This window comes from Solanum dulcamara, chromosome 7 (assembly GCF_947179165.1).
Source record: "Solanum dulcamara chromosome 7, daSolDulc1.2, whole genome shotgun sequence".
In the NCBI taxonomy this organism is placed as follows: domain Eukaryota; kingdom Viridiplantae; phylum Streptophyta; class Magnoliopsida; order Solanales; family Solanaceae; genus Solanum; species Solanum dulcamara.
In genome coordinates this window covers 65,202,593-65,274,681 of record NC_077243.1, presented here as the reverse complement: position 1 = coordinate 65,274,681, position 72,089 = coordinate 65,202,593, and the positions used below count along the sequence as shown (strand labels likewise).

The 72,089-nt window shown below is 34.8% G+C and overlaps 1 protein-coding gene across 1 annotated transcript; it reads left to right on the top strand.

The window, feature by feature from the left end:
* The first annotated feature begins 42,907 nt into the window (after nt 1–42,907).
* On the top strand, nt 42,908–45,783 carry LOC129896809 (lichenase). The gene is made up of 3 exons (XM_055972784.1): nt 42,908–43,016; nt 44,196–44,466; nt 44,813–45,783. Exons 1-3 carry the CDS (start codon nt 42,941–42,943, stop codon nt 45,570–45,572), a joined length of 1,107 nt encoding a protein of 368 aa, XP_055828759.1. The 5' UTR covers nt 42,908–42,940; the 3' UTR covers nt 45,573–45,783.
* The last annotated feature ends 26,306 nt before the right edge of the window (nt 45,784–72,089 follow it).

The window sequence follows — 72,089 nt, the reverse complement described above, 5'->3', positions numbered from 1 at the left end:
ACCTTAAGTATGCTTTGTTCATTTTTAAACACCTATAGTAAGGTTCTATTGTGTCATTTTGACACTTTTTACTAACTTGGTACATTATGTGTATTACACTTACTTTGAGCGGGCGAAAAGCTAAAATTTGACTTTTATTTTTATTTTTTTCATTTAACTAAAAGAAGAAAAAACTTGAGCATATACTCATCTTCTTCGTGTTTCCAAATAAAATCCGATGAGCTTCATCACCACCAATCACCAAAAAATTCTTCTCACCATTTTTATCATAATATCCAACAACTCCCCATTATCAACAACTAAAACAAAAGAAACACACAAAAAACTTTAATCGTCACTTAGAAACATCAAATATCACAACCCAAATAATCCAAATGAATAGAATAAAATAATGATGTTTTAATCTAATAAAAAATTAAATTGTATTAGAAAAAAGAAGAAGCCTGTCATGCCCCGAGAGGGTACCCTAGACGTGACCGGCACTCGAGGACCATTGCTGGTCCCCAAGCGAACCACTTGGTCCATTCACACATCCATTCAATATCAATCAGCCAGCGAAAAGTTTAAAATAAAGAAATAATTTGGCGGGCAATCCAAATCAACGATCTAACTCAAGAAAGAAAGGTCATGAGCCAACAAATCAAACTCCGATCTTCGTCATTAAAATAGTTTGATAAGAATAATTTCAAGGAAAGAAAATACTCAATCGACCCATCACTATCTAGTCTATCAAGCCTTTATCACTACTATCTAATTGGTGTCAATGACATGTTCATGGCTACCTCAAATCAAAATGAGAAGGGCTAACTCGACGCAAGAATAACATAAGCGGTGTCCTCCGAATGTAGGGGAGGACTCACCAATACGCTGAGTGTGTATAGATCCTCAGTGGTGCTCCTATTGACGATCTCTTAAACCTGTCTCTGCATCATGAAATGATGCAGGTCCAAATGGACGTCAGTACATGGAATGTACGAGTATGTAATATGGCAGAATGAAACATACCTCAAGGAACAATGTCGTTGGTTCAAATATCTCAATTCAGAAATATAAGAGAGACTCAATCAAAGTGTCACAAGTCTAAAGTAAGGATACAGTTTTAGACGAAGACCAATCATATACCATACAACCCATTCCAATCATGTATGATACAGTTCAAATAAATCATTTACAATTCAATCCCATCCAATCACATACCGCTCTAATCAACCCAATCCAATCATACACTATCTGATCACATATCATTTAATCCAATCCAACACATATCACCTATTCCAATCCAACCATACACAATCCAATTATATATCATCCAATCTGATCAATCATATACAATCAACTCAACACACAATTCAACAATCAAGTCAAAGGACTCAACTCAATAAATATGCAAATTAGAACTTAGTAATGTGATATAATCCAACTAAATTATCAACAAGCTCAATCAAACCAATCAAATCATGCACAATCCACTCAATTTAGGAGTTTCTCTAACCGATAACAATCCCACCACCTATATATAGGTGATGCACAACGAGCCACGTCGTTGCCACGTCTGTTCATACTTGCCAGGGTATGAACGAATCAACTCATCATGGATCCTTCAATCAATCAAGTCCTATCATTTCAGGACAATGAAATAGGGAAACATCCGACACGGTACAATCCCTTCCTACATTGGCGGCGTAGTTTATGGAATTCGAGTATGGACTATACTCTTACCCAATTCGGTGCTCAATATTCCTCCCAAGACTCAATACGCACATATCTATCAAGTGAGTAAAATATTTAAAATACTCATTTAGTCTCTTAGGACTTAATTTCAAATCAACTCATTTAGTCTCATTGGACTCTTTTGAAAACTCGATCAGTCTGGTCTCATTGGACCTTTTTTCAAATCGACTCATCTCAATCGTCAAATTCTTCTCTTCAAATTTGATACCATCTCAACTCAATGGATGTAGAAAATATTATATGCATTTAAAATATAATTCCAACTCCTCAACTCAAACTCAAAATAGATATTTTAATGAAAAAAAATTACTCAACTCATTTATACTCAAAATATTCATGTTCAAAAATGATAATTTGGAGGCTCTTCAAACTCAACTCATACTTAAACTCCTTTTTAAATCAAAGATGAAAATAATCATTCTTTAAACTCAAAATAGTGTATAAATAGTTCATGCAAAAAGGTTCTCAAATCATTTATTTAAAACTCCTTCTCAAAAGATCATTTATTTTCAAAATGTTCATAAGACTCCAATCAACTCAAATTATGCAAACCACATATCACATAATCACATTAGACTCCAATCCACTTCATCCCCCAACATCCTCATCAACATAACCTCTTCATTCACATCATCGTCAAATATCATCATTCACATCATCATCAAACATCATCATCAAATATCATCATTCACATCATCATCAAACATCATCATCACATCACAATCAAATATCTACTCCAAAATCCTTATTTAATTTTATATTCCATTTATAGAAACAAAAGTGACATTCTAGATCTACCAACGTTTCATTTCTTTTTATGTCATTCACATTGTAACTATCCCAATTCTCATATAACTCACAATCAATTTCATCAAACTCAAGAAAAGAATACCTTGTTTCACTATAAAAATAATATTGTTTTTATTATACATAAAAATCATCAATCTCATCTTCAAGATAAATTATGACCAAAAAGAAATCTCATCTTGGGTTCATGTGAATGAATACATGAATTCATACTCTCAACAAAGTCAACTCAAGAATATAATTAACACATTTTAGTAATATTCTATAGTTTAGGAAATTTCAAGAAAAACTTTCATAGAAGGTTCAAATCTTTCACAACTTTTATCCAACACATCTATGGGCATATGGAAGAACTCAATCCATATTTTAGGTTAGACTTACATACCTTAGAGTAGCTTTTGAGGAAACCTTGTTGTTGGGTCTTCAATGGAAAGCTTGAATCCTTGAGCCTTTGAGGGCACATTCTTGTTGGAGATGTTTGGAAGAGAAGAGGGGTGAAGGTTAGGGTTTCTTTAGAGGTGAGGAGGCTGAAAAAAATGATCCCAAAACGTTCCAAGTTGGGTATATATAATTAGGAAAAGTCCAAGTTGCCCCTCTTCAAAAATCTGGAAAACTGGGCAAAATTCTTGCTGGCGCTATAGTGGCGCGACGCGCCACTGCAGCGCTAAGCCAAAATAGGCTTAAAACCCTGCACATCTAATAGTGGCACATCGCGCCAAGGACCAAACTACTGAGGCTGTTTTCTGGCGCTATAGTGGCGCGTCGCGCCACTGCAGCGCCAAGCCTAAATTTCTTGTAGTTGTCGCCCAGACTTGAAATTCCTGCAGTACTAGTCTGTAGTAAAATGGTCATAACATTTGACTCTGAACTCCAAAAATTGCAATCTTGGTGGAGTTGGAAAGATGACTCAAATACCTTTAATTTGGTAGGTCGTGGGATCCCAGTTCATTATATTCAAAGAGATATGGTCGTTTGAAGTTGACCCTTATACTAACTCCTCCGAAAACTTAATCGATTGGAAATCTTTGGACTCAACTTGGTGTTAGACATAACTTATGACCCCTAAACACATCTAACACACTTTAAATACTTAAAAATTAATCCTAACTCATATATAACATTACAAGTCATATGGTTCGAGTCTACACACTCGTGAAAAAATGTTCGAGTCTTTTCGAAAAAAAATTTCGGGGTGTTACAAAGCCGTTAACATTATCAAAGAATGAATTGTCATCTTTTTTCTCATTTTCATTTTAAATTTGTAACTTATCTTTCGAATCTATTTTTTTTATAATTGTTTCAGATCCATCATTTTCCTCATCTCTTTTATTCACAATTTCAAATCATATTTAACTATCTTCAACAAATATTTTCTTCATGTATATACTAACATCAATTCAAAAAAGGAAATGGGGGAAGGACTGCGTATGTGGAGAAGAAAAAAGGTGGGGATGAGGAAGATGGAGAAACTGAGGAGACAGACAGGGGAAGGGTGTGTTGCATTAGAATGACGAGGAAGCCATTAATGATGGATAGATGAGGAGGAGATATGGAGATGGTGAGAATAAAAAGGAAGATGTTGCTTTATTAAAATGTATCTTCTTCATTTTTAAAAAAGTAATTAACTAAATAATTTTAAAACTATTAAATTAAAATTTACAATATTTTTTTAACAATTATTTTTCATATTTATGCCACATGTCTTCATTTAATTCGTCACTTTGACATGTCATCGGCAAGTGAATTACACTCTCTTTAATAATTTTGCTGATTGTCAAAAAAGTGTCAAATGACACAACAGAACTCTACTATAGGTGTTTAAAATGAACAAAGCGTACTTAAAGTGCCTAAGTGAAAATTGGTGCCAACTTTAGGGGGTCACTGATGAGTTTAGCCTTTGATCTTTGTATGAATATTTCATGTATTTGTGAAATTTTCTAGATGCCTTTTCAAAGGAACATAATACCCTTTATATAGGCATGAGTTAGAATTTGGGGTAGAGTAGCCTTCTGGAACCCTAACTGAAATATGATTCATCTTTTAGAGTCGTACAAAATTTTGATGTCTGCAAATGCCCCTACTTCATGACTTGTCGGAATGTAGGCTTGATGAAGCTCAAAGACGAGGCTTGAAGTACTCATTCTTCCATCTTTACGATTTTGTATCTTCAGATTTGCATATTTGATTTGTGAGAGAAGAGATGAAGGGCGGATCTGGTCCCACTGGACGTGCCAATTTGTTGACAATAAATTTTAATATGATAAAAAAAATAAATTGCAATCGCAAAAAATATGAAGAAACAAGAATATTTTATTGATAAATAGTCGGGGTAAAATTATGTTCCTCCGTTGATTCTTCTCTCTGGATTTTCTCCGTGATTCGAGAGTTGTTAGTGGTGTATTTCTCAAACTAGGATGATTTGGATTTGATCTCTATCATGATTCGAGGGTCGTTAGTGGCATATTTCTCAAATTAGCTAGGATGATTTGTACTTGATCTCCATGAAAGAATTTGTGGATCTTCTTGAAATATTTGATTATCAAGAAGAGTTTGACATATTTTGATCTTTGTATGAATATTCATGAATTTATGAAATTTTCGAGATGTCTTTTCAAGAGAATATAATACACTTTATATAAGCATGAGTTAGGATTTATGACAGAATAGCCTTCCAAAACCCTAACTAAAATAAGACTATAAGACTTGTGTCGTAAGTCCTAAATAATTTTGATGTCTACAGTCTGATATATGAATAATTTAATGTGCATTATCATGATTAGTGCATGTCAATAAAACGATCACATTTCTTTATATTTTGCATGCTTATTTTTTCATAAAGTGCGATAATATTTTACTGTCAATATCTCGCATATGATTGCGTTATATTTCATAATACATTTATATTTATATAATTTAACTAATAAACTTTTTTGTTAAATTTACAGATTACAAAACTAATAATTTATAATCTGATAAAGAAGATGAAAGGTACATATACATGTAATTATGAGTAATATTTCAACAATTATTATTTCTATAACAAATATTTACTATTTTTATGTAGGTTTACATCATGATATTGATAATGATCCTTTAGTCATCCTAAGGAAGGTATGCATTGATCGAATTTTTATATAACTTTTACAGAATATAATTCGCAACTTCTTAGTTAATATGCATGCAACTGTAAAAAGATTGGAGGCTATAATTTCTTAGAAAGAAGGAAGAGATTTTAAGATATGAAATATTACATAATCATGGAGTCAATATATAAATTATGTGTTGTGAAAAATTATAAAAGAAAAACAAATTGAAAAATTTGCATATTGAAGTTGTTAGAATATTATTTTCAAATTCATTTGATAGCAATATTTAATTATGATGTGCTTTGCAATGATAATAATATCGGTAGAATAGGCTCAGTGATATTAGATAGATGCTGAAAGTTAATATGATAAATTGGTTCGTTATTCTCGCAATCGAATTTCTGCTTTTATAAATTGGAACAGTTGATTATATAATTTATTTAAATTATTTTAAGATACTTTAATAAACTCATTATTAATTGGGAATGCACGTAAGACCTTATTTTAGGTTATTAGGTATCTTTTTTGCTAATTTAATTTTCCTGATTGTTGAATCTATAAAATGTTTTATTTTACGATAAGTGGTATTTTATTAAGGAAAAAGGATATACTACCTCCATCTCGTATTAGATGGGCACTTCAAACTTTATACGGTGATTAAGAAATTATTAATATATTATAATACTTTATCATTTTACCCTTTGCTTATATCAATGCAATATACATAGAGTATAGAAATAGATAGTATTGGGAATTGTTTACATTCAAAATGTCATATTAATTTTAGGGGTAAAATAGGAAAAAATTGATTAATTCTATCTTAATTTAATAAGTGATCAAGTAATATGGACAAATATTTTAATTTTTAATAAGATGTTCATCTAATATGGGAAGTAGGGAGTATCACATTATTTATTTGATGTTGAAAGTATAACTTTTCAATTCCACCTAATTATCTATTATATTAGCCAAGTTCTTTTTTTCTAAATGTTAGTTTAAGCCTTCAACTAATATATTGTCAATTATTTCTCATATATATGGTTGTTTCTATTTGATTCAGGAGAGAGTTCACACCTAAAATAAGATGTGAAGAGGAAAATTGAATAAAATTGTCATCATGTAGGACCAAATCATAATAAATATTTTGAGCCTAATCCGCATACAGTAAATTTTGATAAATTATTCATAAATTCGAAATTTATCAAATTGTAGATGATAACATATATTCAATGATTTTCCCTTCTTTAAACTAGCTTACCCATAGTGGGTGGCTTGATCATTAACCGCATGCAATTTTTATGTTAATCATTAATTAAAGCTTAGATTCTCTTAACACATTCCGCGCATTGCGCGGACACATATACTAATATACTCCCTTTAGTAATTTTTGAGGGATTTTTTTATTGTTCAAAATAATTGAATTGTTCAATATTTAAGATAAATATTTGAAACTTTTTTCATATTTGCTCTTTTATTTATTGAGATTTTATATTTTCTATGAGATAAATCACACTACTTGCAAAGTTATATTCATGATTTTACAAAGGACAATAGTGAAAAGTGTGGTTCAAATTATATCCTTGAATGTTTTTCTTAATATGTGCGCATTGCCTCACAAATTCACTTAATATAAAATGGAGGAAGTATATATATAAGAGGAATATAGATGAGGCGAAGTGACTCTTTTTTATGACCTTGATTCATATTTATCTTTTTTCTCCCTTTTTTGATCAGTTTTTCTTCATTTATTTATTTATTTATTTTACTTTTACTATCTTAAAAATTCTTGACATTCATATAATCTTTAATGTATTTCTTAATTACATCCTCTTAATTATTGATCTCATTTTTTAGTTTAGTAAGCTCAAAAGGCATTGTCATTAATTTAGTGGTGCATCTATCATTTTCTCTAAAATTTTGAATTTCTTTTTCATTATATTGTGATAGAATATGCAGAAAATTAAATACATTGAACATTTTTATATTCCTAAAATTCCTCCTTTAGCCTTCTGTTTCTTCCGTTTTTTCTTTTGTAGGTTTTATTTTTTCCAGGCTCATTAACAATCCTCATTAACAATATTTAATTTTCTTCCGTTTTCCTCTTTCCAAGTTCCATTCTTCTTATACTTTCTCTGTTTTAAAAAGAATGATCTAGTTTGCGGAGTTTAAGAAAATTAAGAAACTTTTCAATCTTGTGATTCTAAATTAAAGTTACTTTAAATATATCAAAATGTCTTTTAATCTTGTGGCTTTAAATATGTCATGTATAAATGTAAAATTAAAATGTTGCCAAAAAGAAAAAGGATCATTATTTTTAAAACATACTAAAAAGGAAAGTATGTCATTCTTTTTTAAAAGAACGGAGTATTTATTTAACAGTTCCTCAAGAGTTTCATTCCATTCCACCAGGCTTAGTTCAATCTCTATATCTTCATTTATGTTTTTTAAAATTTCTTTTTGGCTTCATATCTATACTTTACCTGTTTTTTATTTTATTAATTGTTTAAAAATAATTTCTATGTTGAAAATGATAATGTATTAATTCTTTTTTTAAAAATATATTAATGCAACAACTTCTTTCTTGAATATGTTATTGATTGAGTCTTTAGTGAAAGAGCAATTTCTCCAATAATACAATTGCTAATTTGCTTTAGAAATTTTAAAGTATTGGTTGATTTTATCTCCTCCTTTAAACATATACGATTTATTTATATTGAGTAAATTGAGTCACACAAATTAATTTTTCTCTCTATATACTCCCTTTTTCTCTTCTGGTTGAATTTTGGCAATGATGTTTTTTTTTCTTTTTTTAGTGTATTTTATATGAAAGAAAATGATTTAAAAAATATTTAACCGGTAAAATATGATTATTTTTTAAAAAAATATTTGAGTATTTTAATGATGTTTAATGTGATTTTTGGAGGAAATTTAATTTTATCTTTGCTTAGAGCAATAATTTAAGATTTGCTTTAAAGTTGCCGAGTTAGTAAGAGGAGAGAAGAGAAATTAAAAAAAAAATCAAAAAGAAAAAAATAAAACACTAAGAAAAAAAATCATATTTTGCTATAAACAAGGTGAATAATAGAATATACTTATCCTTCAAATTCTATGACGGCATCATAAAAAAAACTTTTAAGAAATATTAAATCCTAAGCATTAAAGATTTTATTGCATATTTACTCTGAGTTATATACTTATATTAGTGTACTTGGCCGCGGTTATAAGAAAAGAGAATATATTTTTAAATAATTATGGCACTACTTGATAAATATTTTAATAAACAATGTAATAAAAGAGAGAAATACAAATTAAATTATGATTCTGATATTACCTACTTAGAAAAATTGCTAAAAAAAATTTTACATGCTGCATTTTCAATTTTAAATTATTGATGAAAAAAACAAAATATAAAGGTTAAAATAAAAAAATTCAATTAATTGACAATCTAATTATCATAGTCTCATACTTAATTCAATGATTTTTATACCAATATTATTGGTTCAGCTAACAATATTGAATCTACCGGATCATAAATTACTTTTTGTATAAATGACTCCATAATAAAAATAAATAAATAAAGATATATTTTTTTCGATATTCAGTGCTTGTACCCCCTTTCCCGAAACCTGCATATAGCGGGAGCTTTAGTGCACCGGGTTGCCCTTTATTCGGTGCTTGTACCGACATAGTTATGCACGAATTTCAAAAGCTAGTGAGATCTTTTTTAAAAAAAAAATCGATATTCAATACTCGTATCGCACTCATTTAATGCATATTCTTGTCGCATATAGAACATTCCGAGAAGAGATAATTAAATTGAGATAGTGAAATATTGCCGTTGAGATGTAAAATACATAACTTAAAATGAGATGTAAAAGATAAGTCATGATATTATTGAATGACTTGTGTGATACTTAGCTACTCCAATCATATAGAGATAATCACGGAGTGACAAAGAAATGGAGAAAAAAATATCAAAAGTTGGATAATTTTTTTTCCATATATATATATGACGATAAAAAGTTTGACAACATTAATACAATTATTTCTATTATTATAATATTATCGTGGTAATTATTATAAATAAATTATAGTAATAACTCTTCAAAAGATAACTCTTTTTTTGATGTGAAAAAAATAAAAGAAATGCTTTTTTGCTTTTAATAAAATATATACACATTAATTATACATTCACATTTTTTATGATATTAAGAAAAAAGAAAATATTTGACTCTTTGTTATCCTTATTCACACCCCATTTATGTTAGAAAGAAAATGAATTTATATATATGGCCTATCTTTTAACACTTTAAACATAAATTTGTTATTAAGAGAATTAAATAATGAATTTTGAAGTTTTTCTAAATAAATAAGAGAGTTAAAAGAAGTTGTTTTTAATGTAAATTCTCTAGAGCACATTTTTTTACTGTTGAATCAAATGACCACATTTTTTACTGCAAGATCAAATGACCATATTCTCATAATTTGTATTTTGTTATATTTTTTGAAATACCCCTTATTTGATCCCTAACTTTACTATACATGTAAAGTTGATCATATTTTTATTAGAAAATTTTATAATGTCTCTATTTATAGGACAATATGAAATATTGAATGATATCATGAACATGACTTTTAATATAATTTAGGAGTTATGATCATAAAAAGTCATGAAAGTAAGAAAAATAAAGACAATTAAGTTTCTATATTCAAAAATATGAATAAATGAAGAAGTAGTAATTGACATATTCATTTTTATACAATAATAAGAAATAAATAAACAGGAAAAATTGTCAAAAGAAAGAAGAAAAAAGATAAATAGAATTCTTGGCCACAATGTGTCACATTAGTTTTTCATTTATCTATATAGTTCCTATGTTGGTAAAAAAAAAAAGTAGATTGAGAGAGATAAACAACTTTACTTAATCATTTTTATCCTTGTCGGATACTTTTATATTTCGATTTCAGACCCAATAAATTGTAGTAGTGATCTTTGAAAATCTCTAAAAGAACTTCTAACAATCATAAACATGACATTAATCATGAAGGTAATGAAGGAGGTTATGGAGGTGTAAGGTTACAAGAAAGATGGTCATAAAGGTGGAGGTTATCTTCATAATGGAGGAAAGTAATGGAGATATAATGAGAGTAAATTCTTGGAGTAGTGGATATCCATACTATAATATTTTATAATAAAAATATATTTAAATACAATAATTATTTATTAAAAGGGAATCACCCAAATAATTGATCCTAATAATAATATTAATAATAATATTATTAATAATAATGTGTTTTGAGTTGTTTGCTCTTAACTAATCACTAAGATGAAATTAGTTATGATTATTATTTATATATATAAAATAAAATTATAGAGTAATATATAAATGTCTTGACTAATCACTAAGATGAAATTAGTTATGTATGATTATTATTTATATATATAAAATAAAATTATACAACAACAACAACAACAACCACCCAGTGAAATCCCACATCGTGGGGTCTGGGGAGGGTAAAGTGTACGCAGACCTGACTCCTACCAATGTAGGACGACTGTTTCCGAAAGACCCTCGGCTCAATAGAAGCATAGGAAAAAAAGGTCAGACAAGAATATTAAAAGTAGAAAAGTAGATAACGAAAGAGTTTCAAATAATAATATAATCAAAGCACCAAAAAACAGTAGATATCGTCAAATAATAGCATAAATACCATAAATAACATAAGATAACATAACATACATAACATAAATAACCTAAATCAGAGTACAAGAAATCATAGTGCGTTAATACGCCTACGGATAAGGGGGAATAAAATTATACAGTCATATATAAATGTCTTGACTAATCACTAAGATGAAATTAGTTATGATTATATATATATATATATATATATAGTAATAAATAAATGTCTTAACTAATCAAATAAAAACTTTAAAGAATGTCTAATTATAAGTTAAAAAGAAAATAAAGGACCATGTTATCAACACAACATAATTAAATTGTCCAAAGGATCATGTTATCAACATAATATAATTCAGTTGTCCAAAAACTACAAAGAGAAACAAGAGCAAAAATAATCAAAATCATTAGAAACCTCAAAGAGAAGTAGAAATAGAAAATATATCTCTAGAAGCTACAAAAAGAAGCAAAGAGAAAAAAGCAAATTATTTTCTTTTAAAATAGTAATACTAAATATTTAATTGCAATAGAGAAAAACGGATAATTATATTAGACATATCAAAACCTTTTACCTCATAAAATAGGACTATGCAAGAATGTCTAACAATTTTCATTATATATTTTTCCTGCAAAATCAAATCAAATAAGACAAAAAAATGACTTACCAAAAAGACAAAAGATGAAACATAAGGAGAAATGAAAATAAATTAACCATCATATAAGTCTCAAAATAGGTTTCTATAAGTGTGATTTTAAGAAGTCATCAATTTGTATATTAAATTATTTGAGGATTATGAATATGAAAGGTTAGGAGTTATAGACATTACTAATATTATTTGAGAGTAGAATTTATGTATTAAGGAGATGATTTTATAAAATAAAATAATTGAAAAAATGAAAGTAGAAGGCCAAAAAAAGAGAAAAAAGATAAATATAAATGAAAGTCATAAAAATGTGTCACATCACCTTGTCTATCATCCTTCTTTATATATATATATATATAGATAGATAGATAGATAGATAAATAGATAGATAGATATGGATAGATTACTTAGGTGAAGAAACTTTCCACTATCTTATTTGTTGTATTATTTATTGCACATTTGTTTTGAAATTTTAAGAATAAATTATTTTTAGAAGGCTCGTGATACATGCAAAGATTTGTGAGATAACTAAAGATTTGAAGGAGCAAACTCAAGGTCTATATCCTATATCTCATATTTTCATTCATGTTTTTTTTTCAATATTAAAACAATTTTAAAAAACGAAAGTGAATCTAACAAATAATAAGTTAGTTTTTTTTCTCAGTTTAGTTTCTTTAATTTTAATTCTTGTTTATATTTTAATATAAGAAACTTTAAAAAGAGTTTTTTTACTATCTAATGAACAAAGAAGAAGTGAATACATTCTATATAGCAGAAAAGGCTTGAAGCACACATCTCATGAACGACATGCCTACTTAAACTATGTGCTTTCAATGGGGCTCACTTCAAAAAAATTAATATTTTCTTCATTTTAATTTATTTGTATCATTTTCTTTTTAAATCTATTATATGTTTAAAACTTACTTTAATAATATTATTGTCACGCCCCGGGAGGGTACCCTAGGCGCGACCGGCACTCGAAAGCCATTTCTGGCCTTCAAGCGAACCACCTGATTCAGTCACACTATCGTTCATTCATATTCACTCAGAGGAAGACATCAATCATAGACACACTATTCATAATATAAGGGCCGAGGGCCAAGCACTAACAACTCATCAAAACGATTATAATAAGACTTCTCAAAATAGCAGTCCAACCTTCCCACACTCTAGTCTATGAAGCCTCTATCAAAGTCTAAAAGGTGTCAATGACAAGCCCATGACTACCAACAATTCAAAATAAAGGAAACAACAACAAAACTATACAAGAAAGCTCAACATCCTCCAGAAACTAGGAGGACTCACCAACTGGCTGGAAGTGTGTGGATCTTCAACGGTGCGCCGGTTGATGATCTCTAGTACCTGTCTCTGCATCATGAAACGATGCAGGCCAAATGGCGTCATTACATGGAATGTACGAGTATGTAAAATGGCTGAATGAAATGAATATCAAGGAAGAATCAAATCAACTCGGACTCCCAACTCAAGAGAAATAACAACTCAATCAAGTGTCCTAAGTCTAAGAAAGAATATAGTTTAGACGGGACCAAATCATATACAAGTCAACTCAATACGACTCAGAGTACTATCAAGACCTATTTGGGAGTTTCTCTTATCCGATAACCATCACTTATGAGCCAGTGAAAGTACAACAAACCGACGTTGTTGCCGCGTCCGTTCATACTTTTCTAGGGTATGAACGAATCAACCAATCATGGATCTAATCCAACCAAGTCCTATAATGTCAGGACAATAAATTTGGGGAAGCATCTGACTTTAACGGTTCAATCCCCTCCTACGTGTGGCGACGTAGTTATTGGGTTCGAGTATGGACTATACTCTTACCCAATTCGGTACTCGATACTCCTCCCAAGACTCAATGCTCATAAAACTCCATCCAATCGACTCAATCAAATCACATCGACAAGTCTCATTACAACCTTGTCAACTCATCAACTCTATCACAATCAAAACCCTCCCAATCGCACTATCCGATCAATCTCAATCATATCTTACAATAGTAATTTAAATGTACATTTATAGTACTATATAAACATAACCAATCATTTCCTCCATCCATTTAATTGATCTTTGAGGCTCCTCACAACTTCAATGCTTTAAAATCGACACTTCAAAATAAGCAACATTTTTAAGAAAAGTGACATCCTTTAGCATAATCTACATAGTTAAGAAGATCAATAAAGCATATTTAACAACTCATCTTCATCAACTCATACTCACATAAAGGCTCTTTTAGGAATTTCTTAGCTCAACAACATCAACACATATATAATCAAATAAATAGGGGGCAAAACTCATTCAACATAAACCATACCAAGAAACTCCATTTTCATGGACATCTAACCTCAAAGCAAGAGTAGGGCACATAGGTGGACTCAACCCATGTTTTGGATAGCCTTACATACCTTAGTGAAGACTTGAAGAAAACCTTGTTGTTGGGTCTTCAATAGAGAACTCAAATCTTGAAGCTCTTGGAACGATTCTTTGTTGAAAATGGAGAAGGAGAAGAGAGAGAGAGATTTTTAGGGCTTTTCTAGAGAGAGAGTGAGGATGCAAATTGTGATACCAAAATGCCCAAGGATGATACATATATAATCTGGGTGAATTCCCAAATTGCCCCTCCTCAAATATTCAGAAAAATAGGCTAAAACGCTCCTGGCGCGATAGTGGCATGTCGCGTCATTGCAGTGCCAGGTCGATTTCGCCTAAAAAGCCTGCACATCGCTTAGTGGCGCGCCGCGCTAAGGACCAAACTATTGAGGCATATTCTTGGCGCGATAGTGGCGCGTCGCGCCCTTACAGCGCCAAGGCCAAATCTTTCTGGGTTCTGAAAATTGGCTTGAAAACCCTGCACACCTCGTAGTGGCGCGCCACGCCAGGGGCCAAACTACTGAGGCTTGTTCCTGGCGCGATAGTGGCGCGTCGCGCCCTTACAGCGCCAAGGCCAGATTTCCAGTAGTTGAACCCAGGCCTGAAATCTCTATCGTGCTAGTTCATCTTAGGATCGTCATATCTTTTGACTCCGAACTCCAAAAATTACATTCTTGGTGGCGTTGGAAAGAAGACTCGACAACCTTTAAATTTGATAGGTCGTGGGCCGCCCAGATTGTCGTCTTTCAAAAGATAGGGTCTTTAGAAGTCGACCTCTTATACAAACTCATCCTAAACTTAGCCACGACGAACCTTTTAGACTTAGCTCGGTCCTAGGGGCCCTTTGTGACCCCACATCACCTCCAACACTCTTCAATTACTCAAGGGCTCATCTTAACTCGAACACATACTTCAAAATAATTGAGTTAGACCCTACACGTATACAAGAAAGGTCCGAATCTTAGGGAAAAATTTTGAGGGGTGTTACATTATCTCCCCCTTGGGATCATTCGTCCTCGAATGACGAGTAACCAGGAATGGACTCGAGGTACAAATCACAACCAAAACTCAGTCATTCAACCAATCAAATTCTCAAACAAATTACCAATCAAACTCAAAATGTACAAACGAATTCAAGTCAAGGAAATGGACATTACCTTCAACATTCTCATCGGTAGGCACGAATAGATGTGGATATTTAGATTTCATTTCTTCCTCCACCTCCTATGTGGCTTCCTCAACAAATTGATTTCTCCACATGACTTTAACTGAGGCGATCTTTTTGTTCCTCAATTTGCGGATTTGGCGATCAAGAATTTGGACCGGAACCTCTTCATAGGATAAGTTATTCTTAACTCCAATACTATCGATGAGGACTACCAACGAGGGATCGCCTAAGCACTTCTTCATCATCAAAACATGAAACACTGGATGAATAGAGGCTAGCTCTGAGGGTAACTCCAAATCATAGGCAACACTCCCAATTCGTCTCAAAATCTGGTAAGGACCAATGTATCGAGGACTGAGCTTCCCTTTCCTTCCAAACCTCATGACGCCCTTCATGGTTGATACTTTCAAGTATACCCAATCACCCACTGCAAACTCTAAGTCTCTCTTCCTCACGTCGGTGTAAGATTTTTGGCGGCTTTGGGCTGTCTTTAGCCTGTCTTGGATGACTCTCACCTTCTCCATGGCTTGGTGAATAAAATCGGGCCCAATTAACTCAACTTCACCAACTTTAAACCATCCAATGGGTGATCTACACCTCCTTCCATACAAATCTTCATAAGGAGCCATTTGAATGCTCGCATGATAGTTATTATTATAGGCAAACTCTATGAGAGGTAAGTGGTCTTCCCAATTTCCTTTGAAGTCAAGCACACATGCCCTCAACATATCTTCCAATGTCTGGATGGTGCACTCTTCTTGGCCATCTGTCTGGGGATGAAAGGCCGTACTCAAGTTCACCTTTAAACCTAACCCCTTCTGAAAGGATTTCCAAAATTGGGAAGTGAATTGGGCTCCTCTGTCTGAGATGATAGACAACGGGATCCCATGCAATCTGACGATCTCCTGTATATATAATTTTGCATAATCCTCTGCGGTGTCAGTAGTCTTTACTGCTAAGAAGTGAGCTGATTTCGTCAATCTATCCACAATTACCCAAATCAAATCATGTTGCTTTTGGGACCTCGGCAAACCAATAATAAAGTCCATATTGATTATCTCCCACTTCCATTTCGGAATTTCTATATTTTGAGCTAAACCACATGGCCTTTGATGCTCAACCTTCACCTGTTGATAATTCGGGCACTTGGAAACGAATTCCGCAATATCTCTCTTCATCCCACTCTATTAATAGATTTCCCTTAAGTCATGGTACATTTTCGTAGAGCCCGGATGAATAGAGTATCTGGAACTATGCGCTTCAGCCATAATCCTCTCTCAAACATTATCGACATCAAGCACACACAATCTATTTTGGTACCTCAACACACCATCTCCCCCTTTGGTAAAAACCATTACCTCTTGTTTGTGAACAACTCCCTTCAATTTGAGAAGGATGGGATCTCGGTCTTGTTTCTCCTTTACCTCTGCCACAAGTGAGGATGTAGACCCATCCTGAACAGTAACTTCGCCTTCATTGTTCTCTTCCAAATGAACTCCCAATCGGGCTAATCTATGTACCTCCTTTGCCAATTCCCTCCTTGCCTCCTCTACACGGGCAGTGCTATCCATAGACAACCTGCTAAAAGCATCAACAACAACATTAGCTTTACCTGGATGGTAGAGGATGCTCATGTCGTAGTCCTTGAGTAGCTCGAGCCATCTCCTTTGCCTCAGGTTGAGTTCCTTCTGGCTGAAGACGTATTGTAAGCTCTTGTGATTGGTGAATACATCAACATGCACTCCATATAAGTAGTGGCGCCAAATTTTAATTGCAAACACCACAGCTGCCAGTTCAAGGTCATGAGTTGGGTAATTCCTTTCATGAACCTTAAGCTGTCTTGAAGCATAGGCTATCACCTTCCCCTTTTCCATCAACACACAACCCAAACCAATTCTGGATGCATCACAGTAGACCACAAAGCCCTCTGTTCCATCGGGCAAGGTTAGGACAGGAGCAGTGGTTAGCTTGGTCTTCAATTTCTGGAAGCTTTCCTCACAAGCATTGGACCATTGGAACTTAGCCTTCTTTTAGGTCAGCTTAGTCAATGGCAATGATATGTAGGAGAATCCCTCTACAAACCTTCGATAATAGCCGGCTAAACCCAAGAAGCTCCTTATCTCTGTCGGGGATGTGGGTCTGGGCCAGTTCTTCACAGCTTCAATCTTCTGGGCGTCAACCTGAATACCATCTCCAGATACAATGTGGCCTAAGAAGGCCACTGATGCAAGCCAAAATTCACATTTAGAGAACTTTGCATATAATACCTGGTCTCTCAAGGTTTGTAAAACGACTCTAAGATGATAGGCGTGCTCATCTTCATTCTTGGAGTAGACCAGAATATCATCTATGAATACAATCACAAATATATCAAGATATGGTTTAAACACCCAATTCATGAGATCCATGAAAGCTGCAGGGGGCATTTGTCAACCCAAAGGACATGACCAAAAATTCAAAGTGGCCATAACGAGTCCAAAAAGCGGTCTTCGGAATATCACATTCCCTCACCTTCAACTGATGGTAGCCGGATCTCAAGTCTATCTTTGAGAAACACGTGGCACCCTAAAGTTGATCAAATAAATCATCTATTCTGGGGAGAGGGTATTTGTTTTTTATGGTGACCTTATTCAACTGCATGTAGTCAACACACATCCTAAGGGACCTATCCTTCTTTCGCACAAATAGGACGGGAGCACCCTATGGTGAGATGCTCAGCCTAATGAATCTCTTATCTAGCAAGTCCTTCAACTGCTCCTTCAACTCTTTCAACTCGGCTGGAGCCATTCTATATGGAGGAATTGAGATAGACTGGGTATCAGGAAGAACATCAATCCTGAACTCGATCTTCCTATCAGGAGGGACTCTAGGCAGATCCTCGGGAAAGACATCGGGAAACTCATTGAAAATCGAGACCGACTCGAGAGATGGAGGCTCAACATTTCCATCTTTCACTCGGACAATATGATAGATACACCCTTTTGAGATTAGCTTCCTGGCCCTAAGGTAAGAAATAAACTTACCCTTAGGCATAACAGGACTACCCCTCCACTCTATGACAGCTTCGTTCGAAAATTCAAACTTGACAACCTGAGTTCTACAATCAATAGAAGCATAACAGACATAAAGCCAGTCCATATCAAGGATCACATCAAAATCAACCATGTCCAACTCAACTAGGTCGGCCAAGGTATCCATGTGATGAATTGACACAGTGCAATCTCTATAGATTCTCTCAGCTAAGACAGAATCATCGACCGGAGTAGCTACACCGAAAGGCTCAAGAAGACATTCAGGAATTTTATTAAATTTACTAGCCACGTAAGGAGTCACAAAAGATAAGGTGGCACCCGGATCCATCAATACATAACAATCAAGAGAAGAGACTCGAATCATACCCGTCACGACGTTTGGAGAGTTCTCTTGATCTTGGCGACTACCCATGGCATATAAACGATTTGTACCTCCCCTCGTGCCTGAAGTAGTGCCCCTCTGATCACCCCTAATCGGTGGTGCGGTAGTAGAGAACTGGTCCCTTTCTCTCCATGCTGGACACTCTCTCTGAAAATGGTTCATTTGGCCGCATTTATAACAACCAGCCCTCCCCGCTCTGCATTCTCCCAAGTGGAGCTTACCACACTTGACTCATGGTGGCTTCCCTTGCGAACCTTGACCTACGCTAGCTTGGGATTGAGAACCCTGGGGTCTAAAACTCTGGCGACTCTATCCCTGCCGATCATACCTGTTTTGCGGCATAGGTGCATTTGCTGTGGACGAGGCATAGTTGGGAGGCCTCTTCTGGAAGAAGGACCTGTTGCCCTTGTTTTGTCTCTGTTCATTCTCATGGACCGCTGATCTTGCCTTCTTGCTCAGCTGCTCCTCTCTGTCTTTTCTTTTCTCATCCTTCACCTGTTGAGCATCCACCATTAATCTCGAAATGTCCATTTCTGAGATCAACAATGCTGCTTTGCACTCCTTCTTCACATGCCTCCCTAATCCGGAGACGAACTTCCTTATCTTTGACCTCATATCTGGAATCATTTCTAGAGCATACCTAGACAGCTGGATGAACTTCAGGCCATACTCCTTAACTGTCATTCCTTCTTGTTTCAGATTTACAAACTCCTCCACCTTTGCTTCCCTTAATTCTCGGGGAAAGAAGTGGTCAAGAAAAGCTCCTTCAAATTCATCTCACATAGCAGGTTCAGCATCCTCAACTCTACCTTGTTCCCATTGGTTATACCAAATATTTGCCACATCCTTGAGTTGATAAGATACCAACTCAACCCCCTCAATCTCCGTAGCATGCATAGCTTTCAAAATTTTCCACATCTCATCAATGAAATTTTGGGGATCTTCATCAACCTTAGAACCCGTGAATGCCGGCAGATTCATTATCAAAAAGTCTCTAATTCTAGTGGCAGCAGATGGTTCTTAGGAACTAGAGCTAAGAGTGGGCGAACTCTGATTACCGTTTTGGGCAGCCACTAACTGAGTGAGCATTGCAATTGCCCCTCGAAATTCTACCTCTAAAGTGGGTGCAGGCAGAGTAGCAGGCACTTGAGGTGCCTCCACATATCTCGCAGGTCGGCCTCTAGCCCTTGCTGGGTGTACCTCTGATTGAGCATCTCGGCGTTATCAACATTCCTCTGGCTAGCTGTACATTTAGGAGGCATTATCTGTAACGTATGAACGCACGAATTAGAAAGGAGTTTTATAGAGTTTAATTCTATCGCACGAATTCAGAGTATGAAAGAAGTGAAACAATTCCTAATGTCTTATAGCCTCCTGTTTATAAGTGTGGTGCACAACACACCCATAAGCAAGACTCTACTAGACACGGCTTCATAGACTCCCTAGGACGCTTGAACTCTGTGCTCTGATACCATATTTGTCACGCCCCGGGAGGGTACTCTAGGAGCGACCGGCACTCGAAAGCCATTTCTGGCTTTCAAGCGAACCACCTGATTCAGTCACACTATCGTTCATTCATATTCACTCAGAGGAAGACATCAATCATAGACACACTATTCATAATATAAGGGCCGAGGGCCAAGCACTAACAACTCATCAAAACAATTATAATAAGACTTCTCAAAATAGCAGTCCAACCTTCCCACACTCTAGTCTATGAAGCCTCTATCGAAGTCTAGAAGGTGCCAATGACAATCCCATGGCTACCAACAATTCAAAATAAAGGAAACAACAACAAAACTATACAAGAAAGCTCAACATCCTCTAGAAATGAGGAGGACTCACCAACTGGCTGGAAGTGTGTGGATGTTCAATAGTGCACCGGTTGATGATATCTAGTACCTGTCTCTGCATCATGAAATAATGCAGGCTAAATGGCGTCAGTACATGGAATGTACGAGTATGTAAAATGGCCAAATAAAATGAATATCAAGGAAGAATCAAATCAACTCGGACTCTCAACTCAAGAGAAATAACAACTCAATCAAGTTTCCTAAGTCTAAGCAAGAATATAGTTTAGACGGGATCAAATCATATACAAGTCAACTCAATACGACTCAGAGTACTATAAGGACCTATTTGGGAGTTTCTCTTATCCGACAACCATCACTTATGAGCCAGTGAAAGTACAACAAACCGACGTTGTTGCCGCATCCGTTCATACTTTGCCAGGGTATGAACGAATCAACCAATCATGAATCCAATCCAACCAAGTCCTATAATGTCAGGACAATAAATTTGGGGAAGCATCCGACTTTAATAGTTCAATCCCCTCCTACGTGTGGCGACGTAGTTATTGGGTTCGAGTATGGACTATACTCTTACCCAATTCGGTACTCGATACTCCTCCCAAGACTCAATGCTCATAAAACTCCATCCAATCGACTCAATCAAATCACATCGACAAGTCTCATTACAACCTTGTCAACTCATCAACTCTATCACAATCAAAACCCTCCCAATCGCACTATCCGATCAATCTCAATCATATCTTACAATAGTAATTTAAATGTACATTTATAGTACTATATAAACATAACCAATCATTTCCTCCATCCATTTAATTTATCTTTGAGGCTCCTCACAACTTCAAGGCTTTAAAATCGACATTTCAAAATAAGCAACATTTTAAAGAAAAGTGACATCCTTTAGCATAATCTACATAGTTAAGAAGATCAATAAAACATATTTAACAACTCATCTTCATCAACTCATAATCACATAAAGGCTCTTTTAGGAACTTCTTAGCTCAACAACATCAACACATATATAATCAAATAAATAGATGACAAAATTCATTCAACATAAACCATACCAAGAAACTCCATTTTCATGGACATCTAACCTCCAAGCAAGAGTAGGGCACATGGGTGGACTCAACCCATGTTTTGTGTAGCCTTACATACCTTAGTGAAGACTTGAAGAAAACCTTGTTGTTGGGTTTTCAATGGAGAAATCAAATCTTGAAGCTCTTGGAACGATTCTTTGTTGAAAATGGAGAAGGAAAAGAGAGAGAAAGAGATTTCTAGGGCTTTTCTAGAGAGAGAGTGGGGCTGCAAATTGTGATCCCAAAATGCCCAAGGATGATACATATATAATTTGGGTGAATTCCCAAATTTCCCCTCCTCAAATGTTCTGAAAAATAGGCTAAAATGCTCCTGGCGCGATAGTGGCGCATCGCGCCATTGCAGCGCCAGGTCGATTTCGCCTAAAAAACCTGCACATCGCTTAGTGGCGCGCCGCGCCAAGGACCAAACTACTAAGGCACATTCTTGGCGCGATAGTGGCGCGTCGCGCCCTTACAGCGCCAAGGCCAAATCTTTCAGGGTTTTGGAAATTGGCTTGAAAACCCTGCACACCTCGTAGTGGTGCGCCGCGCCAAGGCCAAACTACTGAGGCTTGTTCCTGACGCGATAGTGGCGCGTCGCGCCCTTACAGCGCCAAGGCCAGATTTCCAGTAGTTGAACCCCAGGCCTGAAATCTCTGTCGTGCTAGTTCGTCTTAGGATCGTCATATCTTTTGACTCCGAACTCCAAAAATTACATTCTTGGTGGCGTTGGAAAGAAGACTCGATGATCTTTAAATTTGATGTGTCGTAGGCCGCCCAGATTATCGTCTTTCAAAAGATAGGGTCGTTAGAAGTCGACCTCTTATACGAACTCATCCTAAACTTAGCCACGACGAACCTTTTGGACTTAGCTCGGTCCTAGGGGCCCTTTGTGACCCCACATCACCTCCAACACTCTTCAATTACTCAGGGGCTCATCTTAACTCGAGCACATACTTTAAAATAATTGAGTTAGACCCTACACGTATACAAGAAAGGTCCGAATCTTAGGAAAAAATTTTGAGGGTTGTTACAATTATAAATTACACTAATTAACAACTTAAATTTTATTATTATATACTTGAAAATTAACTATAAATTACAATAATTAAGATATAAATTATTTATATTGGATGATTAGTCTAAAAACAATTAAAAAAATTGAAGAACACATTAAAATTTCTACAAATGACAATAGTTAACAACTTAAAATATTCTATTATATATTTGATAATAACATAAAAACCAGTATAAATCACAATAATTAACAGTTTATAATATAAAAATTATGGTTGATTCTTAATCTCATTGGAACATATGAAATAACATATGTTATTTGAAAATTACGTAAAAGGTACTTTAAATCACAATAATTAATCGTTGAAAATATTTTAAAATCATAAAAGAAATTTGATGATCTCTTAACTCCATCTATGTCACATAAATTGTGATAGAGAGATTAACACATAGTACTTGAAAATGACCTAAAAATACTATACATCTCAATAAATTAATAATTTAAAATATTTCAAAAAAATAATTAAAAATTTTGATTTATTTTTTAAATTTTATCTGTAACATAAATTAAAATGAAGAAAATAAAATATATTAGATCCGTACTGACACGGTATATGTACATGCCAGCAATATATTTAGTCATCATGTATTATTATTATTATTATTATTATTATTATTATTATTATTATTATTATTATTATTATTATTATTATTTGAATACAGTCATCATGTATTAAAACCTCAGATGCGATTTTAATCAAAAATGATGATGAAAATGCAGCCTTAAACTCGAATTCTAATAAATATAGTATTGCGTGTGAAAATTATTTTTACTCCGTAACTTTGTTTTAAAAAATTAGACTCCCCCTTAATTATGAATAGTAGATATTCTTCCCTTTTTATTCTATGTATTGTCTATTTTAACTTTGACATTTTCAATTGGCCATCTATATAATATCTTTTAATTATAATATTTATTTTTCTTAATTTAAGTAATTGAATTCTCTGTTATACTCTAATGTCTATATAGATAAACGATCTTTGATTGTCCATTCATTTCTATTATTTATTATTGTAAGAACTTAAATGTATCAAAATTTACTATTCCAATTACTTCTATTCTTTATTGTAAATTTAAAGGCCAAAATATTTATCACTCCGCCTTTCATTTCCTCCGTAAAGAATGGAAATTTATTTAAATAGAGTAGTCTAATGAATATCATTTCAAATAGCTTGAAAAAAATAAAGTCATCCCTATAACTCTCTTAATTATGGGATCTGTTTTTATAATCTTCATTTAAAAAACAAACTAAAAAAATATCTACATAATTAGTCAATTAAATAATAAGACAATTACTCACTAAATAAATGAATTAATGAAAAAATGGGAAATCATAACTCTCCAAAACATTTTTCCGAACATCCACTTATTTAATACATGTCATGATGAACCCACGATTAAAGTTAGAAATTAAAAAAAAATGTTGCACCAGCCAAAAAATACAATTTTTTTCTTTACCATTTTTCTTTCTTTCCCATTTATCTTATTAGTAAGAATAAAATCACATATATTAACATTTATTGTTCTAACTTTTCATATTCTTTATGGAAAATCGAAATTAATCCACATACTAAGTTATGAAATCATTGGTATTTCTTTTTAATGGCCCTTTAAAGTCACAATAATATCACGATCCAAAATCTCAGTTCATGATGACACCTACTAAAATTTCTATTATGATCCAAGTTAGGCCCTAGACGCGCACGGCGATAAAGATCCCGAGAGACCCCAACCAAACCTCTTAGCATATCATATCATACATGAACATACATAAAATAAATAAGAAACATCAAGAGGAAAGTCATGAATGCAGAATATAATCCTCAACATGAAAATTTTGGTATAAGAGAAATCAAGCTAAATCTCCGAATAAATGGAGCAACATAGACATAACAATCTAACATGCCTCTACTAGTCTAGACGGGGCATATGACAAGTTCCTAGCTTACCAAACATAAGAAATGAAAGTCACAAGAAACATAAAGGAAAATCATAAATGTTGTGTCCTTGAAACATGAGGACTCACCAACAAGAAGATAGCAAACTCCAAAATCTAGCCACAAGCAGGATGCGTAGAATGATCGTCGGATCCTACATTATGATATAATGTAGGCAAAGTATGCGTTAATACATGGAATGTACTAAGTATGTGAGAAACATGCATGAAAGAGAATAATCGGACATAATCAATATAAACATGTGAAGCACGAACAAATATCTTGAAAACATGAAATATAGCTTGAAAACACTTGAAAGCAATTAATAAGGTCAATGCATCACAAAACATCATTAAAGAACTTAAAAAAAAAGCATATAAATATATGAGATATTAACCTTAACCAACATTTGTCACACCCTGGGAGGGTACCCTAGACGTGGCCGGCACTCGAAGACCATTGCTTGTCCCCAAGCGAACCACTTGATCTAATCACACATTCATTCATTCAATCAATCAGCAGAAGGCTTAAAATAAGGAAATAATTAGGTGGACAATCCCAATCAACAATCTAACTCAAGAAAGAAATGTCATGGGCCAACAAATCAATCTTCAATCTCTGTCATTAAATAGTTTAACACGAACAATTCAAGAAAATAAAATACTCAATCGACCCATCACTATCTAGTCTATGAAGCCTCCATCACTACTATCTAATTGGTTCTAATGACAGGTTCATGGCTACTTCAAATTAGAATAAAAAAGACTAAACTCAACGCAAGAATAACATAAGTGGTGTCCTCCAAATATAGGGGAGGACTCACCAATAAGTTGAGTGTGAATAGATCCTCGATGGTGTGCCTATTGATGATCTCTTAAACCTGTCTCTATATCATAAAATAATGCAGGTCCAAATGGATGTCAGTACGTGGAATGTACGAGTATGTAATACGGCAAAATGAAACATGTGTCAAGATAAAATAATACCGACTCAAATATCTCAAGTCATAAAAATAAGAGATACTCAATCAAGGTGTCATAAGTCTAAAGTAAGAACACAGTTTAGACAGACCAATCATATATAATCCGATCCAATCATGTACAATCTAATTCAACCCAATCATTTACAATTCGATCACATACCATCCAATCCAATCCAATCATATACAATCAACTCACAACAAAGTCAAAGGACTCAATTCAATAGATATGCAAATTAGAATTTAGCAAGGTTTTACAAATCAACTCAATCAGCTTCAATCTCAATCAAACCAATCATATCAAGCACAATTCACTCAATTGGGAGTTTCTCTAATTGACAACCATCACCATATGAGCAAGTGATAGTACAACAAGCCAAAGTTGTTGCCACGTTCATTCATATCTTGTCAGGGTAAGAATGAATCAACAATCATGGATCCATAACCAATCAAGTCCTATCATGTCAGGACAGTAATTTAGGAAACATCCGACTTTAATGGTCCAATCCTCTCCTACATTTGGCGACGTAGTTATTGGTTTGAGTATGGACTATATTCTTATCCAATTCGGTGCTCGATACTCCTTCTAAGACTCAATATGCTCATATCTATCAAGTGAGTAAAATACTCAAAATACTCATTTAGTCTCTTAGGACTTATTTTCAAATCAACTCATTTAGTCTCATTGGACTCTTTTCAAAACTCATTCAATCTGGTCTCATTGGACCTTTATTCACAATCAACTCATCTCAATCATCAAACTCTTCTTTTAAAAATTTGATACCATCTCAATTCAATGAATGCAGAAAATATTAGATGCGTTTAAAATATAATTTCAACTCCTCAACTCAAACTCAAAATAGACATTTTTATGTAAAAATGCTCAACTCATTTATACTCAAAATACTAATGTTCAAAAATAATTAAAAGACTTCTCAAACTCAACTCATGCTTAAACTCTTTTTAAATCAAAGATAAAAATAATCATTCTTTAAACTCAAAATAGTGTATAAATATTTTATGCAAAAATGTTCACAAATCATTTATTTAAAACTCCTTCATAAAATCATCTATACTCATATGACTCCAATCAAATCAAATTATGCAAATCACATATCATGTAGTCACATTAGACTCCAATCCATTTCATCTCAAATGTCATCATCAACAAACTCTTCATCAATCATTCTACCTATGTTAAAGATAACCATCATTCACATCATCATCAAACATCTTGCTCCAAAATCCTTATTTAATTCTATGTTCAATTTATAGAGACAAAAGGACATTCTAACTCTACCAAGGTTTCGTTTCTTTTTATGCCATTCACATTCATAACTATCCTAATTTATTTTTTTCATTCCAATCAATACATATACACAAAAATCATCAATCTCAACCTCAAGACAATTATGACAAAAAGAAATCTCATCTTGGGTTCATGTGAATGAATACATGAATTCATACTCTCAACAAAACTCAACTCAAGAAAATCATCAATACATATGAATTTATAGACAAAAATTCATTTATAGTCAATATGTAGCAACGGTTTATGAAATAAATATGAAAGATAATTATTCAATAATTCAAGTCATGAAAATTATCAATCAATTACTAGTATATAAAAATATTCTAGAGTTTAGGAAAATTTCAAGAAAATCTTCATAGAAGGTTCAAGCCTTTCACTATTTTCATTCAACACATCTATGGGGCATATGGAAGAACTCAATCCATATTTTAAGTTAGCTTCACATACCTGAAAATTGAAGAAAATCAAGACATGAAGGAATGGCTTGAAATCTATCTCCTCTTCTTCTTCTCTAATTTCTTCTCTCCAAGTCTTCCATGCCTAAATGAGGAGAAAAACCTCCTTGGTATGATGAAAAACTAATTTCTTTGTCCCAAAACAGCTAGGGTTGTATTTGGGATGGGTGGGAAAAAGTCCGGAATGCCCTTTCTCAAGAAAAATCTGAAAAATGAGTCCAAAACCCTGCAGGCGCAATAGTGGCGCGCCTAGGGACAAACTTCAGAGACTAGTTTCGGGCGCTATAGCGGCGCTGGGTGCCACTGGAGCCCCAGGCCTGAAATTCCTGCAGTGATAGTCTATAGAAAAATAGTCATAACTTTTGACTCTGAACTCCAAAAATTACAATCTTGGTGGAGTTGGAAAGAAGACTCAAAGAAATTTAATTTGACAGGTCATGAGCCACCCAATTCATTATATTCTAGGAGATATGATCATTTGAAGTTAACCCTTATACAAACTCATTCTAAAACTTAGTCGATTGGAATTCTTTGGATTCGGCTTGGTGTTAGAGATCCCTTATGACCCTAAACCACCTATAATACTCTTCAAATACTTAGGCATTGATCCTAACTCATATATAAAATTACAATCCCTTCGGTTCGAGTCTACACACACGTGAATAAATGTTTGAGTCTTTGCGAAAACATTTTTGGGGTGTTACATAGGGTTTAAGAGAATTTCATAAGAGATATAATTGAGAAACCTTTGGAACTTTATGGATAAAAGAAGATCCATGGATGAATTTCCACATACCTGGACTAAAACCTTAAGTTAATTCCTTCAATGGAAGCTTGGAGATTGGATCCCTATTTCTTGCCTCGGAGAGGATTTGAGAGGAACTTGAGAGAATGAAAATTGTGATTTTGAGAAAATGGGGTTTTGGAGGGTTGGGAGTTAGTTATAGTCTAGGATTTAGTCCAAAAAACATTCAATTAGTATCATATGTACTTGGGGAAGATGTCCAAATTACCCTTGAAATAACCACTGAAGGATCCCCAAGATGGATGCTCTTCACATACCGATTAACACTTCGCGGTCAGTGAAGTGGTCATGAACTTGAGGGGGTTGGTCCTCTGAGGGATCATTTTCCTACGGGCCCTTTGATGGCTCTCTAAACCTCCACGGGTCATAGACCCCCTCGTGAAGTGGATCACTCCTTTGGTCCTTGAATTTTCCTATACTGACCTCCCTACGACTTGTCATCATTGTATCAACCCATTAGGTCATTTTGAATACTAGAGCCTCTTATTTCATAAAAGACTCATTCTGTAAATTTTTAAGGGGTATTTTGGACTATTCGATAACTATAATTATTTAGTTGGGGGTAAATTTAGATAATTAATTTAATTAATGGGTTAAAGTGGTAATATATTTAATACCATATACCAGTTATTCCATATTTATTAAAATAGTTAGTAGGGTTATCTGTCACGACCCGAATCTGAGTGTGATGACACTCATCTCAACCCACCGAGATAAGTCAGCCTAATACCCAACGGAAAGTAAATACGAAAGTAATTGAGATAAAGCAAGGTTTAACTTAGACAAAAAAAATAAATAATCTCAAAATCCCCCAAGACTGGTTGTCACGTATACAAGCCACTAATACATTGACGAAGTATGAAAGAAAAATACAGTCACAATGTCTTTGTCTCTAGAATAGGACTGAAAACATATTAAAAAGTAAGAGATGTCCGCTAGATGGATGTAACAGCTACCTCAACACTCGAAATGATAGCCTCAGATGTAGTAGAAAATAGTAGGAGATCAAGTAGGTCCGGGCTCACAACCTACACAAGTGTAGAAGCAAGGGGTGAGTACCAAAAAATATGGTACTCAGCAAGTGGTTAACTAAAACTAAGCCAAGCTCAATAGATACAAGTACTCATGTCCTCCCAACCGAACCTCCTTAACTACAACCTACATAGAATCAGTCCAACTCTACGCTTGTGCAATAACAACAGTAATACAGTCCACGAATACTCATCAATAGTCTCATCAATGAATCATATAGAGTCAAGTTCAGCATTTACAGAGCAACATAGGGGTAAACATAAATTCACAAATATCAAAAAGTGCAATGCAATGAAATGATGCATATTTGTCCTATCGGTACACATCCGCTAAATCATAGTCCGGAACCTATGGGGGACATTTCTGTCCATGTAAACTGCCACGGAATGTGTGGCCCATCCCCTCAACATATATATCTTTCCACGGAGCGTGTGACCCGACTCCTTTTATTTCATAATACTTGCCACGGAGCGTGTGGCCCGACCCCTTTTGTTTTATATCATTTTCAGTCTCAACACAATATGTCAAAACCAATGCAATCAATTCATGTTCATATAATTCACGATAATAATATGATAACAACAATAATTTTTCCTATCTCACATCAACATAGTCATTTCACATGTCCCAAATAAATCCACAATCACAACATATCAATTCCACCAATACATGTCATTAGATCACCATATTATACCCTTCATCTCCATTTTTAAGGCCAATCATATAGTCAATAACCCAGTCTAATTCTCATTACTCCCTAGTACACATAACACAGAAATACAAGCATCTACAAGCTTAAACGGAGGTTTAGAAATTCACTTGCCTTAATTAATCAAGCAATTACTCCGGTACTTGAGCCTTCCCTTTTCGTTGGGTCTCCAAATAAGTATAATCTAATCAAATAAATAACCACAATAAGATTTCGAAACTAACAACACCCATATTATTATATGTCTAGCCTAGATCCAAAACCTACCCAAATCTATAATCAAGTTCCAAATATTGATGTCAAATAACATGTCAACTCTCATATTTCTAAATTTTAAGCCTAGGGTTAGGTTCTAATTTCTCCAATATCATAAATTTAATGGAATTCATAAAATATAATATACCTAATATTTAATTATCTACCTCAATATATCAAAATTCGGGAACTAACTCATTCTATGTCGTTGAAGTTAAATCTGAAATTTTCTTTCCGATTATGTTCACTCATGATAAAATAAACTCACATGTTAAATTTCAGCTAAAACGAATCGTTATTCGACCCCCAAATCAAGATTTTATATGAAGAACCCTAGAGTCATATTTTCTTATTTCAGCATTGTTTCTCCACCAATATACCCAAAAAATATGTTCATAATCACATAAAAATTTAATGGAAAGAATGAGAATAATTACCTTAACGCTTTGGAATGAAAATCCATATTTTTCTTTTCCCCTTTCTTTTCTTTCTTCCTCCGTATATTTTTTTTTTAGTTTCTGGTTCGTTCTTTCAGTTTCTCGTTTTCTCGCCGCTTCACATCTGATGGCATTAAGCCATCAAAAATTATACATATATATTATTATTTTTTTTCTTTTATTATTATTTTTTTTTCTTTTTCTAATTAATTAGATACTAAAGTAACAAACCCTACAAACCTATTTTAATAAATATAAAAAAAGTGGTATAGGGTATTAAATAAATTAACACTTTAGCCCATCAATTAAACTAATTCTCTAAAATTATCCCTCAACTAATTAACCAAAGTTACCGAAAGGTCCAAAATTTTCAACTTAAATTTACGAAAAGGGTCTTCTATGAAAGGAGGGGGACTCGTTCTCAAAATGACCTAATGGGTCATTACATTATCACTTTTAGTACTTAATTAATTTAGAAAAAAAAAAGAGAAAAGGAAGAAGGAAACCAGCCTGTTCGACGTCGAAAAACATTAGCTAGGTAACCTATATAATTTTCTCGATTTCATTTACATAGAACTGCTACTTAGTGCATAGATAATTATTGCATTGTTTATGGATAACAAATTAACCAATTAGTGTTGGGTGGAGAAAGTTTTGAATTGGAAAATAGTTATGTGCAACATGGGTTCATTTAATTGATGGATTGAGTTGTTACTTTTAGTGGTGGCATTGATAGATGTAGTGGATAATCAATGATGCCATAGTGATGAGAAAATGGTCGAGAAGATACATATATGAACCAATTGGTAAAAACGTAAGGTTTCAGTTAGTTCTGCAGGTTAAGTACTGCACTAATTTCGTATAATTTTGGGTTGATTTTGATTTCTTTTCTTATAGTTATCATATCACGAATCAAGTTATGGCATATTGAGATAAGTAATCAAAGAATAGGTGTATTGTATTATATGATATCATTAGATTTATGTAATTGAAAGAAATTGAGTCTTAATTCTTGCTTAAGATTTAGGAATATGAGACTTGAGATATTAGTTTGAATCAAAACTTAGGAATTTGATTATAGATTTGGATGAGTTGTTGGGTATAGGTTAAACATATATATATATATATATATATATATATAGTATTGGTGTCTACGGATTTGTTTGCTTACGAATATTGTATAATTGATAGATTGGAAACGTGAGCCTTTGAAGAAAGGAAATATATTGGTGGATTATCTTGCTTGACTTTGGTTCTTCGGTGGAGGTAGGTTATGGTTTATTCTATATTATAGATAGACTCTTAATAGCGATTGATAGTCATTGAGTAATGTGTGAAGTTTACTATGCATTTAATTATTGTGGTTTGAATGGTTGATATGTTGTTATGATTGGTCTGTAATTCCAAGACCGTGAAATCCATAATCTTAAACTTGTCCTAACAAAAGTGATGCCTTGAATAAAGAAGGCTTGATGAAATATTGTTAATGAAGTGGAATGTGATAATAAAAAATAATAAATTAATTATATTTGGATCGGGTGTCACAAGCTGACACAATATATTTGGATCAAGTGTCACGAACTGACACAATATATTTGGATTGAGTGTCACATTCCAACACGGTATATTTGAATTGGGTGTCACATTTCGATACGGTATATTTGGATCGAGTGTCATATTCCGACATGGTATATTTGGATTGAGTGTCATATTCCGATATGGTATATTTGGATTGAGTGTTATATTTTGACATGGTATATTTGGATCGGATGTCACGAGCCGACATGATATATTTAGATCGGGTGTCACATTCTGGCATGGTAATATTAAAGGAAAATATATTAAAATGACTTAATCTACTCAATTCCAAATAACTCATTTCCCAAAAGAGCATGGTGTGGAGGTCTGAGTCCTCAGTATACTTTGGATATTATTTACAATCCAAGCCATGCACAAGTCCTTTTAAATGGTCAATTCCCGAGTCCTAAAAGAGCATGGTGTAGATCGTTTTGAGTACGAGAAATTCTTATTTCATAAAAGACTCATTCCGTAAATTTTTAATGGGTATTTTGACTATTCGATAACTACAGTTATTTAGTTGAGGGGTAAATTTAGATAACTAATTTAATTAATGGGCTAAAATGGTAATATATTTAATACCATATACCACTTATTCCATATTTATTGATAGTTAGTAGGGTTATCACTTTTAGTACTTAATTAATTTAAAAAAGAAAAGAGAAAAGGAGGAAGGAAACCAATATGTTCGGCGTCGACAAACATTAGCCAGGTAAACTATACAATTTTCCCAATTTCATTTACATAGAACTGCTACTTAGTGCATAGATAATTATTGCATTATTTATGGATAACAAATTGTCCAATTAGTGTTGGGTGGAGAAAGTTTAGAATTGAAAAATAGTTATGTGCAACGTGGGTTCATTTGGTTGATGGATTAAGTTGTTACTTTTAGTGGTGGCATAAATAGATGTAGTGAATAATCAATGATGGTATAGTGATGAGAAAATGGTCGAGAAGATACAGATATGAACTAATTGTTAAAAATGTAAGGTTTCGGTTAGTTCATGCAGGTTAAGTACTGTATTGATTTCGTATAATTTTGGGTTGATTTTGATTTCTTTTCTTGTAGTTATCATATCATGAATCAAGATATGGCATATTGAGATAGGTAATCAAATAATAGGTATATTATATTATATGATATCATTAGATTTATGTTATTGGAAGTAATTGAGGCTTAACCCTTGCTTAAGATTTAGGAATATGAGACTTGAGATATTAGTTGGTATCAAAACTTAGGAATTTGATTATAGATTTGGATGAGTTGTTGGGTATAGATTAAACATATATATATAATACAACACACACACACACACATATATATATATATATATATATATATATATATGTATATATATATATATATATAATATAATATAATATTGGTGTCTACAGATTCATTTGCTTACGAATATTATATAAGTGATAGATTGGAAACATGAGGCTTTGAAGAAAGGAAAAACATTGGTGAATTATCTTGCTTGATTATGGTTCTTCGGTGGAGGTAGATTATGATTTATTCTATATCATATATAGAATCTTATTAGTGATTGATAATCATTGAGTAATGTGTGAAGTTTATTATGCATTTAATTGTTGTGGTTTGAATCTTTAATATGTTGTGGTGATTGGTCTGTAATCCCAAATCTGTGAAATCCATAATCTTGAACTTGTCCTATCAAAAGTGATGCCTTGAATAAAGAAGGCTTGATGAAATATTATTAATAAAGTGGAATGTGATCATAAAGAATGATAAATTAATTATATTTGGATCGGGTATCATGAGCCGACACGATATATTTGGATCGGATGTCACGAGCCGACACGGTATATTTAGATCAAGTATCACATTCCGACACGGTATATTTGAATCGGGTGCCACATTCTGACACAGTATATTTGGATCGAGTGTCACGTTCTGACATGATATATTTGGATCGGGTGTCGCATTCCAACACGGTATATTTAGATCGGGTGTCACCTTCCGACTCGATTATATTAAAGGAAAACATATTAAAATGACTTAATCTACTCAATCCCAAATAACTCATTTCCTAAAAGAGCGTGGTATGGAGGCCTGAATCCTCATGTATACTTTGGATATTATTGAATGATTACGTATTCATTAAGTTGTCACTTGATCTTGATCTTGTTGTTTTCCACATGTTAAGTGGTGTAGGTTATTTCCTGCTATTACTTTATGGATTTTGATTTCTATTTCGAGTCGGCCGATGATACTTACTCAGTACATGTTGCCCTGTACTAACACCTACTTTTATTTTTCTTTTGTATTATTTTGTGGAGTGCAGTGAGTGTACCATAGACTTTGACTCGCCATCAGCTCTAGTCAATGTCCAGCACATCAGGGTCGAGGGTGAGTCATTCCTTCTAGCTCGTGTTGGATTCTCTCAGACATGACATGATGTCCTTAGTTTTCGGACACAAACTATGTTATTTATTTTATTCTAGTGTTTGATATTTCCAAACTTAGTATTTTTGAATTAGATGTCCTTGATGTGATGACTTTCAGATTTTGGAAAATGCTATGAATAAACTTTAGTGGTTTGGGGTATTTTTTACTTTCATAAATTGAGCTTCCGCATTATTATCGCTAATATAAGTTGAGGTTTATATCGTTGGTTCTCCCACCTAGGAGGTTAAGTGTGGGTGCCACCCATGACTCATTTTGGGTCATGGCAATCATTTCCAAGAGTCATAAGGCTTCTCGTACAAACCCCTTGAACCAAAACTAAGAGGGGGGGGGGGGGTTAGGGTTGAGTTCTACGATCTGTGAAATTTTATACAAATCGTACACCTGTCCGTATACCTTTTATGAAAAAAAATCATGCCCAGATCACCTTCACGACCCCTTTCCTGCGGACCGTGCTGCTTCCCACAGCCCGTGAAGGGCCCCATGTAGGTCAAAAATTTTAAAATTTCTTAGTTTTCTCTCGTTTCTTAATTCTCCAACTTCCAGGGTATTATATTTCCACCAGTAGTTAAGCCTAAACCATAGCCCAAAACTAGAAGCAGTAGGCTATCAAGCAAAAGTGAAATATATGAAAAGCGAGGAACAAATACCGAAATAAAAGAAAGAGTAGAGTCAAATATATATAATATATATCCCAAAGATTTGGTATCATTTGGTGTTTGAGATAATTCAAAATAGGAGTACAAATTAAATGCAACTATACAGGCTAGTCACTGAATACAAAGTAAAGACTAATTCAGCTAAAAACAAAGGGAGAAGGACAACTCCACACGCCAAAACCTCACCCCAAATCTCTAATCCATAGCTATCCCGCACGAAATACGCGTCAACAGTGAAAACTCGTACTATAATGTCCAAGGTGAAAAAGTACAGTATGAGTATCAAACAAATGATACTAAATAGGCATAGGCCAACTGAGCTCTAAATACAATGCAGGTATAAATAGCAAGTAAATAAGAAGAATTTACTACAAGTAATTAAAAGAGATGAATTGCGGTAAAAGTAAACAGAGGCAAATAGGAAAAAGGAAACAAGTAACCAAATCAAAGGAACATACATGGAGGCTCTAGACCAACAACCTAAACACACCAACATTCGATTATGGAAGTCAACTAATCAAAGATATACTAAAAAAATCACCTCTACTCATAATAACATCCCAAAAAGTGACATCTAATCCAATCAAATAGGGAAGCACTGATATAAAGTGAACTCTAAGTCAATCATATAACCAACTATCAAACCAACACAACATACACAATTCGAATTACATACCTAATTTGACCCCCATAAAACCGAAAGATACACAACATCAAACATAACCTAACCTCCCCCATTAAGACCGATAGGTGCAAACAAAAACTAATTATACTGGTAATAGGTGATGCATATGAATGCAAGCGATGCAATAGAAACCAATAGTGCCAAGTGCCACACAACCAAGCATACACACCTAGCTCTTGCTCCTTTGCATTATAAGTAGGACCCATGCTAATACCCCTCATCATGTTCAATGTGTCACATGGCCAGAGAAACCCATAGGGGACTCGAAAAGTCCGCATATACTACCTGGTCCCGCTTTAGGACTTCCATAATTGATCCTCATAGACCTGCTCCGTTATGGTACAGAGATACATATGAAAATACCCTAGTATAAAAAGGGTCGATAATATCCTCAACCAATCATTAAGTTGTAAAAAAAAGGGTCATCAATCTTTTTGATTGAATAATTAATTAGTGAGCACATCATTGATACCTCTTTATTTTCAAAAAAATCATTTATTAAAGTGGTAAAGGTTGTACAACTCCCGTCAAAACCAGTTAATGAGTAAAAGAGCAAAACCATATTTTCTTAAAATAAGGATAGTGAAAAACCAATGCATGTATCGAGATCGTACCACAAAACATGTAAAAGTGAGCCCCAATGCCATGCATGCCATCACCAGTATCCAAACAATAGCATTTTATACACCATAAAGCAGATAATCGACATCACCGATCTCTCAGAGCAAAGATAACTAACCTGGTATCTAGGTGGTCCTTGATGAAGGCCTCGAGCCCAAACAATAATTTGATATACACAATAATGAAATCATCAAATGATAACCATAACCTAGAGATCTACAGAGAATTAGACACCCAAAAGGGTAGCTCAAGAACCCCAGCTTTACTCAAAAGTACTACCCAAGTGAACACTAAGCACGAGTAATGCCAACCTATGACTATAACAAGAAACTAATGTTACATGCACTAGTAGAGGGTACTAAATTGTAACAATTACTACGAGGACTGTTATAATGTTAGATAATTGCTAAGGATTAGTTCTAAGGCACTTAGATCACAACCTGTTCTAAAGCCATCAATTATCAACTCCGAAGAGGATAACCACATCAACTAAGCCACAAGTAAGGTCCTTCCAACCTAAACTAAGGAATTCTCAAGACAAAACTAGTCTAAGGCTCCTACGAAAATCAAGGAAATAGGGATAAGGAAGTAACCCTAACCCTGCCACACACAATCTCAACCCACATGCAATCTATACTGAGCATTATCTTGTAGAGCACAATCTAAAAGAAAGTAGACCGTAACCTACTTCGAAGTCGATCATGCGTGCTCTAACAACTAGGAAATCAGAGCTTTACCTTTCAAAAATGCCTCTGATTATTGTGATGCTACCAAATAACTGATCATGATGTCAATATGGACATTTTGACACCCAATTCACAATAATTAAAGACGGAACCAAAAATGAGTCAAAAACAGCACTGTGGAACTCGCACTGAAAGCTCAAAAATTAACTCCATCAATTGTTTCCGTACATCTAAAGAAATGTGTACCCCAAAAATGGGCACAATCTGAGCTCGAAAACAAGCTTAAATAAACCATGCAATAACAAAACACATAGTTCATCATTCAAGAGGGAAATGAAGGTCTTTGGGATAAGAATTTACCTCCAATACAAGATTCTAATGCAAACACAATGATCTAACTCAAAGCCCCAACAATTTACAATGAATAGAAATTGTTTTTAGCTCAAATAGAGCTCCCTAACTCAAAATATTGATATTTGAAGTTGGAAAAACTGAACTGAAAATCAAAAATAATCTCCAATATATCCCAATTAAATAACCTTCGTGAAGGCGGGGCCAGGTTCGTGATCACAGTGGTCAAATGGGCCAGGTCAACTATGACCCTTCTCCGCAAACGTGGAGCCAACACCGCGAATGCCAAGTGTCAGGGACCCAACCTTCTGCGAACGCGGAACTCATCCCACGAATTTGGTGACCAAGGTTTGCGGAGCCAAAGCCGAGAATACGAAGGGTCAGGGACCCAACCTTCCTCGAATATTGAGCTCATCCCGTTAATGCGGTGACCAAGGCACTTGGTCTTCGCGAACGCGGTACCAGACTTAGGAATGTGAAGCACAAATAGCGTTGCACTAGTTGAGCATTTTGAGTTGAAAATACTCCGACGGGGTGCTCGACATTTGTTCAGAACCCTGTGCACGCAAATGTGATATGCTAACCCATCAAATTTGATATTAAGGACTCAACGGAGATGTCAAAACTTCCAACAATGGTTTTCTCGATAAAAAGTGGGTCTCACGCCTAAGACGCTCTCCATTTTGGCCATTAGCCACAAGGTTGCTTGAAATGAGTTTGAAAGTCTCAAAACCCGAACCAAGGGTCTCTCTAGACCAAACTCGACATTCCAGAGCTAATAGAACCATAAAAATCGCATTCCGAGGTCATCTACATGAAGTTTTGATCGAAGTCAATTCGTTCAAACTTAAGTAGCTTGAAAGTAGGAAAACTTGCATTAAAACCAAACGAACGATCTGGTGACCGAACTGTCTATCCCATCAAGTCATATATGACTTGGGGTCACTATAGGATAGCTCTAAGTGCTGAAATTATCAAAAAATAAATAAAATGACCTGGAGGGTCATTACAAATAATATTTTAAAAAAATAAAGATATAAGAAAGTTTATGTGACAAAAAAAATATAGAGGACAAGCTTCCTTTTTTTTTTCAAATGACTCATGGATTGTTCTCCAACACAATATTTACATATTATAAGGGCTTTCAATATTGCCTCTCATAATCTTTATGAAGAAAAGAGATAAGGGATGTTGTTGCGATATATATGACCCGAAAAATTTTCTACATGACCTCTTCATATTTCTGCAGTGTTTGAATTGCATAATTTATTCTGTTTCTATACAAAATTGATGTTTGAGCTCTCTTGTGTATTTATTGCTTTTTCTGTTAGTTTTTAAGGGAAAAATAAATTATTCATTTTCAGTTAGTCCTTTCTCTGTTCAACTTTCTGTTCGGTTTAATTTTTATACAAGAAGTTAATTAATTAGTAGATGTGTAAAAGTTTTGTGTGGATAAATATGAAGTTTAGGATATATATATATATATATATATATATATATTATTTTTTTTGGTATTGCAATTTTTAATTTCTTTTATATCAACTAAATATAGAAAAAAATGTGGTCGCGTGAAGCAGGGTTTGGTTGACTAGTAGGATATCAAGGGTCAATTTAAAATTTCAATGTAGAGTTGAAATTCAAGTTTTACATAAGTGATGACGTTAAATTTAGTATATTAGTAATAGTTATTTTTAATTGGTTACAAATTTTATTGATTTTAAATGTCCAATGTAACATGATAATTTTTTTTATTAAATAAAGAAAAAATGCTCAAATATGCCATCGAACTTTGAGAAAAGACTCATTTATGCCATCCGTTAAAAGTTTGAATCATTTATGCCATTTTTGTCTGAGAAAATGCTCATATATGCCATTATTTGTAAACTAATTTTTTTTTCCATTTTACAAAACTATTTTGTACACGTGATCAATTATGATTCGGCCACGTTATTAACTAAATTATTATTGAAAATGGAAAAAGTTCAAATATGCCATCGAACTTTGAGAAAAAAAAGTTCATCTATGCCATCCGTTAAAAGTTTGGCTCATGTATGTCATTTCAGTTAATAAATAATGGCATGAATGAGCGTTTTCTCAAACGAAAATGGCATAAATGAGCCAAATTTTTAACGGATAGCATAAATGAACCCTTTCTTAAAATTTAATGATATATTTGAGCATTTTTTCTTAAATAAATATGAGATTTTTTTTTTATAATTAGTCTTCATTGTTCGTGCATCGTGCGTACGAGTAGTAGTACTTTTTGTGGTATTAGCCGCTAGGATGAAAATAATTACTTTTGACCTATTTTCATTTAAAAACCTTTTTAAAAAATGACTCTTCATCTTTTGCAATTCTTTAATTTCAATTTTTTAAATGACAAGTTTAAGATCATAAAATTAAAAAATATTTTGATACATTTGATATATTTTTAATTTAAGATAATAAAATTTTAAAATCTCTTTAATTTTTTTAATTTTTATGATAAGGCAAAATAGATCAAATAAATTATACCAAAGAGAGCAGCTAGTTATATTTTCCTTGTTATATTATATTTTCCTTGTTATATGTTTTTCAAAGTCGATGAAGTATTTGGTAAGGCACCTTTGAGGAAAATATTGATATCCTATGTCATCTAATTTTTTCTACAAAAAACAAAGTTGACCAAGAAAATTAGTACTCTACAATCACCCGGCGGCTCTTAACTTCATTACCCTAATAAAAACCTGGCGGCTCTTAACTTCATTACCTAGTAAAAAACTAGACACGTGTGACTCTGCTAACATGCGTTCAATATAGAATTTAGAATCAATAAATAATATATGTTACTTTTCTTGTCCCAATTTCTAAGGCATCGATAATTTTTTTTTTAATTATTATGATCTATATTATTTTTATGTTATTTTCAAATAATATATGTTATTCATCTATCTCTATTTATGTGACACTTATTCGAGAGTCAATCAAATTTTTTATATGTTTTTTAAATATTTTATGTTGTCAATTATTGTAATTTATAGTATTATTTACGTAGTTTTGAAATAATATATATTACTCTCTTTGTCCCAATGTATGTAGCACAGATAAAATTTCAAGAGTCAATCAAATATTGTTAATTATTGAGATTTACAATACTTTTTACGTAGTTTCCAAATTAAATAATACATGTTACTCCTTTTGTTCCATTTTATGTGATAGCGATAGATTAATTTCAAGAATCAATTGATTTTTTTTATGCTTTTAAAAATATTTTAAGTTGCTAATTATCATAATTAAATAAGACAAAAATTAAAATGGAAGAACCAAATTTTTTTACAGATATACCCTCAAGCTGCCTAAGCAGACATGTCAATTTGCAGCCTGCTTGAGCAACGGAAAGCACAAGTTCTGTAGTTTTCAAATTGAATAAAACATGTTAGTCCTTTTGTCCCATTTTATGTGAGACCAATAGATAATTTCAATAATAAATCAATTTTTTTTTTTATGTTTTTAAAAATATTTTAAGCTCTTCATAAGGTAGTGGTAAGGTCTGTGTACATCCCACCCTCTCCAGACCTCACTTATGAAATTTCACTGGGTATGTTGTTGTTGTTATTTTAAAAATATTTTAAGCTGCCAATTATCATGAATTTTAATATATCTTTTCTTGCAATTTTTGAATATATAAAAAATTAAAAAATAAGACAAACAAATTAAAACGAAAGAACCACAAAAAAATTACAGATATATCCTCAAGTTGATCAACCAGACAACAGCTCAAACAGGCATGTCAATTTGGTGCCTGCTTGAGCAACTTAACTCTCTCTTATTATAATAAGATAATAGAGTCCAAGTTATACACGTAATAATATAAAGAATTTACTAGGGTAATTTAATCATTTATTATTCAACTTTTTAAGTTATTATATCAGGTTCGATATAAAGAGTTATATGTCATTTAGATCAATTGAATATAACATTTCTTTACTTGGTAGCATACAAAACTTGAAAACATGATATTAACATAGTAACGGAAAAGGATTAAAAAAAAAGTCCTTAAAGTAAATGAAATTGAATAAAAAATATCTCCAGTTAATATTTTGGTCTAAAAATATTTTTATCATTAATAATTTGATTTTAAAATATCTCTATTGTTATTTAATGGGTCAAAAATGTCATTTTTCAAATAAATATATTATGTTTTTCCATTTAAAACACATTCTTTTCCTATTGACGAATTTTTAATTAGAAAATATTTATCCTACTTCAATTCAGAAAGAAATTAGGAGATAAAAATATTTTCTATCTTATCAGAATATTTTTTATCGTTATGTAAAAATAAAATTTAATGGAGCTACTATAATCTTATCTATATGACCTATATTACCAATTAAAAGGTACATGGAGTTATTCTATTTAATTATTAAATGAGATTAACAAAAAAAAATCACTTGTTTATTAGTAATTTTTTTTTAAAAATAACCGAGTTCTTTAATAGTAATATTTTTTTTATAGGAAGCGAATATACTTTAAAAGGAAAAAAATACTAACGTAGGAAAAAAACACTTTCGATTCATTAAATAACAATAAAGAGTTTTTTTGATCAAATTATTGACGGCAAAGGTAGTTTTTGAACCAAACTAATAAGTGGGAACCTTTTTATTCAATTTCACGTAATTCATGGACATTTTAAACCCTTTTCCGTAAGTAATAACAAAAAATTGCATCATTGGTTGTCCTAGTAAACAGTGTCCAGGAGGTCATCTGAACCCCCTTCGATGAAAAATTATATTATTTATACATGGTTAAAATATTTTTTATGTATAAATAGTAGATGTCGAACCCCCTTCGGCTAGTTCGTGTGTCTACTTTTTTAAATTTTGAACTCCCTTATTAAAAATTCTGATTCCGCCACTGTAAATATTTCATCTCATGATTTTTTTTTGGTAGTATGTCATCTCATGATTAATTAGCTTAAAGATAATATTATTTGAAAGAAGAAAAAAAAACAAGTAAACTATATATTAAAAGTAAATATAATTCTGTTGGCGTCTTAAATTAATAATATTATACTTAAGGCTATCTCTATAAAAATAGGTTGATATATTATCTTAGTTTCCATTAACAAGCCTTCTCTTAATGGCTACCTATACTATTCCTCAAATGGCTGCTATCATTTTGCTAGGATTACTTGTTGCCAACATTGATATAGCAGGTATGCTATTCCCTCTCGTCAAACTTGCCCAAAAATAATAAAACATAAATGTGTTATTTAACATGCCTTCATCTTGCATTTATGCCATTCAATTTTGGTATATACAAACAAATACTTAAATTTGTATAAAGTTAAATAAGTAGACATATATGTCCTACTAAGTATAATACACGTAGAATATATGTGTCTATTTGTTCAACTTTATATATGTGCACACCAAAATTTAAGAGCATAGATATCAGTTGAGGCCAAATTAAAATGCACATTTATGTTTTAAAAAAAAATGTCTAAACGTTTTGGATTTTAGAGTCAGTAATAGTCTTATATTTTGTGTTTGCAGAATAAATGAATTTTGATACCTATTTACCTATTTTTAGTAGCGAACTTGTTTGTTATTTTCAAAATTAACTTCCATAACATTCATTAAGTTATTGGTTATTTGCTAATTTTGGGATAAAACTAGTGTGGTTTTCGTTTTTCCAATTAAGGGTGTGTTTCATACGACATAAACTATGTTTATTTTTGTAAATATAAGTCATTTTCTTGTATTTGGTGTTGAAAAAAAAATATTTTTCACCCAAAAAAAATTACTTCCTTCACTTTTGATTGGGGTCATTTTCCTTGGTAATTATCCCAAAGTTTCGAACTTCATTTCACCAATTTTTACGAATGATTAGATACTATTGTCAATCTTCAATGCTAAAAATTTCATCAAACACACTTTCATGTTTGATAAAATTACAATCCTTCTTCAATAAATGATTTTTGCAAATATTTCTCACTCAACTAAATACGGAAAAATATTTTTCGATTTCCTTTTTCCAAAACAAAAAGTTATTTTCATGGAAATTACTACCCTACAGCCTCACTAGCTTTTCCAATTTGAAGGAGCACTACAACAAAATAGACATATAGTAGTAATAGGTTTTTCTTGTCGCAAAATATTTAGCGGTAATTGAATTAATGTAATTGCATCTAGAATCGCAAATGTCTTTATATAGAATGTTGGTTATAAATACTCATATTTATTGCTACTGCTCAATATAATATATTTATCGCTAAATAATTATCGCTAAATTCTTTATTATTTGTGGTGGTGGAGGGGGTGGGGAGACTTATGTAATTATTTTTGACTTTGCAAGAATTCTATGATTAATTAGTTTGTGATTTCTTGAGCAGGGGCTCAATCAATAGGTGTTTGCTATGGAATGCTAGGGAATAACTTGCCACCAGCATCACAAGTTGTACAACTCTATAAGTCAAGAAATATAAAAAGAATGAGGCTTTATGATCCAAATCAGGCAGCTTTACAAGCTTTAAGAGGGTCCAACATTGAAGTTATGCTAGGAGTTCCCAATTCTGACCTCCAAAACATTGCTGCCAACCCTTCAAATGCAAATAATTGGGTACAAAGGAATGTCAGAAATTTCTGGCCAGCTGTTAAATTTAGGTACTTGCATCTATGTTTACATCAAACCAAATAACTTAGGTAAGAATAATTAAATATTGGATGAGGCTAAGTTTTTATTGAAGTGTGTAATTGTCTAATCTAAAGGCTGATTAATTAAGTTGTTATAAGGAGACTGCACTTTTATTTATTTAATTATATCTCTCAGCAAACTCCCCCACGTGATCTGATTCCCTAGAGTTCATATTGATAATATGTGCCGGAAAGACTCAAATTCAGTACGTAGGCTTACTCTGATTCGACATTGACATATGTGAACATCTCATCTAAATGCTTAATTAAGTTGTTAGAGAGTACACTTTTATTTATTTAATTACGTTTTCAACAGGTACATTGCTGTTGGAAATGAAGTCAGCCCAGTAACAGGCACATCTTCACTAACCCGGTATCTTCTTCCCGCCATGAGAAACATTCAGAATGCAATTTCTTCAGCTGGTTTGGGAAACAACATCAAAGTCTCAACTTCTCTAGACATGACTTTGGTAGGGAACTCTTTTCCACCATCACAAGGTTCATTTAGGAACGACGTTAGGTCATTTATTGATCCAATTATTGGGTTCTTAAGGGGTATAAATTCGCCTTTGCTCGTTAACATTTATCCTTATTTTAGCTATGCTGGTAATCCACGAGACATTTCTCTCCCCTATGCTCTATTCAGTGCACCTAATGTTGTGGTACAAGATGGTTCACTTGGATATAGGAACTTATTTGATGCAATGTTGGATGCTGTGTATGCTGCCATGTCTCGAGCCGGAGGGGGCTCGATAGAGATTGTTGTGTCCGAGAGTGGTTGGCCATCAGCTGGCGCATTTGCTGCGACAACAAATAATGCAGCAACTTACTACAAGAACTTAATTCAACATGTTAAAAGGGGTAGTCCAAGAAGGCCTAATAGAGCCATTGAGACATATTTATTTGCCATGTTTGATGAGAATAATAAGAACCCTGAACTGGAGAAACACTTTGGATTGTTTTCCCCTAATAAGCAGCCTAAATATCCACTCAACTTTGGGTCTTCTGATAGACTTTGGGACATTTCTGTTGAAAACAATAATGCAACTTCAACTTCTCTTAGAAGTGAGATGTGACAAGAGACAACTTTAAAAATAAGTATTGCATGGATGGAAGACATAGTACCAATAAAATAATTTGTCCTCTATACAATTATCTTGTAATGAGACATGACTTTGCTCTCTGTTAGTCCTCATGGATAATTAACTAGAGCAAAGTACATAACATAAATAATTGACTGATTAGTTTGAAATGATAAGTGGAAGTAGTGATGTTTTAATTTCCTTATATTTGATCTGTTGTAGTTTGTCAAGCTATGTTACTTGGATTTTTCAAATAAAAAAAGCAATAGATGCATGTTTGAAGGATCTGACATGTATTGACACCACCCGTCATCGTGAGAACCATTACTAACCCAGCTACCCCAGCAACACCATTTCATTAACTCAAAATCATGCATTTAAATATTTGTAAACATTTTAAAATAGTTTAAAAGCTGAGATTTCATAAACTCAGGTAATTTTATCAAAACATGTAGAATTAAACTCTCTAAAATCTGAAAGTTTGTATCAAAACTCTATCAAAAAGTCTAGAATATGGGGAAGCAACCCCAAAACAATAAACATAACTAAAGTGTCTAGATTGTCTGAGTCCAAAAATAAAGGACTACAAACCAAGAAGAATTCATGGTAACCTGAAAGAATTGACTTACCCTTGAATTCGAACGATCAAGTATCTCTCAACTGAGTCTCTCAGCAGCCGCCTGAATTTGCCCTTTACTCAACAAAGAAAGAGCAAGTGCAACATCAATACATAACCATAGTGTACTGGTAGGATCACACCACCAGTTTCAGTAAATGATACATGAACGCCACAATTTAGTAAATCAGATAATACACACCCACATCAACATTAAAGCAACACCGTACTCCTAGTTCTTATATTTAAATTATTATACAAAATGAACATAATCAATCACAATATAACAACCAATTAATGGTCCTCTCATGGAACCTATACCCAAAGTGTTAGTGTTCCAACATGATTCCCTTTTTCATAGTTAGTGTACCAGCATGGTGTCCTATCCAAATGCACCGCGCGTGGTATCCTATCCAATGTACCGACGTAGTACCCGATCCAATAGAAATCATATATCACAATCACAATTACAATGAATAACAACACACTTGTACAACCAAGTAACACATTTATTCCATGCAATTTTATCACAATCCTCATTTCAATTCATATTCTTTTACTTTTCATAATTATATATCATGCATACAATACTAGCGAAGTAATTAGCAGAAACATAATACAAACAGGAAAAATACAACCATCATGTACCTCGAATCTAGCCTGAATTCTCTAAAGAACCTAAGCTTTCCCTTTTTGAAGTGTCCAGACTTGTTCTTGGTCTAAAATAAATAAAGAATATAAAGATTAAATGAAAAATGACCTAAATTATCTGGATTATACTCAAATCCTAACCCTTGGCCAATTTCATGATTTTACCACCCAACTAGGACTTTTTCCATCATTAATTTGAGGTCAAAAACTCTCCTCTAAGGTAATTTACATTGATTGTAAGGTCTAAGAATCAAAATAAAAGTTAAGGGAGTAATTAAATTACCTTTAGCCCAAGAATTGATGGAAACCTGAAGGAAATACTCCTAAATCACCTCTTGCTCTCCAAAGAACAAAATTGCAGAAATAATAACTTTTTAAGGACTTTTCCCTATTAAGTCCGCAATCGGCCTGCTATAGTGGCTCCCATCCCAATATAGAGGCCCCACCATAGTGGGCTATGGAGGCTTGCATGGAAACAGAACTTCAAAATTCTTTTCCCAAGCCCGCATTTCACAACGCAACCTCAAACCTTAATGTTCTCAAATAACCCTTTCATATCGAATTCGATTCTGGGATTTTACTCACAAAAATTCACTTTCGAAAGGCCTTACAGATTCCTTAACATCTTAGCGATCACAAAATCAAAATCAAACATAGATACTAACTCCAATACATTCCTGGATTGCCCTATACCTCACCCCACTCAGATTTCGTCTAAGACTAGCATAGCCCAAAATTTCTAAGTTACTACTCAAAAGCTTTTTTGGCTCAAATATTTCACTATTGTTTTTCCCATAACTACCAAAATGGATCATTACAATAGATACCAATTTATCCATCGCTCGTCTCTGAGTGATCAAACAAAACAATTGGGCTAAGCCAAGAATAGAGTAGTACTTGAATCCTCAAACAAGTGAGGGTACTTCTCTCTCATATCATTCTCGATTTTTTAAGTGGCTTCCTCAACTGGACAATGCTTCTATTGTACATTTACTAACTTGATCTATGTGGTTCTCAACTTTCGGACATCATGAGCACAAATTGCAACCAATTCCTCCTGATACTAAAGATCATTCTAACAAGACTAAATTCCACTTATTAATGTAATCTCTATTCCTATGGTACCTCTTCAACATAGATACATGAAATACAGAATGAACTCTAGATAAGATAGGTGGTAGAGACAATCTATAAGACATTGGCCCCACACAATCAAGAATCTCAAATGGACTAATATAGCAAAGACTAAGCTTACCTTTCTTGTTGAACCCCATAACTATTTTTATGGGTGGCACCTTTAAGAGTACCTGCTCACTAGACCGAAATGTCATATCTCTCACCTTGCGGTCTGCATACTCCTTCTATTTGCTCTGAGATGCAAAAAATTTGGCTTGAATACCCCTTACTTTTTCCTCAGCTTCTCTTACCAAATCACCCCCCTAAGGTTTCATATCCCCAGCCTCAAACCACCCTATGGATGACCTATATACCTTCCATAAAGTGCTTCAAATGATGCCATATCAATATTAGAGTGATAGTTATTATTGTAATAAAATCACACAAAGGTAAGAACCTATCCCAATGGCCCCTAAAGTCAATTACTCATTCTCTTAACATGCCCTCTAATACTTGCATCATTCTCTCCAACTGATCATCAGTCTGAGGGTTGAAGCTGTACTAAAAGTAAGTTGAGTTCCCAACTCCTTATGTAACTTACCTCAAAACTTTGAAGTAAATTGAGTACCACAATCTGAAATGATAGTAAGGGACACCCATGCAACCTTACTATCTCTTTAACATAAATCTTTGCCAGCTGCTGAGTATTATAATCCACTTTGATTGGAATGAAATGGGATGATTTAGTAAACCTATATACAACAACCCAAATTGAGTCATACTTCCCCAAGGTCTTACAAAGACCCACTACAAGATTCATAGCTATCCTCTCCCACTTTCATGTAGGAATGTTCATCATCTGAAGCAAACCTGCAGGCGTTTGGTGCTCATACTTTATATGTTGACAGTTTTAACTCTTAGCCACAAACTCAACTACATCATTCTTCATCCCAGGCCACCAATAAAGCTGCCTCAAATCACGATACATTTTGGTCACACCTAGATGAATAGAGTACCGTGAACCATGAGATTCTATCAACACCCTTTGGATAAAATCACCAACCCGAGGAACATAAATCCTTCCCTAAAACTGAGTACTCCCCCTGGATTGAGAGTGTCATCCTAGGCCTCACTAGACACCACCTTGATTCTGAACTTGTTCAGTTCTTCATCTTCAAATTGCTTAGTTTTGATTTCCTCAATAAAAATGGGTCTAACCTCAATATTGTCTAACACCTCACGTTTTGATGAAACGCCAAACTGTATGAATCTAGACTCCAAATCCTGAATCTCTCTGGCCATAGATCATTTATACATCCCCAAGTAAGCCAGATTGCCCATGCTAACTGTCTTTTGGCTCAAGCGTCTGCCACCGCATTAGCCTTACTCGGATGGTATTGAATGGTCACATCATAATATTTGAGCAACTCTATCCACCTTCTCTACCTCAGATTCAAATATTTGGGTGAACACATGTTGCAGACTATGATGATATGTGAACACCTCACACTTGACACCATAGAGATGGTGCATCTAAATTTTGAGACAGAATACTATCATTGCCAATTCCAAATCATGCATTTGATAGTTCCTCTCATGAATCTCCAACTGACTTAAGGAACAGGCTATGGCATTCTTATCTTGCATCAACACAACACCCAAACCCAAATATAAAGCATCACAATAAACAATAAAATCCTTACATTAAATCGACAATGTTAGGATAGGCGTTGGGGTCAGAAGAGTCTTGAGCTTTTGAAAGCTATCCTCACACTTATCAAACCATTCAAAAGGTATATTCTTCTGAGTCAACATTGTTAGATGCATAGTAATATCAGTGAAATTCTTTACAAATTGGAGGTAGTAGATAGCAAGCCCCCATAAAGCTTCTAACTTCAGTCAATAACTAGACCGGACCCATTTCTTAACTGCCTCAATCTTTTGGAATCTACCATCATTTTTTTTGAAACCACATACCCTAAGAAGGCAATGAAGACCACCATAATTAACATTTAGAAATTTTGCACACAATTCTATTTCCCCAAGATACCCAGGACAACACAAAGATGATCTGCATGCTCTTCCTTACTCTTCGAGTAGATCAAAATGTCATTAATAAAAACAATCATGAAGGAATCCAAAAATGGTTTGAACATTCCATTCATCAAACTCATAAACATTATAGGTGAATTAGTCAACCCAAACAACACGATCCAGAACTCATAATGCCCATACCGAGTTCTGAACACAGTTTTAGGCATATCCTCAAGCCTAATCCTTAATTGATATAGCCTGATCATAAATAAATCTTAAAAAAGACTGAGGCACATTGCAACTGATTGAAAAGATCATCTATATGCGAAAAAGGATACTTATTCCAGATGGCGACCTTATTCAATTATGAGTAATCTATACACATTCTCATTCTACCATCTTTTTCTTCACAAAAACATTGGTATACCCCAAGGAGAAACACTAGGATAGATAAAGACTTTATCAATAAGTTCTTAAATTTCAGTCTTAAGCTCCCTCGACTCTTTCGGAGCCATGTAGTAGGAGGAATAGAGATTGGGCGAGTGTCCGGCTCCAAGTTAATATAAAAATCTATATCCCTATCCGAAGGCATCCTAGGAAAATTGGTAGGAAACACATTATGAAATTCAGAAACCACTGGGATTGACTCTATTGAAGGAGACTTGGTGCTAATATCCCGAAGATATGATAAATAAGCCAAAAAACCCTACCCCACTAGATTTCTAGCTCGAATAAAGGATATGATCTTTGCCGACTTAGGCTTGTATACACCTTCTCACTCTAATCCTTCCATACATAAGATATATAGAACCACAGTCTTTGCTTTACAATTAAGCACAACATAATAGGGGGACAACCAAGTCATCCATAAGATCACATCAAAATCAACCATATCTAATATAACCAAATCTACCCAAGTCTGCAAATCTACAAATAAGATAGAACAATCACGGTAAAGATGGGTGACTATGATAGACTTTCAAACTGGGATAGGGACATGGATGGGGGCATCAAGAATATCACAAACCAAGTCAAATCCAAAGAAAATTGAACTGACACTTAAGAATAAGTACAACCCAGATCAAACAAGATAGTAGACATTTGATCACATATAAGAATAGTACCTGTGATTACTGCATCTGATGCCTCAGCTTCTATTCTATCCAAAAAGACGTAACACTACACTCTGTCATCATGATGAGAAATCTCTTTTACTGACTCCACACTTTTCTAGCTGCATTGCCATTTCTTTGGCCTCCACGGCCTCTCTAATTTCCTTCTTGCCAAACTTGTGGATATCCTTTATAATTATTACCTCCGCCCACTAGTATCACTGCCCTAGTTTGCTGCTGTGCTGGATCAACCATGCAAGGTGAGGGTGATCCCTCTTAAAATATCCCAATTCTCCATAATTAAAGTAACTACGGTCAAGGGTTGGCCTACTGGCTGATGAGTATGAGGCTCCTTGTCCATACTAAGTCATATTTTGTCATGGAACCCCTAAATAACCACCCGTAGAAGCAGGCATGGCTAACTGAATTGGGAGGATTGCAATGCCTGCCAACCTGAACCTCTGGAGTAAGAACCATTGTAGTTTCCTACATTCTTGGGATTCTTAGCCAAAGCTTTGGCCTTTCTGTCTCGTTGAAATTCTTTCCTTTCTTAACAAAATCGGCCACCTTGTTGAAGCTCCTACTTGCAGTGGTCATGTGCACAGAAAAAACTTACAATTCAGGGTTCAAACTGTTAATGAACAAATGAATCCTCTCTTTCTCTATATTCACCAACCACGTAGCATAACAGGACAGAGCATGAAACTTAGCCTCATAGAAAGCTACAATCATACTACCTTTCTCGAGAGCTATTAACTCATCATTTTTATGATCCCTCAAAGTTTGGAGCACACATTTTTCTAAAATAAAGCATGAAACCGAGTCCAAGTGAGTGGAGGCAAGACTGATGATCAACATTCCACAAAAGCCCTGCACCACTGTTTTGCCTCACCATGAAGCTAGATGGTCTCGAACTCAACCCAGTCGATGCATAATTCCCAACTTGTGAAGTATCTCATAACAGTCTTAGATGAATTCATAGGCATCTTTATTCTCAAAACCATGAAACACTGGAGGCATTAGCTTTAAGAACTTGGTCAGCATTCATGCTCCATTCTAGTCATCACAGAACCCATCAAAGAGTAGAAAAATGCATCGTTGCCTAAAGCTCCCTCCATCCTAGGGGCTTATCAAAAAAAGGCTGAGTACCCAAAACTTAGGGAGTAGAAGTAGTGGGTATGGCTCTAGAGTAGTGGGTATGGCTTTAGTTCCTGCCAATTTACTCAAAAATAAAAATACTTGCTAACTACCTCAGTAGACAAGGGATGAATACCTGCTCCCCCAGCCTAAGTGGTGACCTCTGGTTCAACCTCCTCCTTAATATCAACCTCATCCTCTTCCTCAATATGGTATTGTGGTGGGAGAGGGGTCACTTGCCTTATTGCAATTCTTCCTCTGCCCATCGCCCTACCTCGACCTCGTCATTTGCCTCTGCCTCTGCTATTTTCTTATGCTACAGGCTGTACTATGAGAGCTACGATCCTTACGCCATTACATCTCGTATTAACCATTTGCGAATAGAAAAGTGAAGGAGTTAGATACTAATTTGGATCGTCATATATCAATTGAAATCAAGTCATAGCACAAAAGAGGAAAGAAGAGTGGAAGTTTTCCTAAAGTCCTATTTCCTCTCAAAGAAAAGTACAGACATCCATGGCTTCTTCAAAGAACTTGGTCACTCTTGAATTCGAATGACCAAGTATATTTCAACTAAGGTCTCTCAGCAGCCTCCTGAATATGTATTGTACTCAATAAACAAAGAACAAGTGCAGTCAGTACACAACCATAATGTACTAGTAGGATCACACGACTAGTTCCAGTAAATGATATATGAATAAGAAACCATAACTTAGTATACACAATCACATCATATTTAAATTTAAAGTAATACCAGACTGCCAATCCTTACATTCAAATTATTATACAATATGAGAATAATTAATCACAATATAACAACAGATTAATGGTCTTCTCATGGAATTTATATCAGAACTGTTAGTGTATAGGTGTGATATTTGTTCCCATAGTCAATAAATTGACATGGTACCTATTCCAAATATATTGGCATGGTACCCAATTTAAATATACCGGTGTGGTACCTTGTAATGACCCTCTAGGTCATTTTTATGTTAATGCATTCTTTTCATCCTTAGAGAAGTCCTATAGCGAACCCAGGTCCTTTATGACTAGCTGGAACTGAATGTTTGGTTGTCTGGTCATTCATTTGGGTTTTATGCCAATTTCCTTATTTTGAAGCTTTTGAAACTTAAAAAGTTGATTTTTGTCAAAACATTAGGTAAACGACCTCAAAATAAAATTCTACTAGTGTATCAGCTCCATGATGGTCATTTTAAGTTAGTAGCATGATCGGTATGAGTCCCAAGGCTATTGGTATGAGTTTGGACTATTAGGCATTTTAGCCTTTGAAATTTGGCCTAAGTTTGACTTTGGTCAACATTCTTGGAAAATGCACTTGGATGAGAATTCTGTCAGCGTGATTAGTTTTGAAATATTGATTTTGGTATAGAACAACCTTTTGTGCACTTTTTGAGGCTTTCGATCAAATTTCGAGGACCGTTATAGAATTGGCTAAAAATGACACTTGGGTATGGGACCCAAATGACATTGTATAGAAATTTTGATTGCGGCATTGAGTCCAAAATATCAAATTTGATGGGAACTTGTTACTACCAAATCACACGCAAGTGTATATGGTCTTACAAGTAATATAGTGGATCTTTGCAGAATTGAATAGTCAAAACCAGTGGACTCTAATCAGGTGTGAGTAATATTTGCAATAGACTAAATTGCTCACATCATCACATGCGTTGTAGAAAGTTGACTTCAATTATATTATTCACTAAATTATTAAAACTACTATTAAGAAATAATTCAAAAATGTTGTGAGTTGTGATCAAATAAGTAAATAATTTCGGGATTATAGCATATACAGATTTCAGGTCCAACATATTTCACTCTGGCATTTAATGGGTCTTTCAATTACTGATTTATAGGATTGATTTTACAACTATGGTCTCTCGACCTCTAATTTCCTACCTATGTTGACAACCTAACTACATCGTTGAGCGGGGATAGGCATGAACCAACATAGATGCTTTAATCCTATCATTTGTCTGATAACTAAGTGTGGTGTATAGGTATGTGTTATGGGCATCCTATACACGAATTATCCTAGGCAATTCTAAAATAGACACACTCCTTATATTCTAATATTCTATCTCCTTTCCGTCTCTCGAGTTCTGGGTATACAACTAGTGTATTTTAATGTTGATTTGGCATTAAAATAGTATAAATGAGAATATAAGAGAAATTATATGAAATACACCATTTTCAACCAAAGTAAACTTTATTATAATCTTCATCTTGTGGCTATAACCCTAGAACAAGGGGTTTTAGCCACTCATAATGTTTGAAAGAATCCAAAACATAATTAATAGCATGAAAAACTCTCTTACAAATGAAACAAAAGAAGAAATAAAACCCTAGGAGAGTTCTCCTTTCGTCTTCCTTCGTCAAAACGTGAAATAACAACTGAATGTTTTAAAATAAAATAGAAGTCGACTATATATAGCCTTGAAAAATGCAAAGTTTCAACCCCTATAGTAAAGTCCGAGACACGGAGATGTTTCTGCATAGAGTAATTTTGTATTTTCTTTCTCGATAGATTTTCCTCTACCCTGAACTAGGTCCGCATCACGGACCTGGTGTGTAGTCCTCTGTTTAGCCAAATAAATTTTAAATGTTGGAATTAAATATCTAAGGCCAACTGCGCAACGCGGACACACTTCAACATAGTGTATTTCCTTCACATTTGTTCCCAACTTTACCTTCAAGCTCCACTTTCAATCCAATCATATTTTGGTGGTCCATTCTTCCTCATTAAGTCCTGAAAGTGTCTAATTATGTTGGTTATCTATATTCACATTCAAGTATTCTAAAAATGAATTATACTATAAGAATTTTCTCTCAAACTCTACTATGAACATGGGTTATTTTGGCTATGGGATGCATAAATGCACCCAAGATCACCACCCTACACTTATAGCTTTTTTCTTCCTCAAACAAACTCTCAATCGTACGAATACAAAAACACACATTATGCATGTAAAGCAGTCCTACCAAACCTTAGTGATTTCACAAAGAGTTTACTTTCATAGCACGTTGACTTCATTTAAACGACTGACTGACCCAAAACAACCTAACTTCCAGGGTTGACTCTGACATGCAGCAAACTCACATGAATTACTAAATCAAAACTCATTCAAGAGACCATTATTTTACTAAACATGTGTCTTCACAAAGAAAGAATTACCCATATACTCTCATAGTTACATCCAATGCCACTAAAAATGGGTATTAAGTAAAATTCGCTCACTCTCTCAGATGATGTCACAAGTTACTTGAGATAAATCATAGGCTTGCCCTTAGTGTAATCTGCAACTCAATGAAGTTAGCTAAGACATAATAATCACTTAGGACTTTTTTGGGTTGTAATGTAGGGTAGGGGACGGGTAGGTATTAATCTGGACATGTATAGTGACTAGGTTCCCAAGCGCTTTTAATACACTATATTTATTCATTCATTACAAATTCTTCATAACCTCATTCTCACCACTCTATTCTTTCTCTAGCATACCCTTTCTCTTTTTAGCTCACTTATTTGTGTAGGAAATGTCTTCTTATTCTTACTCTTTTTTTTCTCACAACCACGATGTAGTTGTCTTTATTTTCTCTTTTAAAATGCTTTTCTTCCCTAATACAGGATTTCATTTCATTTTTGCACCAATGGATTTACTCTTAGTAACACAAGGTTGTAATCCTCCCTATTTCTTTGTTTATTCTTTCCTAAAGCGCTTGGGCTTTCTGTATCAAAATTATTGTCTAAGAAAAACATGGGAATAGGCTTCAAATGAAGCTACCAAAAAATCAAGTTAAAGTCTCAAAAGGGCTAACTATGGCTTTGCATCATGGTGGTTTGTTTTCCACCTATAGTACTTTTTGAATTGAGGCTACCAAAGAAATGCCTAGATCCCTTTCCTAATTCCAAACTTCCTTTGTTTTCACTACACAAACACACTAGGCAATTCTAGAAATCAAGAGTAACAAGGAATACACAAAATCAACCTCTCACACACATGGAACATACTTAATTTAAGAATGACAACTTTCATGACATTTCAACCCAATCAATCACATGAATTCCAAATTAAGCTTACATATTCAAAGTCTAACAAAAGAGCTGTAGATGTCTTGACTCAATCAATGCTTTCTTTGATTACATGCTTTTCAACTTATTTTCTAGCTATTTATGAAATCTCGTGGTTTAGCAAAACACTTCACGTACACATTACCATGATGAAAATAAATAAAGAAAATCTCATATATAAATCACCTTTTTGTACGGTTCAAGGGGACTATCCACGGCCAAAGAACCAAAAATAAATGCCGTAAAACCAAAAATAAAACATTCAAACAATTCAACTAAGATAAAAATAACTAAAGCAGTTCTACAAAATAACACATATGTACAAAAGTAAACACAATCCCTCACCCCACACTTAAAGAATTGACATTGCCCTCAGTGTCACACACCTAAACATCCAAAATAAGTGAGGTAGGATACTGCTTTGTCTACTCATCCATATCTCCTACAGCAGCCGGATCGGCAACAACTAATGGTGTGAAATCCTCCACCTTAAAATCTGATTCAATATTTGAATCTGCCCTCTTTTTGTCCTCATCAGTGGGGACATCATTCTCAATAGGCTCATCAAAATTTATGATTATGTCATCGTGCTTCGTGTTCTCCAGTGAAGTGAGGACTGGTCCATAAATGGTATTTAGCCCCTTAATCTTGGTCACATCATAAGATTTAGAAGTAAAGGGGGTCATATAATCATGTGGGTCCTTTGGACCCCGGCCTTGCGGTATAACTCAGTGATAAGGACTCCAAAGGCATAGCTTTTGCAGCGATGGACTCTGCACTTATGAATAGTTGGCTTGCACTTACGAATAGTTGACTTGATCACCATATCTAAATTTATCTCCATACCCTTCATAAGGGTGTACACCAAAAAACTCTATCCCTAGTCACATCGATTGAATATAACCCAGGAATAAGGCTGTGCATAACAATCTTAATCCACACTCGAACTTCCTTGTTCAAATGGGCAAATGAGAGAGCCTGATGGTAACCTCATTGCCCATGACGGACCCACTTAGCTGTTGATTTGGGCCCGTATAAGGTGTGGCGAATATCTAGATAAGGCAGTCGAATATTAAGCTCCATCAAGGGGGTAGTAGGAAACTCCGGAGTTTCCAATATCTCTTTTATGGCCATAAGAGACAATGGAATATCAAATCCCTTTACTGTGATATAATGATTGCAAGTATCTGGCTGGTAGTTTGTGTTGAATTCCCTTACCATGTGCAAGTTACATGGCTTTAGGTCAGGGAATAAAAAACTCATGTTGAGATGCATTAATCTCCTTATAATCTATGGGTACTCCCTGGTCAAGCTCTCATCCTCTATAGGCATGTTAGAAATATAGTGAGATTTAGTGTGTCTTTTGTACAAATTCTTTCCTGCCTGATTTACCGCCTTCAACCTAAACCTACGAGTTTGTCCTCATAGCATGGAGGGTGTAGGTGGTATGGAGGGCACACCTCTGTCACTCTTTCTACTACTAGAAGCTTCTAGTTCCTTACCATGCCTTCGACTAGACGACATAATTGCCTGTACCGAGCCACAAAATAGAAAGCATATGAGAGTCTACAAGTATATTTACAAACTTAAGGCTTATAACCTGAACTAACAACCCCATACTTAAACTTTATAGTAGCATGAAACTTATAAGAAGGTACTCAGACTTCCCTTTGTTCAAACAATATGTGCATATATGCTTTAACACCAATCTATACTTCAATCAATCAACAAGGTGGAACCAATACAATACTAACCCATATAAGTCTCCCAGTATTCTAGTATGCCACACAAAAATATACATGAGTAAACAACAATGCATTATCCCAGGTTAACGCTCCAAACTTCAAGTAAAAGATCAACCCCAAGCATTAGGACAATAGAAGCTCACCCCACACTTAAACTCACATAACTAACTAAATTTAACACAATATAGCATGCATGGTGACTCAAGACTTCATCGCACTTGATCAATCACAACCACATACATCCACTCTCCACAATATCAAAACTAGGGTTTTAGTTCAAGAACTTTACCCCATAAATAATTACCCATAATAAGAAACTTCTTAGCAAGCTTTACATACACATAAAAAATTAAAATGGAAGAACAAAGCAAGAATCAATGTTATGAATGCACAACTTAAAGCCCATGAACTCACCTATGTGAAATTCAACTACCCATATCATAAGAATAGTTCAAGAATACTTACCTTGTGTGGGTGAAGAAGAAAACTTAAAAACTTGCTTGAATTGGAAGAGTGCGTCACACATTTTTGCTTGAGAAGAGTAAAAAGTTGAGACTTGAATAGGTATATGAAAAAGTAATGGTTAAGGGGAGTCTTAAGGGTTAAAAAGGTAAAAATAGGTAAGGTTTGTCTTTTTTACTAAAACTGCCCAAAAATGCCACAGGTCTACGATGCGGAGACATCACAGACTCCACTATTTAGTGTGTCAAATTTTAAAAATTAAATTTACATAGGAGTAAGCCAGGTCCGCGAAGCGAACCTGGCTCACTTTCCTTGGACATAATTGTTTCAAAAATTCTTGCAAAACATACCTAGGCAAACTTGAACTGGGATGAACTAGGTCCGCGATGTGGAGACGTCGTGGACTCAACTTTTAGAGCTCATATAATCCTTTATTTTTTTTGATTTTATTTTTCGTGTACAAATTATACTATCCTAATTATAAACTAACAAAATAAAATTTTGACAAACTAAAAATATCAAATTGTAACCTATGACTAAAATTTATTACACTAGCTCACAGGTTGCCTCCCGCGTAGTGCTTGATTTATAGTCGTGGCATGACTTAGCTTTGGATTTACTCATTCTTGAGCTCAATTTCCTCCTCCTCACGATCGACATCTTGCCCAAAATAGTGCTTAACATATTCACCATTTACCATAAACATGGTTTTTTGGTGCTATCCCATAGTTCCACATCTCTATGTGCCGACATTTGCACCACCTTGAATGGTCCACTCCATTTGGATCGAAGCTTACCTGGAAAGAGATGTAAACAGGAGTTAAAGAGAAATACCTTTTGTCCTGGCTCGAATGTGTGAGCAACAATGTGCTTGTAGTGCTATATCTTCATCTTCTCCTTATATAATTTTGCATTCTCATAAGCATAGAGTCTGAATTCTTCCAGTTCATGAAGCTGATCCATATGCTTTCTACCTAATAGCTCTAGGTCTAAGTTCAGCTTTCTGATGGCCCAATATGCTTGGTGTTCCATCTCTACCAGAAGGTGACATGCTTTTCCAAACACTATATGGTACAGTGAAGTGCCAATTGTTATTTTGTACACAGTCTGGTAGGCCTAGAACACTTTATCTAGCTTGATGGTCCAATCCTTCCTTGTAGTGTTCACATTCTTTTAAAGGATTTGCTTCACTTCAGGATTCGATACATCGACCTGGCTACTAGTTTGGGAAAGATATACTGTGGCGACCTTTTTCCTAACACCAAACTTAGCTAATAGATTCTTTATCATTTGATTTATGAAATGCTTACCTCCATCGCTGATGATGGCCTTTGGAGTGGCAAACCTTGTACAAATGTGCTTCTCGAAGAAGTGACTAACCGCTTAAGAGTCCTTGGTTGGAAAAGCAATGGCCTCGACCCATTTACAAACGTAATCTACCTCTCCTAGTATGTATTAATTTCCATATGACGGTAGTAAAGGACTCACAATGTCTATTCCCCATACATCAAAGATCTCTACCTCCAAGATGTTATTCAATGACATCTCATGCCTTCTTGATATGGTGCCCATCCTTTGGAATTGGTCACAACTTTTGATAAAACCTGCAGTATCTTTAAATAAATTAGGCCAAAAGAAACCAGACTGCAATACGTTATGAGCTGTGCGTTCTCCTCCATGATGTCCACTGTACGCAGATGAATGACAACTTTGTAGAACCTGTTGGACCTCAGATTCAGGCACACATCTTTTAATTATTCGATCAACACCTTGTTTGAACAAGTAAGGTTCATCCCATATATAGAACTTTGCTTCATACATTAACCTGGGAAATATTTCACTCACTATATAGTTCACAATATCTGCATACTAGGGGAATTCCTTGACTTTTAGTGCCAACAACTGCCCATCTAGAAATTCTTCCTTTATCACCCTTTTTTCACTCACATGTGACGAATCCTCTAATTTGGATAGGTGGTGCTATTTGATTTTTGCATCATTTCCTGTCTTTGATTTCTATATCAAATTCTTGAAGTAGAAGGATCCATCTGATTAATCTGGGTTTGGCATCCCTCTTGTTGAACAAGTATCTGAGAGCTGCATGGTTAGTATAAACAATCACTTTTGTACCTACCATGTAAGAGCAAAATTTATCAAATGCGTAGACTAATGCAAGCATCTCCTTCTCTGTCACAGTGTAATTTGTTTGAGCTGAGTCAAGCATCTTGCTGATATAGTAGATGGAGTGAAAACTATTCTCCTTCCTTTGTCCTAGTAGTACTCCCACTGCTACGTCACTTGCATCGCACATTAACTCAAAGGGTAGCTCTCAGTCAGGAGCTATCAGGATTGGGGCTTCAATCAACCTCATCTTCAGGAGTTCAAAAGCCTGCAAACATTTATCATTAAAAATAAATTTTACCTCTTTTTCCAATAAGATGCACATGGGTCTGGAAATCTTTGAAAAATCCTTAATAAATCGCCTATAAATTCCAACATGTCCTAGGAAACTACAGACACCTTTTACTGAAATAGGGGTGGAAGCTTTTATATTACTTCAATTTTAGCTCTGTCTACCTCCAGACCATCTTTAGAAACTTTGTGCCCCAATATAATCCCTTCCTTTACCAAAAAGTGACACTTTTCCCAGTTTAGGATGAAATTCATTTCCTCACACCTTGCTAATGCCTTCTCTAAATTATTCAAATATAGATCAAAAAACTCCCCAAACACTGAAAAGTCATCCATAAATATTTCTATAAAATCTTCAACCATATCATGGAAGATATCCATCATGCACATCTGAAAAGTGGCAGGAGCATTGCGAAGACCAAATGGCATACGCTTGAATGCATATATTCTATAAGGGCATGTGGAAGTTTTATTTTCTTGGTCTTCCAGTGCAATGGTAATTTGATTATAGCCTGAATATTTATCTAGGAAGCAATAGTACTTTTGGCCTGCTAACCTGTCGAGCATTTGGTTAATAAATGGCACTGGTAATGGTCTTTCCTCGTGGCATCATTTTGCTTTCTATAATCCATGCAGATATGCCATTCAGCCACTGTTCTAGTGGGGATTAACTCATTTTCTCATTAGTCACTACAGTCATTCCCCCTTTCTTAGGCACATACTGAACTAGGCTTATCCACTTTCTATCCGAGATTGGATATATTATACCTGCTTCTAGCCACTTAATTATCTCTTTTGTCACTACGTCTTTTAAGACAGGGTTTAACCTGCACTGTGGTTATGCACTAGCTTTATGTCCTTCCTCGAAAATCCTATGCATGCACAAAGCTGGACTGATACCCTAGAGATTATCCATTTGCCATCCAATTTCCTTCTTGTACCTTTTAAAACTTCAAGTGTTTTTGTGACCTACATATCAGACAAAGATGATGAGAGAATTACATGTAAAGTATTATGCACACCAAGAGAAGCATACTTGATATGGGATGGAAGTGGCTTCAACTCCAAGTTAGGAGATTCTTCTAGAGATGTCTTGAGTAAAAGACCTAATTCTCTGTTTAATGGTTCCATATTCTTTTTCTACATACTGACATTTGGAATGTCAAGCACACTAGCTAGCTATTTAGCTTCCCTGTCACCCTCAATATCTTAACCCATCAATACTCTCTCTAAAGGGCCTTTTGCTAAAATGCACTGAGTTGCCACTTCCTCATCAATGATAGTTATAGCAAGCAATTCTTCAAAAATTGTAGGCAATTTCATTGCCTGATATACATCAAACACCTCCACTTTGTCATGTGCCCTCATAGTTAATCTACCTATAACTACATCAATAAGTGTACCTCCTGTTGCCAAGAGTGGATGTCCCAAGATGAAAGGAACCTATGGATCAGGCTCAAAATCTAATACAACAAAATCAATACGATAGATGAGAGATCCTACTTGAACTAACATATTCTCAATAATACCATCAGGTTTAGATATAAAACAATCAGCCAACTGTAACAAAATGGTAGTTGGTTTAGATCCTCCCAAGCCTAATTTCTTAAGCATAGATCTAGGCATCAAGTTTATACTTGAACCTAGATCACAGAGACCTCTTTTATTATTGCACTTACCAATGGTTACCTGTATCATGAAACTACTTGGATCTTTTTTGCTTAGCTGGTAGCTTTATTTTGTTCAATATTCTTAAACTACACTCTTCATTGAGTGCTACTGTTTCAAACTCAACTAACTTTTTCTTGTTGACCACAATATCTTTGACAAACCTGACATATTTGGGAATACCCTAGAAACATCAATTAAAGGCAAGTTAATTTGCAACAATTTAAGCATATCTATGAAATTTTCAAAACATTCCTCCTCCTTCTTCTTTTTAAATTTTTGTGGGAATGGGGGAGGTGGTTTTATCTTTGGCTCTTACTCTATTTGTGGTAAGATAGACTCACTAGCTTCAACCTCTACCATTTTACCTTTACCTTCACTACCTTTGCTTTGGGGTGCTAACTCAGCTAGTGGGCGTCCACTTTATTTGCTCACCACATTTACCTGCTTGGAGTTTGGATCAGTGTTACTTGGTAAACCACCTTATGGACGAGAATTTTAAGCACTTGCTAGATTCTTCACATGCTTTTCTAAATTCTGAGTAGTGATTTGATATTGATGGAAATCTTCAGTATCATAACTTGATTAGCCATGAGTTTTTTAAGCATGTCTTCCACACTCATGTTTCTTGCACTACTCGATTGTTAACTACTCTGGCCTTGCTGATTGTAGTGCAGGCCTCCTCCTTTTTGTCTATATTGACCTTGGCCTTTGTATTGGTTTTGCTTGTTACCACCCCACTAGAAGTTATGATGGTTCCTCCAACTGGGGTTATAAGTATTCCCATAATTTTGCTAGCATCCACCCTTCTGTGCGTTCCCTATGAATTTTACCGATTCATGATTTGCACTACAGTATTCTGATGTGTGTTCACTGCTGCCACACACTTCACACCACATCTGCTACTGCTGAACTACATTTACTAGAGCTTGTTTTTTCCCCAATGCTAAGTTGTTGAAGTAAGTGGACATCAGTTTTTGCATTTCTATAATCTGCACTGTAAAAGCTGTCACAGCATCAACTTCAAGCATCCCTGCCTATTTTTGGACAACAGGCCTAGAGTTTCCTCTATTCCATTCTGTATTTCCTTGGCATATGCAGTTCAACAATGTGTAGAGCTCATCATATGTCTTCTCCAACGCTTATTCACCTGCAACTGAATCAAGAAGAATTTTGGTGTTGGATTCCAACCCTTCAATAAAGGTATGGACCAACAACTCGTTAGCTTGGTATAGAGCTCGTTAGCAAAGATTTGAACCTGTCCTAGGATTGGTATAAGTTTTTGCTTGACTTCTGTTTAAAGCTTAGAATTTTGGCTCTTAGATTTGCTGTCTTCCCCAAAAAAAAGAACCTAATTAAGAATTTTTTATCCAAATCATTCCATGTAATAATGGAATTAGGTGGTTACTACTTCAACCACCTCTTAGCCTCCCCCAATAGAGAAAACAGAAGTAGGTTAACCTTACGTAATCAGGAGACACTCCAGTTGGCATGTAAATGTCACTGATTTCCAAAAAGTTTTGGATGTGGAATTGGGGGTCTTCATGAGGCAACCCTGTGAACTGCCCATTTGTAGAGCTCTACCTCTTCTTTATCATCATTCGCAGTCCATTGGCCATATTTTTGAAGGTCTTATGACCTCTTCTCAACATTCGCGGGCCTTAGGTCGAGTTTGTGAAGGTCTGTCCCTTCCTTCTCCTTATTTGTTCTCCTAGTTCTGCATTTGCAGAGGTCTATGGTCCTCCACTATACATTTATAGACTATTTGGTCTGTGTTTGCGGACATCATTTTTTTCTGGTCTTTTAAATAAGAGACAAATGCAATCAATTCGCTTTGTTCAACTTCAAAACTTCATAACTCAAACTAGATAGCTGCGGTTTTGGTGATTTAAAGTCTTAGGCATCCAAAAATTTTATGGCTACATGAGTGATCAGTCGGAAAGTTTAGGAAAGCTTCGGTGGAGGTGAGTTTAGTAAATTAGTTGCTTCCATGTTTAAGTTTGAAGCATTAATGGTGTTATAATTGCATGTGTCATTTTGGGTTGTTCTGTGCTCCAAATTATGTTCCATTTTGGGACACAAGTTCAAGAAACTAATGAGGACCTTTTTGTAGAGTTAATTTTAGAATTTATGGTACAGGTCCTGCATTCCTATTTTTTGCTCCAAAATTAGTCCATCTCTATTTTTAGTAATTTTAGTGTCTAATAGAATTAATTGATGTTATGAAGTTATTTTTAATAGAATGGCAGTGTTTGGAGGCTGTTCGTAGAGGAAAATCTCTGGTACCTTGATTTTGGAGTATGCGTGATCAGCCTATAGGTAGGCTACAAGTTCTATATCCTTAGATTGAGTTTTATTATATGAATACAAATTGACTAGTTTGAATTTGGGTTGGTTGGGTTCTTGATTATGCCTAATAGTGTAAATATCCTATTTTAGGGTAATTTAGGTAGTAACGGGTACTTGTGATCATGTTGTTGTCTTTAATGTGATCATGCATACCTTGTTTCTTGCGTGTTGCTATTTTTTGTTGATGTTGAGCAGTTTGGCCTTAGTCTAGGCTTAGACTAGTGATTTCCATAGACTTGCAATAATTGAAGCCTTTACACCTTGATGTACTCCGACATTAATTCGAACAACTTAACTACCTTTAGATTGGAATAGAAGACTTAGGTCTGGTAGATTGAGTCTTAGAATAGGCATTATCCCAGCTTTGATGACCTTCTCTCCTTTTCCCCTCCTCTTCCAACTAATACGTGGACGTTTGCGCTTTTGGGTTTGTTTGGTGATTCGGGATCGAGTATGGTTCAAGATGGGAGTGCTGAGTTAATTTTTTAAGAGTAGACATCGATCCATGGTGTTTTTGCAATGATGAGACAACATGATATCATTTGGAAACTTCTATCATCACAGATTCAAGTTCTGGTTATGCTATCCTCCTACCCTCTTGGGAGATGATTCACCTGGATTTGGACTATTTCCTCTTTGAGACACATCCACGTTTCAAGGTTTGGGAGTTGGAATTCTTAGCTGGGTTGTCCTTACTTGATCCTTGGATACTATTATTGATTTCCCTCCTTTGAGACACATCCATGGTTTGAGGTCCAGGTGCTAGACTTTTTAGCTGGGTTGTTACTGTTGGTTACTTGGAGGCTATCCAGGTTTGAGGTTTGGGATACACTTTTCCAACTCTAGACTCATTGTTTCACATTCTAGTAGTTTTAGCAATTCTGTGTACCCCTCAGCTTATGGGAGTCTATATGGGTTTTACTTAAAATTGCACATGAGTGTACCTTCTAGGTTTATAGGGGCCTAGTTAGGTTTAGTTAGTTGTACTTAGTTATTTTAGTTTCTTATACTCGTGTGCATCTCCTTCACTTTCTGTTCATTCTGTTTTTTTCTCAGATTCTATCTTTTCTTATTGCTTTTACTTTACAAGCTCAGTCGGCCTATGATGCCTATTACGTACGTGTTATTTTGGTACTCGTACTACACCCTGCATCTATTTTTGTGATGCCAGCCTATTGTAGTCTACATCATAGTCGAGAGTGAGCATTTGGCATTTTGGGATCTTTATGTCTCCATTTGCATATAGTTGACTAGTCTTTTACCTTTTTGAGACAAGTCTTTGTTTCTATGGTCCACTTTTGGGACTTGTATATATTTTCGTAGTTGCTATGTACTTGTGACTTGTAATTTTTGGAAGGGATCTTATGGTTGTGTTGTATAGATTTATTTGATGTGCTTCCGCTTATTCATGTTATTCTTATTCCTATTTTTTTATTGTTTAGTTTCTACCCTTAATCCCATTACTCACAGTTCTAGGATACGAGTTGACTTACCTACTGGTGGGTTATAATAGGTGTCATCATGGGTCGAGGGACCGAGCCATGACAAGTTGGTATTAGAGCCCAGGTTTACTGGTCTCACTTGTACAGAACTAATGTCTAGTAGAGTCCTACGGATCAGTGTGAAGTTGTTTGTAACTTATCTTTGAGAGGCTACGAGAGGCTACATGATGTCTTTTGGAATTCTTTCACTTTTATATCATTTTTATGTAGTGTGTCTTATCAATTTTATGAAATCTTACTTGTTCCACTCTGCCATAGACTTGGATCTAGACACCCATCCTATTTCTATTCCTCCTTATAAAATGGCCTCCGCAGAGCTTAAGGAGCTCAATGTTTAGCTAGAGGACATTTTAGGTAAGGGGTTTATTCTGTCGAGTGTCTCACCTTAGGGTGTCCTAGTCCTCTTTGTGAAGAAGACGGACTATACTAAATAGATGTGTGTCAACTATAAGAAGTTGAACAAGGTGATGGTGAAGAACGGTTACCTCATACCTTGTATTGATGACCTATTTGATCAACTCCAGGGTGCCACAGTGTTTTCTAAGATTGAATTGAGATCTGGCTACCGTTGAGGATTAGGGCAGATGACATCCTTAAGACCATATTTAGGACTCGATACAACCATAATGAGTTCCTAGTGATATTTTTTGGGTTGACTAATACCCCTGCCGCCTTCATGGAATTAATGACCAATGTGTTTAGTCCATACCTTGATTCCTTTTCTATAGTCTTCATTGATGACATTTTGGTATACTCGCAAAGCTAGAGTGATCATGAGAAGCATTTTAGATTAGTGCTCCAGACTTGAGAGATCAGTGACTTTATGCTAAGTTCTCAAAGTGCAAGTTTTGTCTTGATTCTATAGCATTCTTAGGGAACGTGGTGTCCAAGGATGGCCTAATGGTAGATCTAGTGAAGATTGAGGCTATTCGAGATTGGGCTAGGCCTACCTCTATTACTGAGATTCGTAGTTTCATCAAACTAGCGGGTTACTATTGTTGCATTTCTAAGGGTGTTTATACATTGCAGGGCCATTAAATTGGCTGACTAGCCAGGATATTCTATTTGAGTGGTCTGAGCAGTGTGAGTTGAGCTTTTGGAAGCTCAAAGAGCTACTTACCACTGCTCTTCCATATTTATTCTTCCCATTGAGGGCGAGGTTTTCATGGTATATTGTGATGTATTCGGCATTAGTTTAGGTTATGTATTCATACAGAAGGTCAAGTTATAGTGTATGCATTGAGGCATCTTAGGTTGCATGAGCGCAACTACCCTTATCATGACTTGGAGGTTGTAGTGGTAACTCTTGCACTTAAGATTTGGAGGCATTATTACATGTATAGAGTTCGTTGTGATATCTACACTGATCATAGGAGTCTTAAATATATTATGAGCCAGAGGGACCTTAATTCGAGGCAGTGCCATTGGATTGAACTTCTGTAGGATGAACTTCTTCATTCTTTACCTTCCCGGCAAGGTAAATGTAATAGCAGACTCCTTGAGTCAGAAGGCAGTGAGTATCGGTAGTCTAGCCTTCCTTTATATGGTAGAAAGACCTTTGGCTTTAGACAATTAGTCCTTGACCAACATGATGATTCAACATGATATTTCAGATTCCAGGCATATGCTATCCTATGTGGGAGTCATTCATCTCTATTAGATTGGATTTGTGGTACGCAGTTTGAGGATAAAGAGTTAGAAGCCCTTTGAGATTGAGTTTTGAGAGGTCACGCCGGATAGGCTACCTTAGATCTATATAGGGTATTGTGGTTTGTTAGTCTTTTATGTGTTCTGAGAGTTGGGGGTTTAATTTAGTTGATCTTAGTGAGGCCCATAATTCCAGATAATATATCCATATGGGCATCGCTAAGATGTATTATGACTTGAGGTAGTATTATTGGTGGAGTAGTATGAGGAGAGACATTGCAGACTATGTGTCTTATTGTTTGAGTTGTCAGCAAGTGAAAGGTGAGCATTTGAGGCCTGGTGGCGAGTTTTAGAGATTACCCATTCTTGACTTAAAATGGGAACGTATCACCATGGACTTCATTTTAGGGTGCCTCGCACTTCTAGAGGTGTTGATAGTATTTGGGTCATCATTAATTGATTGACCAAGTCAACACACTTTCTTCCGTCCATACTTCCTTCAATGCTGAAAAATCAGCTCGTATCTATATTTGGAAGGTGGTTTGTCTTCATGGTGTGCCCGGATTTATTATCTCAGATTAAAGTTCATAGTTCACATCCATCTTTTGGAGTACTTTTTAGGAGGAGTTGGGTATCCTATCGATCTTAGCATAATGTTTCACCCATAGACTGATGTTCAGTCAGAGCGTACTATTCAGATTCTTAAAGACATGTTGCGGGCCTTTGTGTTGGACTTTAGAGGTCAGTGGGACAAGTTCTTTCCCTTGATGGAGTTTGCATACAACAAAAGAAAACACTTTAGTATTCAAAGCCTCGTTCAAGACCTTATATGGTAGGCATTGTTGTTCTTGGGTTGGTTGGTTCTAGTCTATGGAGCCTAAGCCGTGTGGTATAGACTTGACTCATGAGGCCTTAGATCATCTGAGGGTGATTCAGGATAGGCTTAACAAAGCTTAGAGTAGACACCATAGTTATGCTGATCATGGGTATCAGCTATTGAGCTTTATTATTGGTGATAAAGTATTTCTCCGAGTATCACCCATGAAGGACGTGATAAGATTTGGGAGGCAGGTCAAGCTTAGCCCTAAGGTGGTTGTGATTCAAAGATAAGTCGCATGTGTTCCAGTATGATTTGGTTGAGTTAGATGATTATCTGACCTTTATTGAGGAGCTATTTGATGTTCTAGCCAGAGATGTAAGGTGGTTGTGATTCAAAGTCATTCCTATTATTAAGGCTTGTTGGAGGCATCGCCCAATCAAGGAGGCTACCTGGGAGACCGAGCAGGAGAAGCCGAAGCAGTTCCCCGGCTTGTTTGAGCCTTCAGTTACTTCTTGACTCTTACTTTTGCGAATAAAAGTTCTTTTAGTAATGGATGTTTTAATGATTATCCAGGTTATTCTTGTGTTAATGCATTTATGTGTTCCTTTAGCGACCCCAAGTCCTTTATGACTTGTTGACACTGACTCTTTGATTTTTTGTTTCCCTATTTTTGTGCTTTTAAAACCTGAAAAGTTAATTTCAGTCAAAATGTCAGGTAAACAACCTCAAAACATAATTCTAATGGTTTCATCTACTCCAGAATGGTCATTTAAGGCTAGTAGCAGGGTCGATAAGAGTATCGAGGCTTTTATTGCAAATTTGGACAATTAGGCATTTCAGCCTTTGAAATTTAGCCTAAGTTTGACAACACAGTTAGTTTTGGAATGTCAAGCTTGGTATAGAATGACCTTTTGTATGCTTCTTGAGGCTTTTGGTCTAATTCTGAGGCTCGTTGTGGAATTGGCTAAAACTGACACTTGGGTATGGGACCCACTTTTTGTCAAAATGACCTTGTATGCAAATTTTAACTGCGTTATTCAGTCAAGAATGTCAAATTTTGTTGGTTAGCATATCTCATTTGTATGCATAGGATTCTGAATGACTCCTGAATGCCCTGTTAGAGACTTGAACATTTCCAAATCTGATGTTACAATAGTTCCTGATGCAAGGGTATCTTTCTCTTTATATTTACGGGCCCCTAGGTCGTATTCATGTAGCTTTGCCACTTCTTTCTCTGTGTTCGCGGAGGTCTACTGACTACTTATCTGCATTCGCGGGTACCATATCGCATTCGCGGAGGACTTTCCCCTCCTTTGCATTTGTGGCCCTAGTCCCATATTTACGGAGATCTATGGTCCTCCATTCCATGTTTGCAGGCCACTTTGGCTGCGTTCGTAGAGATCATTTTTGTCTGGTGTCTTAAGTAAGAGACAAATGCGATCAATTCAATATGTTCAACTTCAACTTCATAAGTCAAGCTAGAGAGCTCCGATTTGGGTATTCAAAGTCTATGGCATCCGAAAACGTCGTGTCTATATGGGAGATCTGATGGAAAGTGTCAAGGAGGCTTCAGTGGAGCTACTTTTAGTAAATTTTCTGCTGCCATGTTTAATTTTGAAGCTTTTAATATGTTAATATTGCATTTCTCATTTTGGGTTGTTTCGAGCTCCGAATTGTGTTTTATTTTGGAACAAAAGTTCAGAGAACTAATCAGGACCTTTTTGTAAAGTTAATTTTGTAATTCCTAGTATGGGTCCCAGATTCCCTTTTTTGACTCTGAAATTGGACCATCTCTAGTTTAGTAATTTTAGTGTCTAAACAACCGTATTGACATTGTGGACCTATTTTTAATAGCATGAGAGTATTCGGAGGTAGTTCACAAAGGAAAAAATATGGTACCTTAATTTTGGAGCGGACGTGATTGGCCTACCGATAGGCTGCAACTTCTCTCTCCTTATCTTGAGCTTAATGATGTGAATGCATGAGTATTAGTTTAAATTTTGGTTTGTTGGATTATTAATTATGTCTAACAATGTAGAAATCTTGTTTTAGTCTATTTTGGGTAGTACCAGGTACGTGTGAGCATATTGTTGTCTTTAATGAGATCATCCATATTTTGTGTCTTACGTGTTGCTATTTTCTTTTGATTTTGAGCACATTGGCCTTTGTCTAGTAATTTTTATAGACTTGCGATAACTGGAGCCTTTAAGCCTTGATTTACTCCGATATTGATTCAGATGGCTTAGCTCCCTATAGACTGGAATAACAAACTTGGGGTTGGTAGATTGATCCTTAGATTAGGTGTTTCCCCATCTTTTATGACCTTCTACCCTTTTCCCTTATTCTTCCGGCTTGTACGTGGATTATTTAAGCTTTTGGGCCTCATTTTGATATTCAAGATAAAATATGGTTCAAGCTTGGAGTGATGAGTTGATTTTCTGAGAGTGAACGTCAATCTACAGTGTTTTTACAATGATAAGATAACATGATATTATTTGGCAGCTGCTATCGTCGCAGATTTAAGGTCTATTCATGTTGTCCTCTTACCCTTTATGGAGATGATTCACCTAGATTTGGACTATTTCCTATTTGAAATACATCCGTGGTTTGAGGTCTGGGCGTTGGACTTCTTAATATGGTTGTTCTTACTTTATCATTGGAGACAACTATTGATTTTCCCCTTTGAGACACATCCGTGGTTTGAGGTTCGGGCGCTGGACTACTTAGATGGGCTATTACTGTTGGTTATTTCGAGGCTATCCGCGGCTCGATGTTTGAGCTACGCTTTTATGTCTTTGGACTCACTATTTCAAATTCTTAGTAGTTTTAACAATTCTGTGTATCCATCGAGCTTATTGGGGTTTGCTCTAGTTTTACTTAACTTGCATACATGTGTACCTTCTAGGCTTAGGGGGCCCTCCCCAGTTAGGTTTAGTTAGTTGTACTTAGTTAGTTTAGTTCCTTACACTTATGTGCATCTCCTTTACTTTCTGTCCGTTCTGTTGTTTTCCTAGATTCTATCTCTTCTTATTGCTTTTACTTTTCAAGCTTAGTTGGCCTATAATGCCTACTGGGTACTTGTTTTTTTGGTACTCATAGTACACTTTGCATATGTTTTTGTGATGCAGGTCCGAGCACTAGTTACAAGCG

What these genes read in the sequence shown, in the direction of transcription:
- LOC129896809 (XM_055972784.1), top strand. Translation starts at nt 42,941, where the DNA reads ATGGCTACCTATACTATTCCTCAAATGGCTGCTATCATTTTGCTAGGA. An exon ending in TGCCAACATTGATATAGCAG is followed by an intron (nt 43,017 to 44,195) that starts GTATGCTATTCC and finishes TTTCTTGAGCAG; the next exon opens with GGGCTCAATCAATAGGTGTT. An exon ending in TGGCCAGCTGTTAAATTTAG is followed by an intron (nt 44,467 to 44,812) that starts GTACTTGCATCT and finishes CGTTTTCAACAG; the next exon opens with GTACATTGCTGTTGGAAATG.